The sequence below is a fragment of the Talpa europaea genome (genome assembly GCF_964194135.1).
Source record: "Talpa europaea genome assembly, chromosome: 8".
Taxonomy (NCBI): domain Eukaryota; kingdom Metazoa; phylum Chordata; class Mammalia; order Eulipotyphla; family Talpidae; genus Talpa; species Talpa europaea.
The window spans coordinates 62,371,871-62,440,567 of NC_140075.1; the positions used below are offsets into that span (position 1 = coordinate 62,371,871).

At 54.6% G+C, this 68,697-nt stretch overlaps 4 protein-coding genes across 5 annotated transcripts; 1 reads left to right on the top strand and 3 right to left on the bottom strand.

Moving 5' to 3' along the window:
* Positions 1-7,828: 7,828 nt before the first annotated feature.
* On the bottom strand, positions 7,829-21,430 carry ZFHX2 (zinc finger homeobox 2; the record flags this gene model as incomplete). The annotated part of the gene is made up of 9 exons (XM_084241013.1): positions 19,375-21,430; positions 17,886-18,403; positions 17,096-17,336; positions 15,462-15,536; positions 14,985-15,043; positions 13,196-13,396; positions 12,672-12,798; positions 9,031-12,510; positions 7,829-8,808 (listed from the first exon to the last, which is right to left on the bottom strand). Exons 1-9 carry the CDS (start codon positions 21,413-21,415, stop codon positions 7,829-7,831), a joined length of 7,722 nt encoding a protein of 2,573 aa, XP_084097139.1. The 5' UTR covers positions 21,416-21,430.
* Positions 21,431-41,941: 20,511 nt separating this feature from the next.
* On the top strand, positions 41,942-43,755 carry THTPA (thiamine triphosphatase; the record flags this gene model as incomplete). Its single annotated transcript, XM_084239924.1, has 2 exons — positions 41,942-42,488; positions 43,569-43,755. 2 exons carry the CDS (start codon positions 41,942-41,944, stop codon positions 43,682-43,684), a joined length of 663 nt encoding a protein of 220 aa, XP_084096050.1. The 3' UTR covers positions 43,685-43,755.
* Positions 43,756-44,555: 800 nt separating this feature from the next.
* AP1G2 (adaptor related protein complex 1 subunit gamma 2) lies at positions 44,556-51,552 on the bottom strand (the record flags this gene model as incomplete). 2 transcript variants are annotated; one of them, XM_084240011.1, is made up of 21 exons in its annotated part: positions 51,283-51,552; positions 50,757-50,881; positions 50,477-50,618; positions 50,262-50,358; positions 50,021-50,097; positions 49,808-49,903; positions 49,360-49,440; positions 48,974-49,072; positions 48,761-48,816; positions 48,487-48,600; positions 48,166-48,306; positions 48,027-48,081; positions 47,827-47,949; positions 47,076-47,165; positions 46,860-46,987; positions 46,507-46,611; positions 46,084-46,207; positions 45,864-45,999; positions 45,033-45,196; positions 44,747-44,845; positions 44,556-44,657 (listed from the first exon to the last, which is right to left on the bottom strand). In XM_084240011.1, the coding sequence occupies exons 1-21, from the start codon at positions 51,484-51,486 to the stop codon at positions 44,556-44,558; spliced, it is 2,358 nt and encodes a 785-aa protein (XP_084096137.1). In that variant the 5' UTR covers positions 51,487-51,552. The 2 variants fall into 2 exon arrangements, with proteins under 2 accessions (XP_084096137.1, XP_084096136.1); XM_084240010.1 differs by having other exon boundaries at positions 49,808-49,921.
* A 2,228-nt stretch (positions 51,553-53,780) lies between these two features.
* JPH4 (junctophilin 4) lies at positions 53,781-60,434 on the bottom strand (the record flags this gene model as incomplete). The annotated part of the gene is made up of 5 exons (XM_084240631.1): positions 60,041-60,434; positions 58,597-59,365; positions 55,631-55,749; positions 54,791-55,323; positions 53,781-53,864 (listed from the first exon to the last, which is right to left on the bottom strand). Exons 1-5 carry the CDS (start codon positions 60,417-60,419, stop codon positions 53,781-53,783), a joined length of 1,884 nt encoding a protein of 627 aa, XP_084096757.1. The 5' UTR covers positions 60,420-60,434.
* Positions 60,435-68,697: the final 8,263 nt, after the last annotated feature.

Sequence of the window (68,697 nt, forward strand, 5' to 3'; positions counted from 1 at the left end):
ATCACCCCTCCGCCCGCCTGCCCGCCTGCCTACCCACCCAATCCCAAACGGGTGCTGGATCAGGTGCCGAATCTGGCTGCCTCTTCGGGTATACCAGTCACTATGCATTGCTGTGTGTCTGCCACCGCTGCCTGGCACTCATGGGGCCGTGTGTGTGTGTATGTGTGTGCGCGCGTGTACATGTACGCATACGCGCGTGCTGTATGTGAGCCTCCTGGGCATGGGTGGGGGTTGGCATTGCAGTTGCCAATCCAGTGTCCAACCAGAAGGGCAGAGGGATGGAAGTGGAAAGGTGTGTGGCCTGGGAGGGGAGAAGAGGGTGCATGAGTTTCTTCGTGCTGCCTGCTTACAGGCATTGGCATTGCAGATGCCACCCTTGTGCCCACGGAGATGGGAGGAGGCAACTGGGGAGGGGGCAGCGGCAGGAGCCCTGGTGCTCTGGGGGGAAGGCTCGGTACCCAGGAGCCATTGGCATGGCATCCATCCGGCTGGCGCCCCAAGCTGGGGCAGTGAGGACAGGGGCCCGAGGAGGCAGAGGAGGACAGGGCTGTCTGCTGATGTTGTTGTCCCTCTGGGGCTCAGTTCTGAGAAATGGCTGGACGGTGAGGTAGCTAGTCCTCTTCCCGTCGGGGAAAGTAAAGTGGGAGAAGGCGTAGCCAGGGAAGTACCAAGTCAGTGACTAGGAGCCAGGATTGTGCCATGGCTCCCCGGTGAGAGCTCACGGGTGGGTAGTCTGACCCTTTGTCGGCACTGAAGGAGGGTGAGGGGACCCGGGGTGAGGCGGATGGGCACTGGCACTGCCCCTGGAGCCTGGCACAGGCTCTGGCATTGTATGGAATGGGAGAGGGTGGCAGCGCCTCATGTCAATCTGGTTGAGGGTTGTTGTGCCAAGAGTGTGAAGGGAGGACGTGAGGTGTTGGGGTGTGTGTGTGTGTGTGTGTGTGTGTGTACGCGCGCGTGTGCCTGTGAGAGTTGTTTGGGAGAACAGATTTTTTCCTGCCAGGACCTCCTTCCCCTTCCCTCTTAGGCATGGGGAATGGAGTGACAGACGGTGAGACGCTTGAGGACACAAAGGAGGAAGCTCGCCATTGCCAAGACCCCAAGGAAGAGGGGTGGAGAGCGCTGGCAGTCCTGCCTGGACCCCAGCCAGTTTGCTGCTGAAGATGGCCAAACCCTCTTGCCTGGTCTGTATATGTCACTGCGGGCGCGTGGGGGAGGGGAGGGCTCGCTTGCTGAACTGGGACAAGAATGGGAAGGACCCCTTTCTGCAGGTCCTTTTTGGACTCTCCATGCTAACAAGTGAGGTGCTAACTCCCCCTGGTGCCTTCTCCTCCAGCCCCCCTCCACTCTACCCCTCTTTCATCTTTTTATCACCACCTGGGTCCTACTGCTTGGCACCCAACCAGCTAGATGCTGCCGGCTTGGCAGTGCTGCACTGGCACGTGAACAGCGTCTCAGATCCTGGCACTGCGGCAAACCCCACGCCACCGAACATGCTCACCACCGCCACTTGGCGGCACTGAGAGAGGGGGCAGTGCACCCAGAAGTGCCAGGCTTTGGATGGAGCTCTGTGCTAGGGAGTGGAGGAGAGGACACCTTCCTCCCGACTGGAAACACCTCCCTCCTACCCTCAGCTGCCCCCAAGAAGGGACTGAAATGGTACTACACTCAGTGTTTGAGCAGCTATTCCAAGAAAGCCTGGAGCAGAGACACAGCCACAGCCAGGTCCGTGGACTGTATCCTGCTCTGGGCAGCAAGGGTAGAAAAGAATTTCGGGGGGCGCTGAGATGAGAGGCCAGTCAGCTATGTTGTCACAAAGATGGTGCCAGAAGAGATTGGAAGGGAAGAAGTAGGAAGAGAGACCCTGGGCCCTGGCTGCTGTGGTGATGGGAGGTCTGCGCCTGCATGGATTTCATTCTGCCCTTGTGATTCTGTCCCTTGTCGTTGAATGAGCTGTGGTTTAGATGAATCAATCATCTCTCCCTCATCAAAAGGCCATATTCGTGAACAGTCCTAGAAAGACAGAGAGGACTGTGGGCCTAGAGAGGTAGGCAAGTGTTAGGGAGACAAAGACACCTGGGACTTGTCCATCCACAAAGACCATTCAAAGAGACTGTGTTTAGGAGTTTCTCGGTACCTGCCCAATTGGAGTCGGTCAGTCTCCATATGTTTATAAGGGAGATCATGAATCAGCCACAAGCCCTGGTAGAGGAAGGCCCCTCAAAGCAGAATCCCCCGCAACTGTGGTGATACATCCAGAGGCCGTGCCATGGGCAGTCCCACAGAACTGGACCTTGAACTTTCACCTGGAAGAACTTCTTGCAGGTTGGCTTTTCCTGGGTAGCCATAAGTTGTGGGTCAGTGACTAGGAAAATCTTCCAGTAGATTTTGCTCTGGGGAAAGTAGGTGGCTCTGATGGGGGACAGGGCCTGTCCAGAGCAAGGCAAAATCATGGCTGTGTTGTGCCACCGCTCAGCTGGCCTCGGGTCTGTCTTCTGGCCTAGGCACCACCAGGAGGGGATGGTGGCTTTGGAGGAAGCCAAGTGGGCTCCTCAGCAGAGAAGAGAGCAGGGAGGCCCTCAGCCAAGGGGCGAGTGGACAGCAGCAGAAGACAGACTGCACTGTGAGTAGTGGGGGGTGTTATCATGGTGATGACACCGACCGTCCGCGGTGATGCTTGCCCCGTGTGGCAGCCCCTGATGGGGCAGGGTTGAGCCTGGGTCTAGAGTCGGGGACAGTCACAGCTGAGGAAGGGGCTGCGCAGTCTGAATTTGTGCTGAAATTCCAGAGCTCAGAACCACTTGAGGAGTTCTTGATTCAGTTGATGTGAGATGTGATCTCGGAGCGTGTGTTATAAACAAGCACTTAGGGACCGTGACACAGGTGGGCAAAACTTTGAGAAGCACCATTCTACAAGATGCCGGTCACTTTGTAGGATGGTTGCTCTAGCCTGGATTCCCCACACCTTCTGCATCTTTCTTCTTCCTCTCCAACCGTATTCGCGTCTTTGATGCTGTTGTGCATGTGTCATGAGGTGTGTGTAAGGTGGGGGCAGCAGAAGAAAAAGGAGAGACTAAGTTCAGACCGAGCAATTGAACTTGTTAGAATAGTGCTTCTCATTGGCAGTGGTCACCACAGAAGAGTCCCTTAGGGAACACTTGCAAAAGTCACTCTTTCACCCCCAGATTCTGATGTGCTTCTGAAACTTCACCACTGAAAGCCACTCAGTTAGGAGATTGCTCTCTGTGGTCCAGTCAGGTTTATGTGGGTTTTGTGGCTCGGGACAGTGAAGGTGTGAGCAATGCTAAGCTCCTGCTGATATTTGTGTTGGCATTTTAGACATTGTTTATGTAAAAGTATGTACAGTTGGGGTTGTGGCTCTCCTTCTGGCCACCTAAAATCAACCTCGCTTCTAGCTAGGTGGCTCTCCGTGGCTGGGGAGAATTAAGAAACACCAGATTCAGGCTACTGATTGAGAATGAGGCCAGTTACCCCTTGTCTGTCCTTTATGTGGAAGGTTGCCCTAGGCTCTTCCCATAAAGTGTAGCCTCTCCCTGTGAGGCTTCCCCTAGGGATCACGCCCCATCTTTCCCTAAACTTGATGAGCTACAGTCTAGGTCTCCCACAAATGTCTACTCTCTTGCTTTTCATTTGACCTTTGCAAAAGACATCCAAGTTGTAACCCTGTAGAGCCTGGGACTGGACCATAGCAAGAGCTTCCTTGGTACTAGGGCATTTCTTCCTTCTTCAGTCCTCTAGAAATGACATCCTTCTGGCTTACAAGCTTCTCCTTAGTTGCTCCCAACTGGTGGTTTGCGCTTCCTATCACAGCCTAGAGAAATGTTCCCAGGACCTGGCCCCTCCTCTAGCACAGGGTCCTGGTCCAGTTTACCCCTGTATTTTAAGAGTTCTCCCCCAGAGTTCCTCCTGATTTCTGTTTCTTTCCCCTTCTTAGAGTCACACTCCCGTGGAATTAGAGGTCTGTCCTCCATAGATTAATGTTCAACATAGGTCACCCTTCCTGACATAGGTTACATCTCCCCTGACTGTTTATGGACTTTTCCTACCTACTATTGTATGAAGAAAGTGGGTGTACTGGAGGGTATTTGTGCTTACAGGAGTGTAGGTGCTGGGGCCCGTGTGCCTACATGCCCAAGGGGCCTGTCCTTGCTGGCATTTGAACGAACCCTTCTCTACATCGTCGGCTGTTTCTGATGGTATGCTTGCTGATTTCACTGGTGCAGATGTACACACAAAGCACTATACCTCAGGTGCATATTATATAGGGGTGAATGATAAGCAAATGTGTCTTAAAATAACAGATCAGGGTGTTGGAGATCTGGGGAATCAAGAGATCCATTCTGTAAGCCTTGAAGGTGGTTACGGAACACACAGAAGGAATCGAGCAGGTGGGTGCTTTTATGCTTGGAATACCTGGCTTTCTTGGGTCTGGTGCCTGCATTTGTAAGTATAGTCCAGAGGCGAGAGGACCAGGGGAAGAACTGGCTTCTTTTTATGGTCTTATTGCAGACTCGGCCCCATTTAGCCACGATTTTCAGATTTTCTCTATTCCAGACTTTCTAGTTGAGGATTGGGTACCTTAAGCCACAGACTCTGCTTTAAAGAAAAACACCTTTAAAGAAAAGCACATTTCCACCTTCTGCCTCCCAGAATGGTGGGCCAGGATTTGGGTGCTCTCAGACCCGTGTATGTCAGAGACGCTAGGCCCCAGGCCATGGGAGAACAATCTCATGAACCACTGATTCAGGCCCACTTTCGGGATGGGGCAGGGATGACGCCTAAGATAGGCATCGGTGTGCCAGGCGCTTCAGCTGATCTATTACTTCACAGGAGAAGCAACATAACAGCCTGGGTGACTTGGCCTTCACCTCTAGCGTTCTGCGTGGGATTGCCCAACAGCTTCTGTCCAGCAGAAAGGCCCACTGCTCGTCTCTGAATGGAGCGCTGCAGCCAAGGACTTTTGGTCTAAGACAGGTCAGGGGAGAAATGCTTCCACCCCCTGGGAAGATGGGGGGTTGCCCCAGGAGAAGCATGTTGACTTACTTAAGTCAGCAGAGTCAGCCAGGCTCTTTTGTCCCCCAAATGACAGGGCCCAGGTAAGGACAATTGCAATTATTTTGTCTACTGCCAGAGTGTACATGGTGTATTTAGGCCTAAGAGAAAGGGGTGGCGGGCAGGGGGAGAGGGTTCTGGCTATCTTAACTCTGCGGATATGCTTGTTTAGACCCAAAGCCAGCCTCCCCTGGCTGCAAACCCTTCAGATTCACGACACCATGCCTCTAGTCATCTCATGCCAGCAGTTTGACAAAGTTTTCTTTTAAACTGTTTCCTCTTTCTCCTACTTTTTGTTTTCAACTTTTATGTACAAATCACATTCCTAGAAAGCAGAGAGTGAAAAAGCTTCTTCCCTTACACATGCTGCTAAGAAAATAGTCTCATACACAGAATTTCAACGGGAGAGAGGAAAGGATAAGGAGGGAGCTGCATAGGAGGAGACGTTGAGAGTTGGGGGGAAGGTGGCGCCAAGAGGAAGACCACACCACACATGGCAGGCCAGTTTCTCTCTTGCCTGAATTCACCTTATGGTGACTAATTGCTCCTCATCCCCAACTGGCTAAAGGTGGAGTTTTTAATTTTACAAATGAGTGGGAAAAGAAGTGAGAGTCACTCAATACATGAGAACTAGGGGTTGAACTGAGCTTTCCCTCCCCTCTCCTCCCTTCCCATCTTTCCTGCATGTAAGCCAGTGTGGACAGCTGGGCCAGGAAATCAGCCCAGGGCTGGCTGGACTTGTATGCTAAACAGGTAATGGTATAAGAAGTCTGAAGGGGAGACTGGAAGGAAACAGATTGCCTTGAAAGGGGAGGCCTCCAGGGCAAGGATAGCAGAAGAAGGGGAAACACTGCAAGCTTTGCTTTGTTAAAACAAAAATAAAGCCACCTGCTCCTTCCCCATGCCACTTGAGCTGGTAACATCAGTTACCTCCTGATGCTTACAGAAGCATTTAGGTTAGAGGTGGGGGAACCCTCGTAGCGCATTCTTCCTCAGTTTCCTTGGTGATGTCACCCTCTCAGAGACTGACCTTGTGCTTCAGTCATCTTGCCCACCCTTCCCCTCAGCTCTCAGCTCTGCTTAAGGAGGCCCTGACTGTTGGGGTGCCCTGGGTCAGGGAGAATAGTCAGAAGAGAATCAGGAGAACACGGATGGGGAACAAGAGGCCTGCAAAGGCAGAGGCGGTTCAAGAAATGACCGGAAATGTGAAGGGGGCCCTAAAGAGGGAAACAGTTTGTGGGAGATGTGAAGGATATAATGGCAGCCACTTGAAAGGGAAGCATGTCCCAGATCCAGAAACCAACTGACCCCCCACCCTGTTCCTCCTGGGACCGCCAAGATACTTCCAGCAATATTTTTCGGTCTGCTGGGAAAGAGGGGGTGTTACCTGTCCTGATAAATACTCAATCAGGGGCCAGAGCTGTCTCTCCCCAGTCTCCAGGCTCTTCTCCCCACAGACCAGCTCGTGCCCGCCAGGCTGGGCAGCCAGGGCAGCCGGGGCCGGCTGCTGTGCTCTGTCTCAGGTCATCTCCTGCATCACGCACCCACGCAAGGACTAGGCCATTTGGTCTTCCAGATGAGGTGGTTTAAAAAGACCCTTAAAAATGAGGGAGAAAGTGACACAGACAGGAAAAAAACACTTGTTTGATGGGAGAGTTTCAGGTTTTTTTTTGTTTGTTTGTTTGTTTTCTGTATTTTCCAAGTTTATGCTTTTCTTTAGTTCATTCCTCTGGTCTCCATCTCTCTCCTGTGCGAATGTGCACGGCCTGCACTCGCTCTTGATTTTTTTTTTTTTTTTTTTTTGGTTGTGTGTGTTTCAGTTTTTTAAAAGAACTTTGGATTTGCCGTTGGTGGGCGGCGCCAGTCCCAGGGGGGCTGGACCCCCACATGGCAGGGCTGGGACAAGGGGCGGGCCCACCGCTGCTGAGAGGATCTCTGTGTTTAAAGCCTTTGAGAATAAGTTACTGTAGTTCCCAGGGTGCAGGGTGGGGGTTGGCAGAGGGGTTCCTGGCGGCGGCTTCTCCTGAGTCCAGGCCGCAGGGTCTCCCTTTAGGGGAGGAGAGGGTGGGGGTGGGGTGGGGATAGTGAGCTGGGAGCACTTCTCCCCATGCCAACCTCTAGTTTGGTTAGTTTGTGGGCTCCCTGCCCATCCCAGGCTCCAACCTTGGGAGCCAGCTGGGTATTTGGAAAGTCTGTGAGCAGTATGGCGCTCTGGACAAGGGGGTAGGAAGGAGAAGGGGGTGGCAGTTTATTTTCCTTCCCCCTTCTTGTCTTGGGTTTTCTTTTTCCGTCTTCGTCCTTTTTTTTTTTTTTTTTTTTTTTTGGTGTTTTCTCAGTGAACAGCGTGAGATAACGTGTTCGTGTGTCTGTGTGTTTACGGGAGTTGGGGACTGACGGGGAAGTCAGCTGGGAGAGGGTTGTAGGAAGATGCAGCTGGGGTACATTTCAGGTGTGCTGGGGGGCTCTTGAATGGGCAGTGGGGGTGGCGGGGCGGGTGTGTGTCCATGAGGGTGGGCCACAGGACTAGCCCACAAGGAGCTCTGGAGGAGGATCTGTGTCTGGGGAGCGGGGAGGAGGCAGGACTCTGCTGGAGGTGGGGTGTGTGAGGCCCACTGAGGGTGGGAATTGAAAGGTTCCCGTGAGGTGGGCAGAGCCAAGGGTTGGGGTGAGGGATTTGCGCTCCCCCCAGACACCCCTTAGAGTGAGAGAGGGAGCCTTAAGGCCCTCCCCTCTCCCCCCATCTTGGTTTATCTGTTTATAAAGCTAGAAGTGTAGAGGTAGTAGTAGTTTTTGGGTTGGAGTCCGTGTGAGGTAATCTTGCTTCCTCTTTGGCAAAAGCCACAGCAGCCGTGGCAGCAGTGGCGGCGTTGGTGATGGTGATGGGTGGGCCCCCTGGGGGTGGGGCCGCCTTGCGCCTGTGGGCCGAGGAGCGCAGGTGGGAGGCCAGGGCTTCACGCCCACTCAGCAGCACCTCACATGCCAGGCAGTGGTAGGTGCAGATGGGCACCCGCAGTGGGGGGGGCATGGAGCCCCCAGAGCCCCTCCCAAAGAAGCAGAAGGATCTCTGGTGGGCAGTTGCCGGGGCCTCCCCGTCAAATGCCATCTTGCACTGGCGGCACAGGTAGCGGTGGGTCACATCCACGGTGGAGATGCCAGTGCTGCCCGTCAGCAGCTCATCGGCCTCCCCGGCCTCCCCCTCCCCTGAAGCAGGCAGTTCAGGAGGCTTTGGGGGTGCTGTGGCTGTGGGCTCAGGGGGCTGGGGCGGTGGCTGGAGGAGGGCATTGGGGAGCAGTCCGATGAGGGTCTGAGGTATCACGGGGTTCATGGGAAATAGCCCCTTCTTCATGCCGTAGAGCTGTTGGAAGTAGGCCCCCTGTAACTGGGGGCCAAAGACAGCCGGCTGTGTGGCCCCCCCTGTAGGGGGCAATGGGAAGGGTAGAAATTGCCCCCCCAACAGGGCTGGGACAGTGGCCTTCAATGCTTTGAGGTTCTTGAGGGCATCAGTGGAGGGGTTGGCAGGGGCTGCAACTGGCTTTCGCTCACCAGAGACCTTGTCCCCACAGGGCTCAGTAGGAGGGCCCGGGACAGGGTCAGTGGTGCCTGCTGTGGAGGTGTTGGTTTGGTCTGGCACAGGTCTCTGAGGTAAGGGGCAGCCTGGGCCAGCAGTCTGGACCACTGTGGTAGCAGGCAGGACCGAAGTGGTGAGGCCCAGGAGGCCGGAGGAGGCTGAAGGGCCTAAGAAGATGAAAAGTGATTAAGGATTAGGCACCTCTAGCCACACTCGCCCATTCCCCCACCTAACCTGCATGCTTCCTTCCTTCCCTTCTCTCCCAAGAGCCTGAAACAAAGGAAGGCCTCAGGAGGAGACTGGAGGTGGAAGTCAAGAAGGAAAAGTAAGCGCATGTTACTAGAGGGAGATGTTCTCCACAGTCCCGCTCCCCCAGCCTCCCCACTCACCTGAACTGAAAGGAGCTAAGCTGCCCAGTGGTGGCTGGGCCAGAGCTGGGCCTGGCAAGAGGACCGGGGCCAGGCGAGGCAGGGCCGGGGCCGTCCCCAGGGGCATCGAGGCAGGTGTGGTGACAGGTGGGGCCTTGGGAGCCAGGGGTGCCTCAGGGGCCGGGGCTGGGGCCAGGTCGTAGCACTTGCTTTCACTCTTCAGCTGGGCTCGGACAGCCTCCTTGAGCTTGGCCAGGTGCTGGCGGGAAAAGAGATGGCCTCGGCAGGAGACATAGAAATCATACTTGACATCACAGTAGGGGCAGTCAGTGCGCTGGGCTCCCAAGGGGCCCTCACTGCTGCCCCCAGACCCACCAACCGCTGCCCCCTGCAGTTTGGCCTTCTTTTCCTTGGCACGAGCATTCTGGAACCAGACCTGGATGACTCTCTTGGGCAGCCCAATCTCCTCTCCCAGCACCTCGCACTCTTGCATGGTTGGGGTGCGGTAGGCTTCATAGCAGGCTTTCATGATCTTCAGCTGCAGGCTGCTCATCTGGGTCCTATAGCGCCGCTGCCCCACTCCATCTGGAACCCCAGCCCCACCTCCTTGTCCCCCACCAATCCCTCCAGCCCCAGGGGACTCTGGTTCAGCCAGGCTGGAAGCAGACGAATCGCTTAAATCTCCTGCAGATGGACTGCAAGCCTCACTCTCTGGAGAGGCTTTAGAGGGTTCCTCTGAGCCCTCATCCTCGCTGGGTGGAGGGGGTGGTGGGAGAGGTAGAGGTGGCTCTGGAGTTGGGGTGGCGGCCTCTTTCCCAGGTGGTGGGAAAGGCAGAGGAGTGGTAGCAGGGGGGACAGTGGGGTAGGGAAAAGCGGGTGCCTCCCTCTTTGGGGCCTCCCTCCCAATCCCATCCTCCACCTTCCCCAACAAGAGGTTGAACTTGGGGAAGGGTGCAGGGGTGGGTGTGACAGGGGGCTTGACAGCTGGATTGGGCACTCCCCCAGGGGTACTTCGGAACTGGCCTTTCCTCTCCCTGGCCCTAGTATTCTGGAACCAGACCTGCACCACTCGCTTTTTGAGCCCCACCTCCTCGGAGATGCAGTCCAGCATCTTGCGTGTGGGGTTGGAGTCCTGCATGTACCAGCGGTACAGGACCTCGAGCTGCTCGGGCAGGATGGTGGTGCGAAGGCGCTTGTCCCTGGGGGGCTCGCCCTCCCCTCCGCCCCCTGCTTCACTGCCGGTGGGGGACAGGCTACCCTCTTCATGCTTCCTTTTGAGGGGTGGCCCTGGCACTGGTGGAGTGCCTGCCACCAGGGGGTTTCGCTCCCCGAACACCAGCAAGGGCAGATCTAGGAGGTGGGGGGCAGTGCTGGGCTGTACTGCAGGCAGGAAATGTAGCCGACGGTGACTGGTCAGGAGGTCCTGGCTGGGGAAAGACGAGGTGCACTGGTCACAGGTGTGGGTGGCGGAAGGCGAGGTAGGGGCCCTCCCTTCGGGTTCTTTGCCTCCTGGCTTTGTGGCCTCTGCTTGGCTTGGCTCTTCCCGGTCTGGAGGTTCTGGTGATGGTGCCCCAGCCCCCACTGGGGGTTCCAGGCCCTGTTCTTCCTCTACATCTTCCTCTTCCACCTCTTCCTCCTCATCCCCTCTCTCGGCCTCTTCCTCTTCCTCTTCCGGAGGCTGGTCATCATAGCATTTCTTGAGGTGCCGCACCAGCTCGAAAACACAGGAGAAGGTGGCATGGCAGCGCCTGCAGCCTGAGGTGCCCCCAGCACCGCCTCCAGTTGGTACAGGCCCACCCTCACTGGCATTTTTGCGAGCTTTCTGGCGGGCATTCTGGAACCATACCACCACCACACGACTAGCCAGGCCCAAGAGGTTTGCAAGCCGCTCCACCTCTCCGTCCTTGGGGTAGGCACTGGTCTCAAAGAAAGACTGCAGGGCTTGGGTCTGGAACTCTGTGAACTTGGTTCTGGAGAATCGACGGCCTGCAGGCACTAGGGGAGTGAGGTTCCCTCTGGAGCTTTCTTCCTCCTCTGGGGGCCAGCGTCCTCCTGCCCGGCTTCGCTCCTCAGGGGTGTGGGCGCCCCCTGCCTCAGGTTCTGGGACCAGGAATGGTGGGCCCAGTTGGGGAGCAGGTGAATCCAAAGCCCCATCAGGAGGCTTGGGAGGCTCTGCAGGGGGTGGGTATAGGCTGTCATAGCTCTTTCGAAACTGAGCTGCATACCGACTCAGGGCCTCAAAGGGCAGAAAGCGACGGTGGACGTGCTCCTCGTGGGTCTTAAGGATAAGCATATTGGAGAAGAGTTTTCCACAGGCCCCACAGGCCAGCTTGTCCCCACCCCCCAGTGCCTCTGGTGGGGGTGGTGTTGGGGGAGGGGGCGCAGCCTGCTTCCCTTCATTGTACTGAATCACCAGCTCAAAGCCAAAGTTTTCTAGAAGGGCTTTGGCTGCAGTGCGGGCTGCCTCATTGGGCGAAGGGTGAGGGGGTGAGGTGGGGCCTGCCTCATTCCCCTCTTCCGCCATAGGGGGCTCCCATTCCCGCTCAGCCAGCTCAGACTTAGGGGGTGGAGGTGGGGGAGGTGGGGTGGCAGCTGGCAGGGACAACAGGGGCGCAGGCCCAGCCAGTGCCAGCTTGGGCCCCACCTTGAGGTCATGGAGGTAGAAGGGCAGGAGCAGCTGCTGCTGCTGGAGCTTAAGCAGAGATTCGGGCACCAGAGGGAAGGGCGGCAGGACTGGTGGGGTGAAGAGAGGGGCTGGGAATCGGTGCAAGTCCAGAGGAGGCGGGGGAGGGGACAGGAAGGGCAATCCAGATATGAAGCCACCAGGGTCAGGGCCCTTCTTTTCTGTGCCCACCTCCCCCTCGGTCTCGCCCTCCTTGGGATCTTCTTGACTGCGCTCTGGTCCCTCAGCTTTGGCATCGGCCTTGGCCCCCCGTGAGCGAGTCTGGTGCAGAACAGAGCGCATGTGGATCTCCAGGGTGGAGCTCTGGTTGTAGGAGACGCGGCAGACTGTGCACTTGAAGGGCTTGTCTGTGGCCGCAGTGGCGGCGGGCGTGGCGCCAGCCTCCCCCCGGGCGGGGCCAGAGGGGTCAATGGCAGCCTTCTTCATCTTGTGCAGGTGGGAGACGGAATTGTAATGGACCAGGAGGATATTCTTCTGTGTGAAGGACTCTTTACACACAGTGCACTTGTAGGGCCGGGCGGGGTCGAGAAACTTGTCCAGGGCGAAGTTGGTGGTCTTCCGATAGGTCAGAGGGTGGCGCGAGTCGGCTGGAGCTGGCTCTGCAGGGCGGGGCTCCCCAGTGGGTCCCTCGTCCTCCTCAGCCATGGTTGGGGGAGGAGCCATTTCTTCAGCTTGGGCATCAGGCCGAGGGGCTGGAGATGGGGCTGGAGAAGGAGGTTGGTTGGGGCTTCCCGTGGGTTTATCTGAGGCCTCGGCTGAGGGTGGGGGAAGCTCAGGAAGAGGACTGGGGCTGGCTTCTGGGGTCAGGTGAGAGCCTTCTAGGGGAGAAAGAAGGGGTGCAATGAAGAGAGAACTCTGCCAAAGGCAGAACCCACCCACTCAACATCTAGGCTGACCCTAGCCTTAGTCAGGCCTTCTGGTCCTTGAAGCTCAGGCCCCTTTCCTGCCACTTTGAGAGGCCAGCCATCCCCTTCCTTACCTGAGGCCTGATCTCTGCTGGGCGCAGGCTCTGACTGGGGAGTGGGAGGCTCTGGGCCATCCCCCAGAGGGCTTAGGCTGGGCGCTGGCAGCACTTTGGTCGTGAAGGTCATCTCTACAGTTGTGGCCTGTAAGGGAAGAAGCCCCAGTGACTCCCCGCCCATTGCCCCTGCTCCTCCTGACTCTGTGCTCTGCACCTGTGCCGCCGCCCTCACTGTGGCTCCAGCCTCCTCGGACAAACCTCCCACTGAATGGTTTTTCCCCCAGAGGAGAGGGAGGGCCTGGGCCGCCACCTCTCCTGTCTGGCAGCCTGTCCCTGCTGCTGAACAGAGTGAAAGAAATGCTTTCACTGGTGAGGAGAGGCAGCTCAGCTGTGATGTTCCCTCCAATCCTAAAATCTACCTTCAAGTCTGAAATATGGCCTCCTTCGCCAAAACCCTCCCCCCAACACATACACTTGCCAGGATATCCCTGCCTTCCCTCCCCGTCTGCCTGGCTGACGGGTGCTCACCAGCCTGTACTCACCACCAGCAGCAGCTTCTCCACACACTCGGGCACCACGTTGTGAAGGTGGCTGAGATGGAAGTGCAGGGCAGGCCGACCCACCAGCTGCTCCTGGCACAGCGGGCACCTGTACTTGGGCTGCACTGCATGCTGGGAGACTGTGTGAGCCCTCACCTGATCAGACTCTGGGCTCAGGAAGCTGCAGTATGGACAGCAGTACACCTGGGGGCACACATGGATGGTGGAGGAGGTATCAGAGGAAGGGGGTCCCACCGTCATTCAGGCTTTGGGTTCCTGGATGCTGTGCAATCCCCCACTCCTAATTTGGGAAGAGCGAGCCTGACAGGAAAGGATCACCGCCAAGGGACCCAGTCCCAGTCCTGAAAGCTCGCTCCTCGCTGGCTTCCCCTGGAGTGGGACAAAGGCCCCCTCCTTTGTTCAGCTCTCTCCCTCCATCCTGGCCTCTGCTGCCCTACTCAGCTCAGCTGAGAGGATGGTTCTGTGTCTACCACTAGATTTAATTTCCTTTTACTCACCCCCTCCCTGCCTGGGTATCTTCTCTGAAATGGTTTCCATTTCCTCTGGCACTCCCTGGACCCAGAGTTTCTTTCATCCCTACCCACTGCCTTTCCCAGGTACCTCGAGGAATTAGGTGTCTCCGAGGAGGGGCCCTCCCTACCCGTCTGCTTGCTCATTTTCCCTCAGAGGCTGTGCAGCTCCCACTTTATTTTCCTTCCTTTCCCCCCTTCCCTTCTTAAGGTAAACAAAGCCACAGCTCCCCCAGCGGCTCAGGGAAGAGCTGGCCTGGCTGGCGCCTCCCCACCCTCACCTCCAGAGGGGCGGGGCTGGGGGCGGCCCTGGTTTGCTTCAGTCACCTGACCGCCGGCATTTCGAGTCTCCCTGCTCCCTCACTCTCCTGCCCCTGCGCCACCGGTCCAGGCCTGAGGGTCAGGATGGGGATGGCCATCAAGTACAGGGGCCCAGAAGCTCTCTTATGCCCCTAAGTGCAGATCACTGGGAATTGGTCTGTTGGAGGGGACAGGAGTTTGGAAGAGAGGAAATCCAAACAGAAGCCACTGCGGTTTGCAGACATGCACTAATACTTGGCACTGCAGTCATTAATACTGCACAGCGAGGTCTAGTTTGGAGGGCTCTGAGGTGCAGGATGGCACCTTGAGACCAAAGGCAGGGGATGTCCTGAGAATCAATACTTTCAGAGCACAGAGCTCAACTCCTCCTGGGTACTGCCTAGGTCAGGCAGAGGCTGAGTCCTGGAGGCTTCAAGATGTGCAGGGTTTGCTGTCTGGGGAATCATCTGGGTGGGTGACGCTACCCTCAGGAAGGAGGTGCCAGGACGGTGCCACCCAAGTGGAGGGCTTTTCTGTAGATGAACATCCCTGTCTAGTTGTCTTTCTGCTCCTAGCAGAATAAAGAGCTGGGCAGCAGCTTTTTGTTTTTGCCTTTCTCATTTCTTCATTTATTTTTTCTCTCCCCACAGTGCCCCCCACACACCTACTTCCAATCTTTCCTACTCTCAATACAGTTTCTGTCCTCACCTTTCCCTCAAATTCCTGCCCTCCCTTCCTGTCACCTGCCTCTGTGCTCCAGCCTCAGGCCCAGCTCTGCCCCTAGGCAATGTATGTACCTGGACCTAGGTGGGATTTCTTAAAGGTCACAGGCACAAGCATGACCAACTCTGGGCTGCCTTTAATCTGAGATCACTACTGTAAAGCCGTACTGCTTAGAATATGAGCAGACCTCAGTAAAACCAGACCCCCCCTCAGCTCTCCCCAGGTACCCCAGTTCTGACCGTGGTCTGGTTGGCACTGTCTCCAGGAGGACCCATCTTGTCCTCTGCCTCTTCAGAAGCTGAAGAAGAAAGGAGAGGGGAATGAGAGACTGACAGCCCTCCCTCTTCCTTCCACAGACCCTACTGGCCCTTCAGATGACCTGATTTGTAACTGACAGCTTCCAGGCTGGGGGCTGGGCTCTGGAGAGGGAGGAAAGCAGAGCTGTACTCAGTGTGGGGGTGAGGCTCAGTAAGGCTCGGTAGGGTTGTCAGGGGAGTGGATGGCCAGGTTTGGACCTCAGGGGGCAGAAGCACCCAGGCCTCGGTGTCTCAGCCTCCTTTCCCTCTGATGAACCCTTTTTCCCATGAGTTTGGTTCCTGCAGCACAGGAGACCTTGCTGGGCATCTGGATTCCTGCGAGATCCCTTAGGCATTTCAGAATGTGTGATGACTAGGGGGCAAGGGATGGAGGGAAAATAGACCAGATGAGCAACTTACCCAATTGTTCTGTCTTGTTCTGAGCATCTTTCTCAGAAGTGGGCAGCTCCACTAAGGGGGTGACAGGACCCTTCCCTGTGTAGGATGAGAAGGGAGTTAGCTTAAAAGGATGAAGCAGGGCCTCCCCGGTGGCGCAGCGGTTGAGCGCTGGGTTGCCAAGCTGCCCGCAGCCTCTGCAGCGCCGGTTCAATCCCTGGCTGCTCCCTGGCCACCGGAGGAGGGTCCCGCATGGCGTGCAGACCTCTCCTGCCACCCGCTGCTCCCCTCAGCAGCGTACTTCGGTCCTTCTGCCTGCTCTGCTCCCTGCTCTGGCTCTGGTGAATTCTCTCACCCTCCCACGCTTCAGACTGTACCCAGTGGTTGTATAAATAAATAAATAAATAAATAAATCTTTTTTAAAAAAAAAAATAAATAAATAAAAAAAAAAAATAAAAGGATGAAGCATCAGGAGAGAAAGGACGCAGGACAAGCAGCCAGGAAAAGATGGACGGATGAATCAAAGAGCAGGCAAGGACAAAAAGCCACCGAAAACAAATGCAGAGGAAGAGGGAAACTACAGCATTAGGACAGTTTAAGGGCCTAAGAAACCATCCATGCCAGTCTGGCCCCTGCCATTTAAAGCTGAAGAAACAAGCCAGCGGTAGACAACAGAAGCAGGACCTAACTCAGCTCAGTCTTGACTGATCCAGGAAGCAGGGAGCCCCAGAAATGCAGGGGTGGGGAGCACTGAAGAGGGAAGAGCAGGAGGCAGCAGGCTTCGCTGGGAGAGGAGATTACCACTCAAGTAAGAATTGACAGATGTGTAGGAATTTATTTTCGGTGGCGGCCTAATTAAAGTGTTAAAGTTCCTTAACTCCATTCAGCCCTGCGCCAGGATCGTTAGCTATTGATCTGGGCCCCTCCGGCACTTAACTCCAGCCAGCATATTGGCAATTCAATTAGCACCAGTCAATGCTGCCTGCTCCTGGCTCTTGCTGCCCGCGCCTCACCCTCGCCCACTGCTGGCTTCTACAAAGCCAGGACGCCCATGCCCACCTCTGACAGCCCCTTCCAGGCTCTTCTCCAGCACCCTCTGGGTCAGTGGTGCCTGGTGGCCTGCTCCAAGGCTCTGCTGGTATGACCTCAACTGCCTAAGGGGGACCCTAAGCCTGGTCTTCGGGCTGAAGACCTCCTAGGAGACAGGAACAGGCTGGGGAGCTGTCAAGGGCTTCTCATCCCTGCTGCCTTTAGGCCATGCCCACAAGTCCTGTCTCCTCCCAGCATGTCCTGGCCCAACATGAAAGGGATTCCATTTTTTGTTTCTCTACTTCTCTTTCCTTCCTGACCAGTTCTTGTCCGTGTTCTGGGTCCCTGGTCTCTACTCAGAACCACTGGTGATGTCTCGCCTCCCCTCTTGTCCCCTGTCCTCCACTTAGCAAGCCCCTGCCCTTTTCTGCCTCCTCCCTCCACAACCTCTTGTTCTTTCACTCAGGAGCCCCCACTGTTACCGTTTATCACCCCTTCTCAGCTTCTTCCCACATGCTGTTGATGCCACAGCCCCGCTTCCTCTTCCTCGTATGAAAGTCACGGGCCCCCAGCTCCCCTCGCCACTGCCCTCCCATCCCAGGCCTTCCTCTCAGACCCATCTTCCTCACCCGAGGGCCTGAGCTGCCCGTGGCTGAAGCTCAGGATGCTCTGAAGAGCCGAGAGCCCTTCCTCGGCTGCTGGGCCGCTCTGCAGCAGCTGCAGCCTCCTTTGGGCCTGGGCGTCGCGGTGGGCAGGAGCCCGCAGGTGCTGCAGCACAGCCAGGCGGGAGGGCGTCTCCCAGGCACACAGCAGGCAGCGGAACAGCCCCAGCTCAGGCCCCGCCGTCGCTCCCTCCATCTCCAGCAGAAACTAGAAGCACAGAAAGAGGCTGCTCAGGCCCAGAGGGATAGACCTCCAGACTTCAGGGCATTCCTTTGCCTCCCCCGATGGGCCTGGCCCGCAGCACCCCCTTCTACTCATCCTCCCCACCCTTTTGAGGCTCCTCTTCTCTCCGCTGGCCACCTGAGTATTACTGCTTTTTCTTCTCCCAATGCCTTCTCTGTCTCCCACCAATCCCGACTCCCTAGCATGGGCATGGAATCTGGCTCCGTCCTCTTGAATGTCTGCTGACAAGATGCGCTGACTGGACAATGCCCTCTCCCGCCGGCCTCAACCTAGATAAGCTAAGTAAAGTATTGGGTCGGCTTTGTCAGAGTCCACCATCCTTTGGTCTCTCTCCTCGCCCATCTCCAAATAGTGGCTTGCCCTTGGGCATACCCGCCTGCCTCTCCAGTCCTGCCACCTGCATTTCTCCATCACTTCCTCACTTGGCCTCTCCTGGCACCACTCCCTTCCCTTGTCTCCCCAGCGGCTCTGTACTGAATCCTTCGGCTCTCACCCTTCCTGCCCGGCTCTCACCTTATAGATCTGGCTGTTTTCTTCATGGGCTGCACCGCGGGTGTGCAGCTGCATCTTCTCCTTACTGTTGGACTCAAAGTCACAGATGTTGCACCGCAGGTGCAGGGGGGGCACGGACCCATAAGGAGCCCCCTCTCCCAGGGGCACAGGGGAGGGGGTACCCATGGCCCCGCCCCCCTCCCTCAGGTGAGCTGCCAACTGGTACTTCTGGGCGTGTTTGTCGGTCTTGAGGTGGAGCTGGAAGTTGGCCTTGAGCTGGGTGCCATAGCAGCAGAGCTTGCAGCGGTGTGTGTCACCGGCCACCTCCTTCCATTCGGCCTCTGGGAGGCTCCGGCCCACGCTGCAGTGGTAGAGCAGCAGCTCCAGGTTGTCTGTGCTGAAGGCTTGGCACACGAGGCAGCGGAATACCTTCAGGGGCGAGCTGTCATCTGGCGGTGGTGAGGTGGGCAGGCCCTCAGACAAGGAGCCCAAGAGTTGACTTTGAGGCAGGTGGGTGTCCGGGGAAAGGCTGCCAGGGGCTAGGGGACAGAGACACATTAGTGGCCCAAGGAAGGACATGGAGCAGGGTCAGATTGCTCTGGGGGCTAAAATGCTTTCATGCCCTAACTGCACAAAGAAGGGAAAAAAAAAAATCTAAACTTTTCTCTGAGACTTGCTTTTACAGACAGCGAAGCCTGGAGGCTTATTGGCTACCCTTGAGCTGAGCTCCAAGGCCAGCTAGATCCAAAGGACTACAAACACGGAGGATGGGGCTACCTGGAGGCGAGGGGTCCACCAAAAGAAATTCAGAACTGGGCCTTCATCGTGACCTAAGAGTTAAGTCTCATCACTATGAAGCAGCCACTGCAGCGCGAGTTTGATCCCCAGTCAGGGAGCAACCCACATGGCGCAGCAGACTTCTCCTGCCTCGCCCGCTGCTCCCCTCAGCAGTGTGTTTCAGTCAGTCTGCCTGTTCTGTTCCCCACTCTGTCTCTGGTGAATCCTCTCACCACCATCCCCAGCTTTTGTATGCATAAATAAATAAAAATAAATAAGAAATCCAGAACTCCAGTTATCTGAAGAAAAGCCTCTTCACATCCTTGCTAAACTGCCCTGTGACTAGCCAGAGAACTTCAACCAAGTCTACCGGTTTTTGCCCCTAGCTCGTTAGCCAATAAAATATAACCTCTTTGTTCTCAACCCATCCTCCCAAACCTAAATGATAACCTCATTCCCTTTCTGAATCCGGGAGGCAGATTTGAGTTTATCTCCTGTCTCCTTGCCAATGGATTGGAACAAAGCCTTTCTTCTCTTCTCAAGCCCTGACCTCATGGTGTTTCTGTGCACCTCGGGCAGCGAGCCCAAGTGCTGGGTAACAGGCGTGGGCAGGGCTGATGGGGACAAGGCGAGGGAGCGAGGGAGGGGGTGGCCCTTGAGAGAAGGCAGGGACTCAATTTGGTCCGGGGACAGGGAAGAGATGGGGAAAGAGGAGGGAACCCAGAGAGCTCACCTGGTGTGGGGAACTTGCGGCCAGGCGCGCCCAGGTGGTGGAAGCCGTTGAGAAGCAGCTGGGCGTCCAAGGGTTTGTCTGGCCTCAGCCCAGGGCTAGGCAAGGGAGCCTGAGGTTGCCCGAGGGCCTGTGGTCCAAAGTACTGGAAGAGTTCAGGTGGGGTGGCGGGGGCAGCCCCTGCTGGGGGCGGGGGGCCGGGCCCCACTAGCCCAGGCGGCAGTCCGAGCGGCAGCCCCTGGTGCAGCATGAGGACGTTCTGCATGTGCTTCTCGGAGGTCATGTGGATGCGCAGGTTGCGAGAGATGTTGGTCTCGTAGCTGCACACCTTGCACTGCCAGGACGATTTGGTCTTGGGCTCCTTGTCCCCGGCGGAGGGCAGGAGGGATGCCTCCGGGGGACTCCCCTGCCCGCCAGGCCCGGCCTGGAAGCCCTGCAGGTTGGCCAGGTGCTTGTCAGACTGCATGTGGATGCTGAGGTTGCCCTTGGTGGTGGTGGAGTAGTTGCAGACGTCGCAGCGGTAGGGCTTGTAGCCGCAGTTGTAGCTCTCTCCGCGGGCCAGGCGAGGGTGCGCGCCCCCAGCGCTGCAGTAGCTGCAGTGACTGTTGCTCTCCGGGTGCTTCTCCCGCATGTGCACGTCCAGAGTCTGCTGGTACTTGTAGTGCCAGTTGCACTTGGGACACTTGAGCGTCTTGCAGGAGTTGCGTGAGTGGAGCAGAGACATGTGGCTGGACAGGCTCAGGCCCTGGAAGGCCGCCGCGGCTGGGGTGTAGTCATCGGCCGGGCGGTAGGGCTGGGGTGGGTCACTGGGGTCTTCAGGGGAGCCCCCTGGGGCGAGGAGGGTGCCCCCCTCCTTGGAGGCAGGTGAGCTTTGGTTGAGTGGGGGGCACGGCCCTCCATCCTCTTCTTGCCCCTCGGGGAACCAATCTGGCCCGGCCTCACCTGCCGCCATCGGCAATTCTTTGGCTTGGGTTGGGCTGGGGTCCCAGGTGGCTGGGGTTATGGATGGGGAGGGTGGGCTGAGGGCCATGACTTCTTCCGTGGGCAAGACAAGGGCCTGGGCTTCAGCCTCAGGTGTGTGGTCCTTGGTCTGGACTATATTAGCCTCCCTGTTCACTGTGCTGCTGTTGTCAGAAGGTATTTCTAAAAGGGGGTGAGTGGGCAGTTTTGGTTCCAGAAAGCGTAGGAGGGCCACACAGCCCTCACCCCCGTCCTGGAGCACAGCTGGGTTGCCTGGCACACCCTGGCGCTGAGCAGGGCTTAGCTTCACCCCATGAGAATGTATGTGACCCATAAAGGTCTGAGGCCTGCTGAAACCCAGGCGGCACAGGAGGCAGAGCCAGAACAGTGCCCTGTGGTCACGCCCCCTGCTCCCCATGGGGCCATCTTTGGGATCTCCAGGTGGGCTTGGCGCCAGCTGGTAGCTCCAGAAGGCTCCATCTCTTTCCTCACAGGCGGCCAGAGATGGCGCTGAGGTATCGTGGGACAGAATTTGGTCAGAAGAGCTAAAGCCTTGGATTGGGTCAAAGCCATGTTGGATGTGAAGGGTGGTGAGGTGTGCATGGGGCGGGTGGGCAAGGAGGGGCGGGCTGGGCTCTCCCTTGATGCCCGCCTCCCCCAGGGGGAAGCCCTTTGGTAACAGGAGTTCACTGCCACTCGGCAGGGACAGCGTGGCCACCAGGCAGGCCTCGCCACCGGCTGTGAAGAACAAGTGGTTGCTCAGGTCCACGGGAGGAAGTCCCCCTCCTCCTTCCTCCTGCTCCTTGACTTCTTCTGCCCCCAGGTCCTTTGGTGAGAAGCCACCATAGTCAGGCTCTTGTCGGGGCTCCCCAATCTCCTTTGGTGGGACGAGGCCCGACTCCGGGGGCTGTCCCCCTGGCTCCGAGGGCCTCATGCTTTCAGAGGAGGAGGGGGCAGCAGGGGGATCTTTGGTGACGGGATCAAAGGGGGTGTCAGAGGAGGAGGTGTCCGGAGGTGGGGACGGGGCATTGTGCCCAGGGGAGGGGGTAGTGCCAGCAGTAGAGGATGAGTTAAGGGTGGCCATGGTAGACGGAGGAGTGCTGGGGGTTCATTTCAGCGTGACAGCCAGTACTCTGCAGGGGAGACATGGAGAACGGGGCTGTGAGGTAGGAGGGAGACACAGCCAGGCTGCTGACTGTCGATCCTCCATCCCATCTTCCCTGAACACCAGCCGCAGATACCCATTTGTTAACAGTCTTCAAACTCAGCGTGCCCAAATCAAGACTATTTCTTCCTTGCCCTTCCCCACCTTTCCTATCTCAAAAACTGGAACCATCTTTTTCTAGTCACTTAGCTAAAAACCTAAAAGTTTCCTCTTGCCCTCATCCACAGGCAAATTGACAGCAACCTCTCAAAAGTGTCACTTTCTTCCACTTATCTCCAGCTCCACTAGCCCCATCCTGGCCCACGCCATTAACTTGACAGCCCTGGGCCTTCCTGGGGGCACAAGGGGTTAAGTCTCAGCTCTGTGAAGCTATCAGCAGCCAATGAAGCACAAGTTCGATGGCGGCCAGGGAGCTACCCACACGGCACAGCAGACCTCTCCTGTCTTGCCCGCTGCTCCCCTCAGCAGTGTACTTCGGTCCATCTGCCTGTTCTGTTCCCCACTCTCTGGTGAATCCTCTCACCCCGCCCACACCTCTGGCCTACACCCTAGTTCTTGTATACATAAATAAATAAATCCTTAAAAAATAAAAGAAATATGACAGCCCTGAAGGAACGCAGTAGACGCCACCTTGGGCTGTTTCTACCACCACCCTGACAATCCAGTCTCCTTCCACCCAGCAGCCAGAGCTTTCTTTCCTTTAATTCACAATTATAGAAAATGCCTAAAATATATAAAAGTAGACCAAATAATATAAGGAACCCCTCTGGATCCACCACCTGGTTTCAGCAGTTACCCACTCACGGCCAACCCTGTTTCTCCTATGTTCTCACTCATTCCCTCTTTTCCTGTATTTTTTTTTTAAAGATTTATTTATTTATATTTGTGTAGAAGAACTGGGGTGTAGGCAGAGGTGGGGATGGTGAGAGAGGCAGAGTTGGGAGCAGAGTGGGGAGCAGAACAGGTGGATCTACTGAAATACACTGCTGAGGGGAATAGCAGGTAAGCCAGGAGAGGTCTGCTGTGCCATGTGGGTAGCTCCCTGGCCAGGGATCGAACTCAGGCCACTGTGGTGACAGTGCTGACACTTAACCTCTAGGCCACCAGGGAGGCCCTTTTCCTATATTGTTTTAAAGCAAATTTCAGGTATCATCAAGATTCCTCATTCAACCTGTGAAGCAGGTCGGGGTACTATATTCTGCTTAAAACTCACCAATAATTTCACACTCCACTGTGATTAAACGCCAAACTCCCTTTTGTGCCTACCCAGGGAAGATAAAATAAATAAAAATAAAATCCAAACTCCTTTCTTTGATCTACAAAAGGGCAGCACTTGTCCCACCTGATGCCTGCTTGTTTCTAACACCTATGCTCCACCCCACCTGGCTGGCCAGCTGGTCTTGCTTTCTGTTCCTCCCACAGACAGGAGTGAACTCTACCCTAGGGCCCCCACCCGCCACCCCAAGCTGCTTGCCTGGAAAGCTCTTCCCCAACCCCACCACCCAAACTCTGCTTAGTAGCCCCTTATCATTCAGGTTCCTGCTTAAATACCATCCCTCCCAACAGGCCTTCTCTCTCCAGAGAAGCTAAAACAGCCCTGGTTGGGGGTCGGGAGGGAGGACTTTCTTGGAGATTTATCGCTACCAGATGTTTCCCTGGTTTACTTATTTCTCCCTTCTAGTAAGTTCCATGAAAGCAGGAACTCTTCTTTATTGCCCAGACATTGGCACAGAGAAAGGCGCCCAGCATGACTAGTCAGTGCAAGTCTGTAGAAAGAAAGAACTCCAGGAAAGGCCCTTGGGTTTTCCATTCAATAACCCATCGAGGTATTTCCCTCGATCGAGGTCCTCTTGCCAGAGGAAAACCACACTGAATTTCCCTTGATCTGCAGACACCCTGCCACTCTCCCAAGTTTTCCAGACTGGTCTCTGGTGCCAAATGTGTGGAATAGGTGGGAACTTCTCTAGCCAGTTGAGAGACAACAGCTTATATGGGATGAGCCTCCTCCTCCCCAAAGAGACAAAGAATAGTAACAGTAATAATGTTTTTTTTTTAAAGATTCATTTATTTATGCATACAAGAACTGGGGTACAGACCAGAAGTGTGTGGGGGGTGAGAGGATTCACCAGAGACAGAGTGGGGAACAGAACAGGCAGACTGACTGAAACACACTGCTGAGGGGAACAGTGGGCGAGTCAGGAGAGGTCTGCTGCGCCATGTTTGTAGCTCCCTGGCTGGGGATCGAACTCTTGCTGCAGTGGCTGCGGATAGCCTCATAGGTTGTGTCTTAACCCCTTGTGCCACCAGGGAGGTCCAATAACAGTAGTAATATTACTAACAGCTATCGAGGTACAAATACCATGGTTCTGGCACGAAATGCTTTATTATCTATTATATCTCACAACTTTACATTTGAGACAGCAAAAACCAGAGAGGCTGAGTGAGCTGCTTGATGGAAACGCAGCTCCAAACTAGAAAAGAACTGGCTGGGTACCGATTTATACCCCAAAGCTGTGGCCTGGGCTCCTCCTTCCAGCTGAACTGTCTCTCAGGCACAGTTCAGAAAAAAAGCACCTTCAGGCCTCCCCGGTGGTACAGGGGTTAAAGACAGCGCTATCAAGCTATCACCAGCCACTGCAGCAGGGCAAGAGTTCAATCCCCAGCAGGCCAGGGAGCTACCCACATGGCGCAGCAGACCTCTCCTGACTTGCCTGCTGCTCCCCTCAACAGTGTATTTCAGTAGATCCACCTGTTCTGCTCCCTACTCTTGTCTCTGGTGAATCCACTCCCGCCCCTGCACCTCTGGCCTGTACCCCAGTTCTTGTATGAATAAATATATAAATCTTTATATATGCATTTATATAGACTCTTAGCCCCCCACAATCCTCTCACCCCCCACACTTCTGGCCTGTACCCCAGTTCTTATATGCACAAATATTAAAAACATTATATATGCATATATATTATATATATGCGCACATATATGCCTATATATACACACACATATATATAAAGCACCTCCAAAGGTCTAGAAACTAGGATTCCTGGGTTCCCTCCTTCTGGGTAGAAGCCTCCCCCACATGCCCCCAACCTTTTTATCTTGACCTCTCAAGCTCTCCACCAACCTCGCCATCCCATACTTGTCCCAGTGTCACAAGTGGCCTGCATTCTTGCCAATTCTTGATAATTAAACCTCTAGCACACAGGCCAGAGTGCTTCTGGGAAGTGGTGAGGGGTTAGCCTCTCCTTCCCTGGGCCACCTTCAGATTCCTAGATTTGGAATGGGTCCCCAGTCAGGCCCCACCCAGCCTATAGGCCCCCATTCCCACCTCCCTCCTCCTCGTGGGGGGCTAGCCAGGCGTGAAGTCAGAGCCATTAAGGAGCTCCTCAAGGGGCTGGACCAGCATGTTAATGAAAATGCAAATCAGCACCTGAGCAAGGAGTAGAGGGAACTGAGGGGGTAGAGGTTGTGGGGAGGGGTTAAGGGGAAGTAAAGGAATTAGATGGAGGGGGGGGCCTACCCTAGACAACCAGGATGCAGAAGCCTCGAAGTTGTGGGAGAAAGGCATTCCTCCTATGGAATCCTTGGTGGAGATGGGGTGCAAGGGCCAAGCATCCTGGGTGTGTTTCGGTCCGACATTCCCCTGTCATACTGCCCCCCCGCCCCAGAAACGCGCCAGTGGGGACCACTGACCTTTCATTGCCCCATCTGGTGGGAAAGCTGAGGCCGAGCAAAGCACCCTCCTGGGCCATGTCGCTGAGGGCTGCCCCTCACGATGCTCGCTCTGCTCACCCTGCCTACATCACCTCTACCAGCTCCTTCTCAAGCTCCCCACTCACAACTCTAGATCAAACTTCAGAGGAAGGCCAGAAAGACCCAAATCCTCTTCCCAAAGCTGCTACTTCCAGGGCCGGAAAAAGACACAGCTGATTCCCAACAGCAAACCAAGAGATCTTAGCTTTGGGCTAGCTTGTGGGGAAGACCCAGAAAGGGCCCAGGGCAGGTTGGCAGCTGTTTAAAATTGCAAATCTCTTCCCCACCTCCCAACCTGCCCCTCCTCCTCTTCAGGAAAGAATTTCAATTGCAAATTTATCTCTGCCTCAGTGCCTACCACCCTCCCTACCCCCCCACCCCACCCCCCACCAACTTCCCCTCCTCCTTTCTTCTCCATGCTTCTCCCATCACCTGCCATTTATTACAAACCTTTAACTGCAGCAATTATTTCCCCCCCTTTTTTCCCTCCCTCCATTTCCCTCCTCAATCTTTTTACCCCTCCCTCTCTGAATCTCTGTGTCCCTTTCTTCGCATTTCCTACCTTGACCTCCATTTTCACCTCTTTCTGGAGATGGTGTAGAAACAGTTGACAGGCCTAAAAGTCATCACCCACCTACCACCCCCTGGTCATGAGTCATTCTCCCTCAGACCACCGCCATCCCTCCCTCGAGTCCGGACTCTCCTTAAGGGTGTCTCCTCTCCCTCGGGGCACATCTTAGCTGTGGTGAAGGGGAGAAGGCCAAGGCCACCCCTCAAGGATTCTGGCGTTCTGGCCTCTGAGGAGGGAAAGAGGAAGATGGCGGATCAGGTGAAGGGTGAAGGTAGGGGGACAGTCAAAAGGAAAGACCTGAGTAGAGTCAAGGGTTGGGGGCCCCCAGCAGAGGGGTTAGGGGAGACGGAGCAGGCAGTAGCAGCAGTGTGATTAGAGCAGAGATTGATGTGAAGGGGCGCCACAGACGGCAGAGAGAGTCAATAAAACGAGAGGATCACATTAGAGGCGACAGAGAGAGCTTTAAATTACAAGGCTGCTGCCACCGAGGGGGATGGGAGGCAGGCTGGAGCCAAGGGAGGGTGGAGAGTTCTGAGGGTGTAGTTATCCCCTGAGATGAATCTTCTGGTTCCAAAATGGCCCTCAGTCTCCAGAGCGACTGTGCCGCCCCTCATTCCATTCTCCCTCACGCTTGCTTCTCTCAAAAGGGGAGCAGAAGAGAAAGGAGAAGATGGACCCAAAACAGAAGGTCTGAAGAAATGGAAGAGCCGGTTTTTTGATATTGCCCTCTTCCTCCTTTCTGCCCCGGGTCTCTGGTGACACCTCAGGGTGAGAAGGAAGGATGGACATGCCGCCTTCACAGCTCACCTGAACATTTACTGCCCCACACAAGCACAACCCCTGAACTGCAAGTCTTCCACCTTCTAGGTGGGCAGAAAGAAGAATCCCTACTTTCTGATACACAACCTGTCCAAGGGATGGATACACAGCACTTAAACAGAGAGAAGGCAGGAGGCTTCAAGACAGACAGGAGCCAGAAAGCAACCAAAAAAGATGCTGTGAGACAGGAAGGCTCGGATGTGACTGTGGGGGCTGAAAAGGCAGGCTCTGAGATCATGCACCACAGGGAGAACACAAACCTACAAACCTGAGAACCACGGGCAGCAGACTGCAGAGGCGACCAAATATCTGAGGAAGGAAAGACTGACCTTCTTGGAGTCGGTAGGCCACAGGATGCATTTGGCTAGTGAAACGGGGGCACAGCCAGCCAGGGGGATTCCCTCAGGTGCACCCAGGTAGACCAGGACCCCTTGGGTGCCCCCCCCCCGCCCCCCCGGCTTCTGGTGGGCCAGGAGAGGAAGAGAAACACTACTTCCCCCTAGTGGTTATCGAGGGAATCTCGCCAAGGAGAGACAGGCCTAGCCGGGTGGACTAGCTTTCGCCTCCAGGTTTGCTTTAAGAAGAGAAAAGCCTAAACCCCTCTCACTCTTACTATCTCACCCCAATGACAGGGGAAAGACTTTCCAGAGGTCTGCCAGAGGGCTCTAACATGTTTGCTTAACATTTGCATACACTGATTTCCACCTCAGAGCCTTTCAAATATTTTTGCCTTTAGATTTGCCGATTGTTCTTTCCTTTTTCCCCAACTTAGAGCCAATTTTCAGGATCTTTTTTCTCTTTCCTCTCTGAAATTCTTGCCTAAGGCACTGCTCTCTCCCACACTCACGTTGCCTTTCTTCCCCTTTTGTCTCAACCTGTTGCTTTCAGAAGGAGGCCCAGGGGGTGCTGGGAAGAGAAACAGGAAAGATGCAGCAGGTGTTCCTGCATTGTTTGGTATAAACAGCAAATAAACTCTAACCAGATGACTAGTTTCATTTTTTAATAAGAGCAGAAGAGAGCGGGCTCTGAATTCATGCAGACCAGGCGCCGTCCTGGAACTACCACTCACCACCTTGGTAAGTAAGTTACCTGTAGAGTCTCAGTTTCCTTACCTGGGGAAATTATAATGATGCTTTCCTGCCCCGGCTGTTATGGTCTCTCCCTGCATTTAAAGACTCAAATAAGTAACACATGAAAAGTGCATATACTAAGTGTCCCTGATCTTGGCTATCTCCTCCCACAGAGGACAATGTCTGTGGGGTCCCCTGAAATGCCTCACCTCTTCTTGACCAGGCCTTATCACCCTAATCTCTGCCATTTTCTACCGAGGGCAGATTCTTCAGGGGGCTGTATTTAAATCTAGTCTGCCCAGTGGCAGAGTTCACTTCTCACTTGGCCTTCTTCATTGATGCCCCTACAGGCACCCCATTATCACAGAGTAGAGACTGGGAGCTTTGCCCAGGCTCACATTTGGCCTGGATGCAAAAGTGGCTCATAGCTGGATCAAAACTATTCTGGCCATTTCCATTCTGGCCATTACTATTTCCTTTTTCTAAACCTTAGCTTCTATATTTAAAAAGAAAACAAAAAAAGAGTTATTCCTATTCCTCTATTTTATTTTATTTTATTATTTTTTTTAAAGATTTATATTTATTTATTTATACAAGCACTGGGCACAGTCAGAAGCGCGGGAGGGTGAGAGAATTCACCAGAGCCAGAGCGGGGAGCAGAGCAGGCAGAGGGACCGAAGTACACTGCTGAGAGGAGCAGCGGGCACGGCAGGACAGGTCTGCGCGCCATGTGGGACCCTCCTCCAGTGGCTGGGGAGCAGCTGGGGATCGAACTGGCGCTGCAGAGGCCGCAGGCAGCTTCGCAACCCAGTGCTCAACCACTGCGCCACCGGGGAGGCCCCCTATTCCTCTATTTTAATTCCACCACTCTTAGACCTCTTCTTTCCCCCTCCTACAAAAATCTAGGGAGTGCTTAATTTGTGCAGAATAAGTTTTGTTCTAGAGAGAGACTCCATTTGACTACCATGACTGTTTTAAGTACTATTACAACAACGAATAATAATAATAATCAATCTTCACATGTTTATCATGCATTTAGAATAGTAGGGAATGATACCAAGAGGCAGGAAAAGATTTAGAATCTATATCTATATAATAAGGGCCTCTCTGGTTGCGCAAGGGGTTAAGAGGCAACCTATGAAGTTATCCGCAGCCACTGCAGCACGAGTTCAATCCCTGGCCAGGGAGCTACCCACATGGTGCAGCAGACCTCTCCCGTCTCGCCTGCTGCTCCCCTCAGCAGTGTGTTTCAGTCAGTCTACCTGTTCTGTTCCCCACTCTGTCTCTGGTGAATCCTCTCACCCCCCACACCTCTGGCCTGTACCCCAGTTCTTGTATGCATAAATAAAGAAATCTTTAAAAAAAGGAAGTGTAATTAAAAAAAAAAAAGGCAGCCAAGGCAGAGGGAGGAAGAAGGGAGGGAGAGGTAGGAAGTAAGGGATGGGTGCATGTGTAATTAATGAATGAATCTCATTTGGCATCAGACTGGGCTAGTGACCTGTTCCCAGTGAGAGGGATGGAAAAAGGAAGCTGTGTCTTATACCTTGTAAGATGCTTAAGGTAGGCATGAGGGATTTAGGTGAGGTGTGAGGAGAAAAGAGTGGCTGAAACAAAGTAGATGGGGATGGGGGAGTAGCCAGGGGGAAAAGGGAGGCTGTGGACTAAAGCCACAACTGGTGAGTTGAGTACACACCCACATTTGCATGGCTTTGTTGAGGCACCCTGTACCAGGGTGTCAGCAGCTGGAAGATTCTGTGTCCAGAAAAGAGTGGAGCCTCTTGCCTGTGCTTCTCCCTCCATGACTGGGCACTTGCTAGTGCCCAGCACGGTGTGGAGCTGTATGGTCTTGTAGATGTGCTGAACTCAGGCAGAGATAAACACAAAAAGACAGCTCTGAAGCTTCCTTTCTATATGAGCACTTAGGAGTGAGGGACACAGAGCTGTGCCCCTGAATTCAAATTTAGCATCCTGTCTGATGTGGCATGGGGGACTTCTGTAGATCTTTGATCTCCCTGAGCTTGTAAGGAATTACAAGCAATTCTTTTATAATTATTTAGAAGGATACCATTGTAAATGATCACATGTATAAGTAATTCCCTCTCATCCTTTGATTCTACCATAACTGAGGTGATGATAGTCCATGTGATGATTGTCCATTTAAATACTATTACAACAACAACTAATAACAATAATAACATCTTTAAATGTTTACCACACAGGCCTCCCTGGTGGCACAGGGGTTAAAGAGCGCTATCGGGCCTCCACGGTGGCACAGCGGTTGAGCGCTGGGTTGCAAAGCTGCCCATGGCCGGTTCGATCCCTGGCTGCTCCCCGGCCACCGGAGGAGGGTCCCACATGGCGCGCAGACCTCTCCTGCCGCCCGCTGCTCCCCTCAGCAGTGTACTTCGGTCCTTCTGCCTGCTCTGCTCCCTGCTCTGGCTCTGGTGAATTCTCTCACCCTCCCGTGCTTCTGACTGTACCCAGTGCATGTATAAACAAAACAAACAAACAAACAAACAAATAAATAAATAAAACATGCCTCTATTAAAAAAAAATACGATAGTGCTATCAAGCTATCGCCAGCCACTACAGCATAAGTGGCTGGCCAGGGAGCTATCCCACATGGCGCAGCAGACCTCTCCTGTCTCACCCGCTGATCCCCTCAGCAGTGTATTTCAGTAGATCTAACTGTTCTGCACCCTACTCTGTCTCTGGTGAATCCTCTCACCCCCACACATCTGGCCTATACCCTAATTCTTGTATGCATAAATAAATAAATCTTTAAAAAATGTTTACCACGCTCCAGGCACAACACTTAGCCCTCTGCAAGCATCACATCACCTAATCATCCACTACTACCTGAAGAAACAGATATAGCTCTTCATTTGCATTTTACAAAGGTGGAAAGCTAGGTAAGTCATTTTTAAGGTCTCATGCTTGGAAAGAAGAGTTGAGACTGAGGCCTCCCCGGTGGCAGGGTTGTGAAGCTGCCCGCAGCCTCTGCAGCACCGGTTAGTTCCCTGGCTGCCTGGTGAGGGTCCCACATGGCGCGCAGACCTCTCCTGCCGCCCGCTGCTCCCCTCAGCAGTGTACTTCGTCAGTCTGCCTGTTCTGCTCTCTGCTCTGACTCTGGTGAATTCTCTCACCCTCCCATGCTTCTGACTGTACCCAGTGCTTGTATAAATAAATTAATTTAAAAAAGAAAGAAGAGTTGAGACTGGACTCAGTCTGACCTCAGTGCCTCTGCTCAAGTTAACTTGCAAGCTTCTGAACTCTGGCTGGGGTGCATTTTGAACGAGGCCTTTGAATCTGAATGTGTTACTCTGCCCTGACTTGTGCAGCCTTTAGGCTGTCAGGCTCCCCTTAGAGCTTGAAGGTGCTGCTTGGTCTTTCAGTGAAGATGGGTGCAAACAGGACCACTGCTTTGTGCAGCTTTAGGGGGTACCATGCACACTGCAGTCTATGCAATGAATGGTCCTGGCCATTTCTTTTTTTGTGCATCGAAGGTGTGTGTGTCTGTGTGTACACAGGGAAGCTTGAGTTATTTGACAGATGCTGTGTGTACTCATTCGCAATGATGTCTCTTAAAGTTGGAAGTCTACACACGTGTGTCTTTACAGCATACGAATGCCACGCTGCTTCATCAGACAAGCAGTCTGGTATTTAAAAACAGCCCTAGGGTCAGACAGACCTGGGAGCAAATTCGATTCTCCCTCCTATTCTGTAAATGGCCTAGGACAGACGGCTTCCAGCCTCGGTGTTTTTCATATACAGAATGGTGACTAGTTCTTCCTGGAGTCGTGTCCATTGAATTGATCGTTATTGAGAGCGGCCCTGTGTTTGTGATCAATAAACGGAAAGGATCATTATTCATGCGCGAGCTGTATTTCCTGGACTGAGTCATAAGTGTGGGTTTATTGCTTTTTGACTGTGTGTGGCTGAAGGCCTGCCTGGGTGTAGCCCGGTCCCAGCACCTCCTCGGGGATGGTGCCGGTGCTGGGTGTTGGGTGTCCCACGAGCTCTGGGTCACACCGCAGGGGCCCCGGGCAGGTCCTGCGGCCTGGAGTCCTGCGCCTGGGCCGCCCCGGCCCGGTGGCCGGCTGGCGCGGGCGGGTGTGGGGTGGTGGTAATTACCGGGCTGGCCCAGCCCTAATGAGTGTGATCTCGTTACACTCTCGCCGCCTCTAATGGAGCTAACCTCATTTCACAGCCATTAGAGATGGAGATGAGGCCCCGCCCACGGGCCCGCCGGCTGCAGCTTTCAGCCAGCCCCGGCCACGCTCGCCCCTCCGGCTCGCCATTTCTCCGTCCCACCTCTCCGCGCCCTCCGGTTCGGCTCCGCCCGCCAGGTTTCCCTCCCCTGCTCCCCATTGTTCTCCGCGGCCCCGGCCCTCCGCGGCGCCCTCCTCGCCCCATCCCGGCATCCTCTTCCTTCCCTCCGCACCCCCTTCCATGCACCCCCTTCCCTCCGCGCGCCCGCGGGCCCCTTGCTTCTCCCGCCCGCGCCCCTCCCCGCGCCCCTCCCCGCCCGCACCAACCCCCCACGGTGCCCCGTCTGGCCAAAGGACAAATCTCAAGGGGAAACCAGCAAAGACAAACAAGGAGCAGTGACTTCATTATCGTCGTTAATTTGCCACTTCAGTTCCTCCCACCAGGGTCAGCGCAGCTCGGCTCGAACTCGGGGCTGGCGGAGGCCGGGCCGGCGGGGCCGGGTCCCCTGAAGCCTCCCCTGACGCCGCCCCGTGTCCCTGCGCGGGGCCGGCTCCCCGGTTTTCTCGCCCTTTTCTTCCTCCTTCCCCTTTCCTTTAGCGCGCGGCCCTGCAGCGCGAGGCCGCTGCCAGCCACGAGGTCTGTCCCCCTGACCCCTCGCCCGCCCGCCGCGCTGCGCCCGCGCCCCGCCGCCCCGCCCGGCCCTCCGCGCCGGCTTCCCCACGCTCCAGGGCGCGCCTTTCCTGAAAGCACCCGACGCAGCGCTAGGTCTCGGAAAACAAGTAGCCGAAGCAGCTGAAGAGCAAGGCCCTGAGGCCCCGGGAGAGACAGCCTCCCCCAAGCGCAGAGAACAAGGCAGGCAGGCAGAGGGCCTCGGGCTGGAGCCCACGTGGGTGGTCACTGAACCAACAAGAAAGGAACCCTTTAAGGATGGCAATGGCCTTTCCCCATCAGTTCCTTTGGGAAACACAATCTAACACTCCTGTCCCACCTCTGCCCTCCTTCACAGAGAAGCCAAACGGCTGGCAATTGACTCTTGACCTTTAGCCCAATCCCAGCCCCAAAGGGAGCCGCTGTTGGTAGCTGGCTGTGACTGGAGGAGGCACTAGGGAAATGTCCACACATGAAGTAAAAATTTCAGGCCCACACCCATCCTGCCCCACCTGCCGGGCAGTCAGCTGCCCCACAGGACCCGGCACTGCCCCCAGACACCTCTGCACAGGCTCCTGTGCAGCACCATTCCCCAGTCCACAGCTGGAGGCTTAGCCTTAATGAACCCCATATTCCTACCCCAATGCAGAGGTTCCTGTTTTCTCATTTGACTTCAAAAGCAAATATTTCGAGGGGTGCTGAGCTGTCTGGGGAGGAAAATTAGAAAAAGATGTCTTCCTCCAAGCGTATGCAGCCTGCGTCTCAGTGGTGACAAAAGAACAGGTGGCGCTCAGCCCTGTCAGCCCTTAACTGGGCACCCTGAACATCTGTACACAGAGGCTGGGGTCTCTGGACTAGTCCCTACATAAGGTGTCACTGGGAGCCAATGGGATTACTCAGGGTCCTGAAAGGCACCTTTAAATCTTTCACCTGGTCTTACCAGCCTCAGGTGGAGGAGGGGTGGGCTGGCAGGCCCCTGGGGCTTTCCCCCCAGAGAGGCCAGGGGCTCTGGGAAAGTGAGTGGTGGGATGACTGAGCAGCCAGAGAAGAAAGATGGAAAAATCAATGAAATGAGTTTCTAACGGTGAGGTAAAGGACCGCCGTGTCGACAGCCTGTCGCCTGCTGCAAAATATGAGCTGCCCAAGTCTATGGCGGCGGCTGACAGTGCATCCAGTCACCACCATGCTTCCAGGCCCCCACTCACCAGCCCCTTCTCCAGCTCCCCTGGCCTTTCTTTATTATAGCCAGCCTTTCCTCCAGGGCTCCAAGCACACCTGCTTTCCTAGGTCTTCTGCTTCCTAGGTTCCTCAACCTATTCGGGGGGGCTGTTGACTCTTTACAAGGACAGGGAAGGCTAGAATGTGCACAGGGTGCCTCTTTCTCTGTGGCTACTGCATATTTCAACTCTTCACTGTAGATTTCACTCAGACTTGTGCTAATCTCCTTCTCTTGACTACTCCTGTTCTGTCCTCTGGGCTCATTCCACAATGGGCAATCCAGCCCTCCAGGCCACCCCTCACAGGGTTCCTGATAATCCAGGTCTGTGCCCCCTGCTGCCTTTTGGTCCACCTGGCCAAATGCTGACTTCCTTGTAATTGTCTGGATTGGGACAGGGTGTTTAGGATGGGTCTGGTATTGATTTATGATACTTTATTTGAAACCAGTGTGTGTGTGTGTGTGTGTGTGTGTGTGTGTGTGTGTGTGTGTGTGTATAGACATGGGTATGACCAATTTAATTATGGTTTCAAGACTGGGGTGGGGTAAGGATGCTACTTCCAATTTCAAATCTGCTGACTCTGCCTTTGGAAACAACTCTCAACCTTTTTTGGAAACCACCTCCTTTTTCCACCCTCCTCTGCATCTTGCTTTTGGGCTCCTAAGGCTGTTCATTCATGATTTCCTCCCATTATCTGTACAAAGACTTCCAGGTCAGCCGCCAGAATGTGCCAAGTGTGCACATTCTCCCAGTCTCTCTGCCTCACATCTCACTGTTGCCCAGTTAACTCCCATTCAGTCCTTTCCTCCAGTTTTTGATTTCCCACCCCTGAGGAAGATGGGCAACTCTTCCTTAGCTCCTTCCTGTTACTCCAATATTTGATCGGTAGGTATTTATTAAGCATCTTCTGCGTGACACACACACCGTGTGCTATATGCTGGAAAACAATCGGAAACTAGACAGATGCGCCTGTTCATCTGGCCATCCTGACTGACCCCAGGTCTCTCATGCATTTTTTTTTTATCTTCCCCCACGGCCAAATTCCTCAGTGCCCTCTGGCATTTCAGATTCTTCCCCTTTTCTCTAAGCCTGCATCAGTTTACACTCATACATAGCTCTGATCCCTCCTCTTCTGCATTTCCAGCTTCATTCTCCATTCCTAAACCAAAGTGAGGCTCAGCTTACATTTTCAATAACTCTTCTCCCTGCTCACAAAGCCGACTCCTTTCACATTCTGTAACTGACGTTTCCAGTCCTCTTCCTTCTTTGCCTGCCTTTCAGTCCTACCATCCTGTTCTCTATGTCCCCTGCCCCCCAAGGTCTCTTCTTGCTCCCGCAGATAGTGAACCACAGGCGTTCACAAACAAGACCTCATTCTGAGCTAAGAATGGCTCCAGGCAAGGCAAGGTCAAGCTGCCAGATCCAGGAATCCTACAGATTTGATTCAGGCCCTGGCCCCATCTTGTACACTCCCAGCAGAGCAGCAAGTTGTTCCTCTATGGGCCTCAAGGTAACACCAGCTGCTCTGACATCATGGAGGGAGGAACCCTGTCAGGTTGCCAAGGCAACACCAGCAATTTATGACATCAGAGGCTCGAGGTCTTCAGTTCTCTGGGGGCTAGAAATATTCAAGTTCCTGTCAGCTCAAGTAAATAGGAATTCTACTTTTCATGTCTTTGCTCGTGTTCCCTGGCTTGGGAATGAAATGCCAAGGCCTTGGGTGGGGAAGTGAGTGATCTGGCCAATGGAATGAATTTGTGAGGTTCTCTGTCCCTCTCTCTTTACCGGATATATCTCTGCCTCTCCTTTGGCATAGCTCTTTTGGGGCTTCGCCCAGTGGTATTTCTGCTGAGCCTTTTTTCCAAATCGCCCCTCCTGCAGCGCTCTCTTTGCATCCGTCATGCTGTGTCCTTCTCACACCAGAGGCATTTGTTTCCTTTGATACCTCATCCTCTCCTCTTTTCCCCTAGCAAGCTCTGTGCGGCTCTGATCTGCTTCAGCACTCCTCCGTTTGCCTTCCACGTACCTTCTTTGTATCGTATTCTTTTTCTACCTCACCTTATTCTCCAGTTCCTCCCTTCCCCCACTTTACCATTGTATTCAATTCATATTGCTTTTTCTGATGACCTCCTCTTTTAGGAAAATGCTTTCCTTTCTCTTCCCTTTTTCTTAGATATCCCTTTAACTCGGGTTTTATTTCATTCTCCCAATTTTTCATTAATCACCCCTCAGTACTTCCCTGCCCCCCATTCCGCATGGATTTTCTTCCCTTCCTTTTGCCTGTTCTTCACGTCATGCATTTCTCTACCCCATATATTTATTGTACCCTGCCTCCCCTTCCTCTTTGTAACTCTGTTAAATCTTCCATATTCTTTCTACATCTACCTCCTCCTCCTTTTACCCCTCTAAGTTCCTGAGGTCTGGAAAACTGATGGGTAAAAGACAAGGTAAACTCTCCTGACTCGATGCACCTTTACCCTTCTTTAGGCTGAATGAACCTGGCCCCAAGCAGAAAACAGCTTCTATAACATGAGTGAAAACTGCCTTGTAAAGAATCCTGCTCAATCCAAATACGATAATTGGAGCCGAGGAAGAAGAGGAACTAGAAAGTGAATGATATCTAGAATATCTGGATATCTAGAATGAACAGAGGATGAGAGGCAACCAAACAGGGTGGAGCTCAGAGTCCTAGCAAATGTCCCCTTACAAAATCAAAGTTGACAGTTAACAGACATAATGGCCCTGACTGATGAAGGGGTTATATGCCCCTGGAAGCCCATTAAATTGATTTCTTGGCCTGTTTATGTGCTTTCACAAGCCGCATTCCTCCACCTATCCCAGCCCCTTGCTCTCTGGTACCTTCTGCTACTGGGGTTAAAAATGCTGGGTAAGAGGATAAGGGATAAAAGGAATGTAGGGTGACCAAGAAGAAAAGGTAGGAAGAGGGCACATTATGGTAGCAAAAGTGGAAAGTAGGTAGGGGAGGTCAGGGCTGACAGGGATGGGAAAAAGGGAGTGAAACAAAATGGGAAAACAACAAAATACTATAGTAAAGTGAGGCAAGGGAGGCAAATCGAGCCAGCAAGGAAGAGGTTTGTGATCAGGAAGCTCCTGGAGAGGCAGATGACACACAGGAGATGAGAGGTGAGGTCCCCACAGGAGACCAGCACATGGCAAAGGGGACAGTCAACAATGACAGAAAGTTCCAAAGCTTCTCTTGCAAAGGTGTAAGAGGAGGTTGTCCTGGCCCTGCTGATAGGGTACTCGAGTCCTTGGGGGGGGGAGGGGGGAGACACATCTGCTCCGCACCCCCCCCCTCCCAGATCTCTGATCACTGACTACCTCAATCGTGACTGACAAGCAAACTCCAAAGTAGCCTGAAAAGGCCAGAAACACCCACGGGAACCCTGAAGGAGAGGTTATGGAGTCCTAGACAAGCAGAGCAGTCTGGCAGCTAAGGTGTGACACATAGTGACAGGGACGCACGCGGAGAGGATCACTAGGCTAGGAAGGGTCACATGCAGAGCCAGTGACACAGCGACCCAGAGACAGATGGGTGGAGAGAATGAGTGCAGCAGGACCAAGAGGCAGGGACACGCGGGAAGAGATCGCTGGGGCTGCGGGCGCAGCGGGACGCGTGGTGGAGTGCTCAGAAACGACGGGGCCGCTCAGAGAAAGGGGCAGACAAGAGCGGATGGAGAGTTGGGGGACCAAGAGAGACACATTTCACCTTGAATGAAGCAGTGGCCTCCCCTCACCTACTCGTACCTTTTCAAAAAAAAAAAAAAAAAAGGCAAAAAGCTCAACTTCAGGCGAAAACGAAGATCGAAGATTAAGGGTATCCACTTCCCTTCCCACCCCCTTCCCATGCCCAGCGCGCCAGCCCATCCGTCAGCCCGCCCGCCGCGGCGCCCCCCATCCTGCCGCAGGCGGGGGGCTGCCGACACCCGGGCCCGCCGGGCTGACAGCTCCGCGCCCCTCACTCACCCGGCCTCCCCTTCCCTCCGGGACCCCCGCGCCCTGCACAGCTTGGCGCGACCCGTCTAGGCGCTCGTTACCCTCCGTCAGTCCGGCCGGCTCCTCAGCGAGCCTCGCCGCCCGTCCGCGCCCGTCTCCTCCGCCGCCCTGCCTCTCGCGCCCCCGCGCCCCGCTCGCCCGCCCCCCCACACCCGCCCCTCCTTCTCAACCTGCGCCGGTCTGTCCCCGCGTCCGTCCGTCGTGCCCCCTCCCCCAGCCCCTTCCCGTCCCTCTCCGTGCCCGCCAGCGGCGGTCCCCGCAGCCTCCTCGCCCCTCCATCTCAGCTTCCAGAGAGCAAGGAAGGGAAGGAGAGAGAGAGGGAGAGGAGGGGAAGGAAAAAAAAAAAAAAAAAACACCAACCCAGCAGCATCGGAAATCGATGCACTTACACCTCAGCTGGAAGCAGGGACGGGAGTCGAACCGCGGCCGCCGAGCAGCGCGAGGCGGGGAGGGGAGGGGGCGGCTCTTGGAGGGGACTTCTTCGATGTGTTGATTCCTCTTTCCCCTCCTCCTCCCTCCCTCCAGCGCTCGCTCCGGGGCGTCGGGGACGGAGATGGAAAAAATAAATAAATAAATTCACGGCGGTGAGGGAAGTGAAGGAAAATAATCAATGCTATTTGGCTGCGGCTGAAGTGTTTTCCCGGCTTCATGAGGGGGTTTCCATTGATTCACCACGGGCCCTCGCTCGCTCCCTGCCTCCTCCTCCTCCCCGTCCTCCTCCTCCTCCTCCTGCTCGCCCGCACTCCTCCGCCTCATTCACTGGCTGGGGCCGAGGCGTCCCACACAATGGAATAATCAATACCCAGGCGCCCGGGGCGGCCCCACTGAGCAGGTGCAGCGGCCCGCCCGCCGCGGCGGATGCTGGGAGTTGTAGTCCGTCCGCTCCCGCTCCCCGCGGGCGAGCGCCAGGGCAGCCCGGCGTCCTCGCGGGACCACCGGCAGGAGCAGAGCCCCGCGGGCCGGCCGGCCGGCCGGCGGGACCAGCCACCTGCCCCGCTGTGGCGTCGGGTCCAAGCCGGTGTCAGCAGAGAGAGCTGTCTCCTTTGCACTCTCTTCCATCTCCTCTGCTTCCTGCCTACAGAAACCCTGCATGTGTTTTGTTGTTTTAAATCAGCTCTAGAGCAAGCCCTGCCTTTTACCAGCTTCTCAGAGCTGCCTGAGGCCTAGCTCTCTTTTTCACTCCCTCATTCCTGCCCTGTTAGTTCTCTTTTCTAATTGGGTGCTAGGACCTTCTTTTCCACCGCATTTACTCTTAAGTCTTTGAGAGCTTGTGTCTCCTCCATATGGTCACATTGTCCCCAGAGTTGAGTGGGGGGAGGGGAAGTACTTGCTCCTTGTCCTCGTCTTCAGTTATTAGCTTACAAGCTCTTCTATCTTCTAAAACAATTGCTAAGATTCACTGGACACAGAGGGACAGTTCTAAGCACACATATATATATTAAGATGTAATCCTCATAACAGTTTAGGAAACCAGGACACTAACAAGTTAAATAACTGGCCCAAGGTCACACGGCCAATTAATGGCAATACCAGGATTCAAACTTTGATGATATGATTCCAGAGTCTGCTAAGTTGCTATGGTCTGCTTCCAGAAAAAAAAAAAGAAGAAAAGAAAAAGACAAAACCCAGGAAGAAAAGGAGAAACTAACATTTTAACATTTTGATTCTCTATTATGGGAGTATGTTGTTGAATCATCACACATAACTGAAGCAATCTATCTTTTACCTATGAGAAAACCAGTTTAAAGGAGTTGGAGTAGCTTCCTAAGGCCAAACACATTGAAAGTGAAGCTGGGGGTCAACCCCAGGTCCACCTGGCTCTGGAGCCTGGTCTTTCCATTATGCTGTTGCCTCTGCCCCACAAAACTGAACCTTATAACTCAGGTAAGCGATTACATCATCTATCTTTGGGGAACAGAACTGAAAAGCAAAGGCCAACCAGCCAAAGGAGTTAAGGGCGGGGGTCCCTCCCCTGCCAGCCCATTGGAATTTGTCATGGGGTGGGGACAGGGATGTATCCAAGTTCAAGATGCCATGTGTGGGGCCTTCCTCGTGGCGCAGGGGTTAAGTCTCAGTGCTATCACGCTATTGGCACTGCAACATGAGTTTGCTCCCCAGCCAGGGAGCTAACCCACATGACACAGCAGAACTCTCCTCTCTCCTGCTGCTCCCCTCAGCAGTCTATTTCAATAGATCTGTCTGTTCTGCTCCCCACTCTGTCTCTGGTGAAGCCGCTCACCCCCTGCACCTCTGGCCTACACCCCAGCTCTTGTATGCATAAATAAAAATAAAAATCTTTAGGGAAAAAAATGCCATGTGTGTAAACCAGTGTTCTCCCCACAGTGCTTCCCATGGGATGGTTTCCAGAAACATACTGGGGAGAGGATAGGTGTTATTAAAGAACCTGGCACTTCTACCCACCGTAGGAGGGAATCCAGGAGTTGGTAAGTCACTGCTCCTCAGTAAGCTATATCATAGGGAAGATGGGATATATAGTTGCTGCCTCCAGGTAACCATAGTCCTCAGCAGGAATAAAGACAAGGATTCTTCTCTATTTTGTTTCCCACTGTAGTCAAAGGACCACCCCTACATTATCCTTCACAGATGGCTTGGTTCTCACCTTAAGTGGTTCAACCCAACGTTGTTGAACTTCAAATGGTGTGAAAACAATATAGGCTTAGTAGAAACTGCAGTGGGATACTCTCTCGTGTTGCTGGGCAGTGGGTAGTGAGCAGCAGCTCCCAGTCTACATTTGTGTCCTGTGATAATTTCAACACAGTGTGGGTTTATTTGGACATACTCTCACTGAATGTCAAAGATCTGTATGTTTCAGAGATCTGATAAAGCCTGCTCAAGGGTCATGGGAAATTCAATAACCACCTCCTTAGTCAGGCACTGAAGGTCTTTTCCTACCGGTTCTTCACCTGTATTTCTAGCTTTTCCTCTTTACAGAATGGCCAGGTGGTCTTCAGCTTCTGGGTCTTTGCTCATGCTGTTCCTGTCCTTATCTGTGTCTCCAACTGTTGAAATCTCCTCTAGCTCCCATCCAGAATATTACGTCCTCCTTCCACAGACTATTGCCCACCTACCCTTTCCCTGAATATCCATGCCAAGATGTATTAAACCCTCTAAAACTCACAGTAAAGCAGTCTGTTATATCCTTTCTCTCAGCCCAATGCCACGGGGCTGCATTTAGTAGGCCTCCATAGTCAATAAAAAACTTCCCGGATAGTGTTCAAGCGTATTCCAGGTCCATGTGCCTACGCAGTGAAGGGGTTGGAGCAGGGACGGGGCCTCACTTGCTCTGCCCTACTCTCTCCACCGCCTCAGCTCAACTTTAGGTGGAGTCCCGCTGGCACTAATCGCAGCTTTCCTGTCACCATAGCGACGGGTGGGCGAGAAAGGAAAGCCTCCCTCAGGAACTACATCTCCCATCATGCACCAGGTCCCAGGGTGCCGGGCTCAGCCTGAGGCCTGAGACCCTGGCCGACCTCCGGGAGCCGCGAAGGGTCGGGGACGAGGAGCAGAGCGCCGCGTGATGGCTTCGCTCCTGGCCTCTATAATCTAGCCAGGTCTTTCGTCCCCGTCCTGCCCTCGGCCGCAGCACCACATCGGGCCTAACATGGCCGCTGGTGTTGGGACTGGCTGGCTACGCCGAGCCGGGTCCAAGCCGGGGGCCGAGACCTGCTCCCGGCATTCCTCGCGGGCGTGGCGCGGGCTCCCGACCCGCGGCGCCAGGTCCCGCGAGAGCGCGCCTCGGGCGTGGAGGTGAGACCCGCGGCTCCGCTGGCCGGTGCGCGGCCGGGCGGGCGGGGTGAGCCCAGGCGGTGCGCCCGGGCCAGCCAGCTGTAGAGGGGGTGGTGTAGAAACACCCTCTTCACGGCCGTCTTTCTAGGAAGCCCTTGGATCGAGAGATCAGTGGTAGGCGTTGAACTGGAGTCCTGTCACTGCCTCGGAGCCGTAATACATCAGAGAGCGAGGGCTGAGGCAGAGCGAGCCTTGGAACCGCACCCAGAGAAGTCAGCGACATTGTGTGTGACTCCTGAGTTCCTCCAGGGGTCTGTCTGTGCTAAGCTGTCCTGCGAGGCGGACACCCGTGGGAGCCCAGCAAAGGTTTCTTGATCGATTGCAGGTAGCATGGCCCAGGGCACGATTGAGGTGGAGCGAAAGTTCGTTCCGGGGCCTAACACAGAGGAACGGCTGCAGGAATTGGGAGGCGTCTTGGAGCACCGGCTCATGTTCCGAGACAGCTACTATGACACCCCAGGACTGAGCCTCATGCGGGCTGACCACTGGCTGCGACAGCGAGAGGGCAGTGGATGGGAGTTCAAATGTCCTGGATCTGGCGGTGTCTCGGGACCCCACACTGAGTATGTGGAAGTCACAGATGAACCTGCAATTGTGGCCCAGCTCTGTGAGGTGCTGGGGGCTGAGGTCCTGGGAGCTGGAGGTGTGGCTGCTGTGCTGGGTCCACTGGGGCTGCAGGAAGTAGCTAGTTTTGTGACCAAGCGCAGTGCCTGGAAGCTGGTGCTGCCTGGAGCTGATGAAGAGGAGCCAGCGCTCAAGGTGGACCTGGATACAGCTGACTTTGGCTACGCTGTGGGTGAGGTCGAGGCCCTTGTGCACAGGGAGGCTGAAGTCCCAGCTGCCTTAGAGAAGATCCACAGACTCAGCCGCATGCTTGGTGAGGAAGGACAGGCCCTTCTGTGCTTTCCTCCTCTGGATGTCCCCACTGGACCTCGTTAGTGGGGGAGGGTCTTGGCCAAGCTTTGAGCAATTTTCTAGATGACCCGGTTTACTTACAGTTGTGTCAAACTTGGTTTCCTCCCTTATACTTCCCATTTAACCTGGATTTAATCCTTCCATGTGTCTCTAGTCTAGACAAGTCATTTTTTTAGTTTTTATACCTACAGCCACTCCCAAGTCGCCCTCAGTTCCGTTTGTCAGTTCTTTGCGTCAGTGCTTCCTTTCTCCCACTCTTAGCCTTGTTTTTACAGCCACTTAGATCCACATTTATTCTTTCAGCTTTCAGTGGAGGCAGGAACGTGGTGTTTATATGACAGTGGGGCAAGCACTGGCAGGTTTTTCTATTCCTAGGCTTAGCTTCCTTGCAGACAGTTCATGCACATAAGAATGGGGCTGGGCATCCCATGGGGTCTTACAGCCCTGGAATGCTGCTCTCTTCTCCTCAGCATACATATGCCCAGTGCCCTGCTATATGCCCGGCATGCTGCCAGGCCCTAACGGTAAGACACCACATAGTGCCTCACCAAAGAGGCTAGAATTCTGTGTGAGTTCCAGCCCCTGGTATTAGCTGCTCCTCTTTGTGCATCCTCTGGTTTCTCTGTGTGTGCATCTCTGCATGTGCATCTCTGCATGTACTTTATTACCGAGCTAATGAGCTTTGGCCTGCCTAAGCTTTGGGCTTTAATCTTGATTGGGGAACAGAAGCAATAACTGAAATAAATCACTACTGAAGCACCCTCTATCTTCATGGAGCCCCAGTGCCTCATCACCATTTCTTTTGCTGGAGGAGAGGCTCTTTTGCTGGCTTCCCAGCTCCACTCCTGCCTGAAGGGCCTTTTCAGGCCCACTTCCAAGGCCAATAGGGAAGTGGGCTGGTGGGACATGGACGCTGGTTGGAAGGCATTCAGAACTCAGTACTGCGGCAGAAACAACTTTGGGGTCCTGGCCGGGTGGGCAGGGAGCAGAGTCAAAGCATTTGGAGCTCTGCCTTGTTCTCTGATTCTCCTTTTGCCTGTAGGTGTGCCAGCGCAGGAGAAGGCACCTGCCAAGCTGATTGTGTATCTCCAGCGCTTCCGGCCACAGGACTATCAGCGTCTGCTAGAAGTGAAGAGTTCCGGAGCGAAGCTGCCATAGGGCACCAAGCATCCTGACAGTAGCCTGGGCTAGGGTGTCCCTTCCTTGAAGGCAAAGAGAGCCTCTGGGTCCAATGGGGTTCATTCCTGGGGCTGGGTCTCTTCCCCAGGCTCCCTTCCCACAGTAACTCCTCTCTCCAGCTCTGCCTGTTCCTTCACCCTACCCTCAGCTATCCTTCCTTGAGCCCTCCCTGGCTGCCTCCTCTCCCTCATCCGTCAGATGCAATCTGTGGGCCGCCCCTCTCCCCTGGCCGCTAAGCAGCCTCCATTGATTTCCGCTCGTGTTTATAGGATTTCCACTTAGCCGTGATCAGTAGTTAAGCACAGGAAAATCCCTTGCCACCCCCCCCCTCCCTTGGTCGATGCCATTGATTCTGCCAGCGGCTCCTAAACCGCCTTACAGCTGAGTTAGAGATGAGGGGAGGCAGCAGGGATTTCCCTGCCTTGGGATGTAGGGAATAGCAGCAGGTTGGGGAAATAGGTGGAAATCCCTGTTAGAGACCTAGAAATTCTAGTTTGATTTTGCCAATGCGCCCTGCTTTATACCAGACATGGGAGTGCCTCTTGTGAAAGTTTAGGGGCAAATGTGCTCCCTACCCTGGCGACGGGTAAAAAGAAAACCCTCCTTTGTTGAAATAGGCTCCTACTGCTGAGGATATGCACTTCCTCTGTAAGAAGGCTTTCCCCTTTGCTGTTATTCAGACTTCTCTACCTCAAATACATTCAGATTTGGCCTTTCCCCCTCGGGTTTATTGGGTTTTCATTATTTTGGGGGTTGGGGGCAGGCCCTCAGTTTCTACAGTGGCATGCATGGTACCAGAGCGCCACCTGCTGGTAGCCCTGATGTGTAGGCTCCAAGCGTGCAGGCTGAGTTACTGCCAGGTCTCCACCGGCAAATTGTTCACCTCAAAGATCTCCTGCACGGACTGGCCAAAGTGGTTGTAAGTGAGGCGCAGCTTGAGCCGCAAGGGGACCTAGGAATAGGAGAGCATAGACCAGAGTTAGCACCCCTGACTTCCCCTGTCCTGGGTCTTTATTCATAGGGGGGGCTCCTAGAGCTCACCTTGTTAGGATTGAGGATTCTGAGAAGCTGGGTTATTGGAAGTCCACTCTGAGCTGGAATTGTGTCCCCACTGGGGGCCTGTAGCTGTAGCTGTAAACTCTGAACACAGGAGGTTGGTCAGAGCACAGTAAGGCAGCTAGCTGGGCTCAAACAACCCTTCCATGCCTCCTCCTATAACTCCCTGAATGCGTCTCTGCCCTCGTCTCATTTCCACCCATATCCTCTACTTAGTGGCTTTTTCTCCTGGAAGTACCAGGCCATATCTGAATCCTGGTCTTATACAAACCTTGGGCACAGCGGCCTGGCAGATGAACTGGGTGATGTCATCCCCTGAGGCATTGGTAGCGGTGATTGTTATTAAGAGCAAATTAGGGGTTTCAGGGGGTCGCACAAAAGACAGATTCAGCTGTAGTCCTTCGCGCTCAAATACTTTGAGATTTGGGATGGGAGCTAGAGTAAGAAGAGAGAAGTAGCTCAGTATATGGGCTGAAGATGAATTCATTCATTTATTCATGGAATAAAAATGAAGTGAGCACCCACTGGGTATAGGGCACTGCTTGAAATGGTAGTGACAAAATGAACAAGATGAAGCCCCCATTGAAGCTTAAGTCTCATAGGGGAAGAGACAATAAGAGAGAAAAAAACAAGCATCATTCTCACAGACTAGTTGGCGCTATGAACGAAATAAACTATGCCAGAGTAATTGGAGGAACTAACTGAAAAAGGAATGGTAGGGAAAGGTATCTGACATTTTAGCTGAGGAGTAAGAATAAACTGGTTATCTGATGTACTGGGGAAAGAACATTCCATGTAATTCCATGTAATTGCCTAGGACTTGAGATAGAGGTCTGAGGAGCTAGAAGGGGCCAATGGAAGGCCTAGTGGGCAAGTGTGGGAGACTGGGAAGAGATAGGGCTCCGCAGGCCCAGATTAAGACATCTGAACCAGAGGAAGACACTCAAGCGTGTTCAGGAGGGGACTGGAAGATCTACTGAACCTGCCATGATGGGAGCTGATGGGGCACGAAGCAAGTTAAAGTGCACCTGAAACCTTAGTCTTTGACTTATAGATAGCTCATCCACCCATGACATGCCCCCTGCCCTTTGCTGAGGCCTACCTGGGGGTGGAGGCGCACAGGGAAGATCAAGGAGATGTACCAAGGCATCTCCTGGGGAGGGCGCCAGAGGTGGAAGATGCTGGGTCTCCCCAGAAGTGCCATCCAGGAGATCTAACAGGTCCAAGAGATTTGAGGCCTGGGGAAAAGGGCTGGGAGTGTCAGGGCTGGGAGTGAAAGTCTGACCAAGTGCTCTTCACCCTTGGGGATCCAGCCGCCTCACCTGGGGCTCCGTGGGGGGAGGGGTTACTTCGGAAAGTGGGGCTTCTTCTTTGCTTTCCTTTGTTTCCTCATCAACCTGAGGGCCACCTCGCTCCAGAAGAGGCATCTTTTCTAGAATAGCATCCCTGAGAGAAAGGAATGTGTATGTGCCTCTGAGGGAACCCTGGGCTTTTCAACAGAGTCATGTATGTGTGGCAGAGTAAGCCGAGGGTTCTGGGCACACGGTAGGTCACAGCACTCTCTGATTTCCTGAGATGGCATGCTGTTGAGGAGCAAAGCAGCATGGAAGCCAGCTTAGTTTCAATGAACTGTGGGTGGGAGGTTCTGTGGATGAGAATGAGACCCTTGTATCCAGAGAGGGTCATTATAGAGAGGACTCTGGGGAGAGGGCAGGGGTTTGTGATGCTCGCTGTGCAGATCATACCTCATGTGGTCATACTTCCGGAAGAGCATGTTATACTCCACGGCCCGCTGCTGCAGCTCTACGTCCAGGCAGCTCCCGTAGATGGACACCACCTGGCGGATGCGGCTGGGCCACAGGGTGCTATGTGAATTGGAATGGCAGCTTGCCTTGCCCTTTAACTCCAGGACATGGTAGGGAAGGGGGAGGCCCCCAGAACAGAGAGAGACCCATGATACTTGGTTGACAGGAAGACCCTAAGGATTGGGGGCCTCCAGGCATGGAGAGAAAGTCAGACTGATGGGCACAGTGAAGGGATAATCTCTTACCGAAGGCACCAAAAAATGGGTCTTGGGGAGGCTGGGAACCTTTCTTACTTGTTGTCCCCACGAAACCGGGTGCTGAGCTTCATGAGGGCTGTGAGGGCGTACGCTCGGGTGGCTGGCAGGGACATATGGGACTGGAGCACCTTCTCCAGCAGTGCCAACACCTCCTCCTCTTCCACCTGCAGGGCAAACACAGTAGTGACTCTGGAGCCAGCCCGACCTCCCCTGACAAGTCTCTCCTTAGAGTACCCCCAATGTAGGTCTCACCTGAAGGGGTTCAGTTTCTTCACAGCTCCCCTCCAGCAGGAGGTCCCCGTATTCTCCGATGCACCAGGCTGCCACTTGGACCAGCGGTTGCTGTGTGGAATAAGAAACTCATATGAGAGGCTGGGCTAGAGTCTGGGTCCTCTCTTCACACCCAGGCCCCTAGCAACGTGCCTTCAGGCTGTGGAGAGACAGCGGGGCTTAGAAGGGTAGGGAAAGAGGAGGGCCAGGACTGGGGAGCAGTTAAGTTAGCTGTTACCAGGCTCAGACCTGTCTCCTGGGCTGCTTCTGCCCTCTGGTGGCCAACCACCAGAACTGCATGAAAGAAAAGGGAGCCCTTCCCTTGAGGTCCCCGTGGATGGTTTCTAGCCACCACAGTTCACTAATATGAAAACGGGGCTATAGATGCTGGCCGGCACCTACTAATTTGCTCAGCATTTGAGGCAATAATAAAACCCAACTTAGCAGGCAGAGCTTTTTTATCTATCTCACTTGATACTAAGAGCTTGGGAGGTGGACAGGGTAGAAAGCTGAGTACAGCAAACAAAGTCAGTCATCTGTGGTCACATAGCCAGTAGGTGCCAGAGGCAGGACAGAAGTCCAGGTGTTCTAACTTAAAAGCAGGGCTCTGTCCTTGAGTGTCTGTTGTGTGAAGTGTCTCTTCACACAAATAACTGACTTCAAGGGAGTTGGGAATCAGGTATAGGGAGTAGTGGTCTGGGAGGGAGGGTTGGGAAGGTGATGGGAACAGTACTTGGGAGATGTCCTCTGCCAGGGCACTGTAGAGGCGGCGCACGGAGTAGGCATGTAGCTCGTGGGCACCCCCGATCAGCTGTGTCAGATTGGCCACCGCATCATCCCGTACATGGGTGCCTGCCTGGAAGGGGTGAATGTGGCGAGTCCGTGGATGAACCCAACCCTCTGCCACCCAGCTCAGACCAGCCCCAGCCTCACCATCGTCAGCACGTGCAAGATGGTATCTATGTGCCAGCGCTTGGTTGGGGCAAACCTAAGAGACATTTGGCTCATCAGTCTTGGTGCAGAGCCTCCCCAGAGTCCATCCTCTGTGTCTCCTAGGCACCTGTCACCTCACCTCTCCGCAGCCAGCAGGATGCCTGAGGCACAGTCTGCCCGAAGATCAGGGGGACAGGTCTCCAGAAAGCACTGTAGCTCTTTCATCATGGCCCGCACGTTGGAGCTGTTCACCAGAGCCAGGCTCAGTTCCAGGGCCCGCCTGGCAGGAGAAATGTTTTTGTACCAGGTAGCCCAGTTCACCGAGACTGCCTCAGACCCTTCCCTTTCCCAGACACCTGTCTCCTAAGTCTCTGCATTCCGGATGCCCTGAGCTGGCCTGGGTCTTGGCCACCAGTGCTGGGTGCTCTGCCCTGCCCTTGTGTTCCTCTGTCTCACTCACCGGCTAAGGGATGCGTCAGATTCCTGCAGACATTCTACCACAGTGGACCGGTGCCGCTGCACAGCACTGTGATCAGACTGCACCAGTCGCAGCAACGATGTCAGTGCCACATACCTGGCAGAGTGGAGAGGCGCTATCATGCCGTAGCCATCAGCCCCTCCCTGCCTTGCCCTGCCCTGGGTGTTAGGATAAGAGGCAGGTGGATCAGGAGACTCTGGAAGGTAGAGGGCCTGGGCTCAGTGGCACAGCCCAGTCAAACACCTGGGACTATTACCTAATGTTCTTGTCATTGTTGAGCAGGAAACGGCCAAGAATGTTGACAGCTAAAACCTGTGGGAAGCAGAGGTTGGGGAGTCAGGGCAGGAGTTACCTGCTCATGCAGCCATGGGCAGTATACAGCACAGCACAGGGTGAGAGACCAGGGCACAGGACCACTCTGGTCGGAGTTCGTGGGGGGGAACAATAGGAGAGGCATATTGGGTGATACCCGAAGGCCAGTGGCAGAGTGGATGTCCATGATGGTCAGCACCGTCTCAAGCAAGACCGCGTTACCTGCATTTCGGCTGGTGTCTGTGTTGGTGGCTACCTGAGTGGATGGAGAAAAGGTGTATATATATGGGGCTCTGTCTGCTCCTCAGGTCTCTGGAAGGCCTCCCACCTTGCCATCTCTCAACCATCAAACAAAGCTCTCTGAGCCCCCACCCTGCTAGGTGCCCTGAGGGACGCTGTCGTTGTGGTGATCAGTCTAGAGGGGAATGTGGATGTGACTGTGGATTATGCACGATTATATGATGAATGGTCCTGTGAGGGATGCTCAGGGCTGGTGGGATCACAGAGTAACACACCTAAGCACTGCCCCCTCCCAGCCCCCACCTGGGCCAGCAAGTCATTCATGGTCTCACTGTTCTCCTCGTGGTTCCGGCCCAGAATCCGAAGCAGACGAAGTATCTGGACCTGAGGATGGGTTAAAAGTTGAAGGGAGGGGTTCAGAGGGTATGGAGTCACGGGCTGAGAAAAATCCCTCATGAGAGCACTGTGAGGGGTCTGACTGGTTCCAGAGAACTTTCCTGTCCCCTGGTCCCTTGGGTCTTGGGAGGTATGTGAAAGTGGGATTTGGGGGACAGGATTTTGTTACCAAACTGGATTTTCTGATCTTCAGGTATCCCCCTCCCTGCACTGCCTTGAGGTCACCTGGGCAATCCTGTGTCTGCCACTCTCCTGCTCAAGACACTGAGCCAGTGTGTGGGAGAGATGACCACTGGCCACAGGCTTATTGCTAAGCTCTTTGTTCCGGGGATATAGCAGGGAACTGGCCGCCCACCTGCAGGAAGGGGTCGCTGATTCCAGATATGCTGTGTTCTGCAGAATATCCTGTTGTCACCAGAGTCCGGAGGATCAGCACCAGCTTGGGTACCACCTGGAGGGAGGGCACAGCCTTATCTGGGGCATTCTTCCTAACTTCACAACCTTCGGCCCTGTTCCAATCCCCTGCCCCGCTTTTCCTGGCCGAGGGCCTGCCCCTGCACCAGCCCACCTTTCGAAAGTGCTTGAGGGCTGCAGGGCTTCGTTCGCAGAGTTCGGTGATCAGCGTGATGGTGCCCAGCAGGATGCCTGGGGTCAGGGTGGGGGAAGTGAATGGCAGCAGGGGCACAGGAGAGTCTACTGCGTGTATGTGTTTGTGTGCACTCACTGCCCTTCTCCTATGAGCTGGCGTTCTAGTCCCATTTTTGTTTTTTTTTAACTTCTGTCCACGGAGCTGAGGACTGTGGCCTTACCGTGGTGGCGTTCATGAAGCAGTTGGGCACAAGGTGGGAGGAAGATGTTGGAGAGCTCAGGGACCTTCCGGATCATATGCACTGCAGTCAGGACAGCCTGCAGAGGTCGGGGGCTCAGAGAGAGCATGGTCTGCAGGATGATTCCCCCTCCCTGAGCACTACCACTGGCAAATGGGAGCTTCTGGAGGGAAGAACCTAGAGCCCTGATAGCTCACCTTCTTGCGGACATAGGGGCTGGGCTGTAGGAGCAGTTTCTCTACCTCGGTGGCCAGGTCTCGGCACATGTCGGCAGAGCCCATGGAGCTCAGAGTGCATAGGGCCAGGCCTTGGACTGCAGGAATCCCCTGGCTCAGGTCACTGCAGAGTTGGGAGGATGGTTAATGAAGACTGAACAATCCAGTCCTTCCCTCTACCTCCGGCAGGCAGCCCCCTAGGATTTCCCAGTTCCCCACTCTCCCATCTCCCTGATTCGAGTGCTTCCCAGAGCCCTCTCACTTCTTGATGCTGTTGGTAATGAGCAGGTGGGCATCCTGCCTCTCATCCAGTAGAAGCATGGCCCCCAGGTAGCCCACCCGCTTGTCTGTGAATCTGGGGGAGGCGATCAGTTTCAGGCACTCCATCTATAGGGAAGGGGGCAGACCAGGAAGGGGCAGGGATGAAACTGGAGGCACTAACAACCCATTTTCTCTCATCTTGCTTAACACTAGGTTAACCTGTTTGGTGCCACAGCCCATCACCCTCTCCAATAAGAGGTAAGAGAGAGCTCTGGGTAGCTTCAAGGAACTAGGAGTTGAGAGGGATGGGAGATGAGAGGTGTCCTGAGGAGCCTGGCCAGAGAATGAAGGGTTCAGTCCAGCTGATGACCAATGGGTACTGTATTGGAGGTCTGTGGTGCATGCTGCGAAGGCTCAGAAACATCGTAGAATGAAAATATCCGGCACAAACAGGTGATTGCTTCCAAGCCCCAGTCCCCACTAACTACCCTCATCAAATTCAGAAGGGAGGCGCCCCAGCCCAGTACCTGTCCAAAGTGGGCGGGGTAGCCCAACATGTGGACGTAGAGCAGCTTGGCTAGCTGGCGGTGCCTGTGCAGAGGGTCCCCATCACGGAAGGAGGCCCGGATATGGGCGCACTCCTTTTGGATCACCTCCCGCTCCTGGGCCTGGGTCTTGGCCCCACGAATCTCCTCAATTAGATCTTGAAGCTTCAGAGAAAGCAGCACCATCCTGGAGGGCAGAGGACTTTAGACCTCTGACCTTGAGCACCTGGCCTTTCTTCCCAGACTTGCTGTGTGCCAAGATCTCGAGAGTGCAGGTCCCACAGCTATTCTGAAATCGAGCCCATTTTGACCTTTCCCCACGAGGGCCTACCAAGGCCGCCCCGCTCCGCGCTCGCGCAGATTCCCCACTACGCATGCGCCCCGGCCCCGCGCCGCGCCCGTCCCTACGGAGCATGCGCCAGAACCCCGCCCATTGCCCTCCCCTCACCCCCGCGCCCCACCTGGCGTCCCATCCCTGGCCCTGCCAGTGCTTTCCTTCCCCGGCCCGAGCTAGCGCCTCCGCGAAACTCCTTCCCCCGTTCGGGTCTCAGGCGGCCTCGGCCCCCCATACCTGGACGCCGGCCCCAGCGCCAGCCTCACCTGCTTCTCGCGCCGCTCCTCTCCCCCCAGCGCTTCCTGGTGCAGGGCCGCGCGGGGCTGGCGCTCGGGCTCGGCCTTCCCTCTCCCCGCCCCCATCCCGGGACCCCGCCCCGCCCGGGCGCCGGGCTGAGCGCTCGGTTCCTCCGACCTCTGACCTCGGGCTTTGGCGTTTTGGGGAAGGAGCTTTTCTCCGTGAAGGGCCGGCGGGAGAGACTGTGGAACAGGCCTGGGGGTGCCCAAGAAGGGTCCTCGTCCTTCTCGTCGCCCGGAGAGTCGCAGCTGGGGTTTGAAGCCATCGCATCCCAAAGGAGATGACAGTCCCCCCCCTTTTTTGAACTTTTTTATTAATATATTTTTTTTTGTTAAATTTCTTTATATTTTTTTTTCCTGCAAGACTTGGTGTTGTCGGCACTGTTGTAATTGAACTTCAATCCCAAATTCCATGAAATAGAAATCAGAAGTAAAGGTTGAGAGGGGAGGAAGGAGGAAGGCAGGCCAAGGAGTAAACAGAGTTTGACTAGAAAAAAAGAAGAGGGTGTGTGTGGTGGGCATTCCCAGGCAAGGCCATTCCTTGAGGGAGGGGGTTGGCAGGCAGTTTGCCTCTGCCTCATGCAGGGGAGGGAGGAAAGATCCCCCAGGGACCTTATGGTCCCCTCTTCCTAGGGCTTCCTGCCCCCAGGGAAAAAGCTAGTACCAGGGATCAGCCACACCTCAAACAGGGCTCACCACCCGCCTCTCACCCACCCGGGTCGGGCTCTCACCTCTGGCCTGCCTGGAAAGCGGGTGAGCACCTAGATTCTTTTGATCCCCTCCTTCTGTGGTTTTCCCATCTCACAAGGTTCTGATGTGATGGGGGAAGGGATATAACCCACTTTGAGATTGCTAAACTCGCCAGCTCCTGCTGCCCTGTGAGTTCCTGTTTTTGTGTCTAGTTCCACTCCCCAGAACTGCCTCCCCTTGGCCACAACTGCCGGAGCTGGGGCGTGGTGTCCTTGCTAAGTGCCTCTATCCCTCTGCAGTAGAAATGTCTTCTTCAGGCCCCTTAGAAATTTAATCAAAGGCCACAAGTGAGTCCAGACCAACCAAATAAACTTTAGGGGAGAGAGAAGGGTGGGAGAGATCAGTGGGTGGATTTGGCTGCACTGGACTTTTCTTTCCTTTATACATTGTCTTGTCATGGCATGCCACCCGGTGGGTTGGATGAGGGATTGGCTGTTGAGGAAAGAAAGAGATGGTAGGGAGTCGTTTTTTCCCTTTCCCCTATTCCCTTCAGGAAGGGCCTAGTTAGACATGAGTCTAACTCAGTGCTCGGAGTGATACAGGGTCCACCAGGGTCAGAGAGGGGGGCTCTAGCTCCTCCAGTTTTCCACTAGGCCTCCGAGGGACACTAGGCCCCCTGGGACAAGAAGCCACAGCAGCTTGGCCCGTGCCTTGCCCAGTATTCTGTCACCCCTTCTCCATTTTCTTCCTCCTTTCCATTCCGCTTCCAGGAGACTCCTCAGGACACCAAACCCCCACCCTCGTCAAAGTTCAGGTCTAAAGAAAAGGCGGGAGGGCAGAGGGGCAATGGTCTGACTTAGATTTGTATGTCTCAGAGAAGAGAGCAACTCTGAGCAAGAAAAGCCCTTCATATGTAAACAATCTAGAGAGAGAGAAGGGAGGGGTCGGGGAGGGAGTGAGGAAGACAGAGACAGGTCTAGAATAAATGAGAGAATCTGAGAGGGTAAAGAAAAAGCAAGAGACAAAACAAAGGGGACAAAAAAAGGCAAGGAAAAAGAGAAAGAAAGGAGGAAAAACGACCAGGAGGAGGAAGAGGAAAAAGGCAGGCCAAAGGAGCCAAGAGGCAGCAACCAAAGCCAGAACTAGGCCAAGAAGGAGCCTCAGGTGAGGAGCTGGGAGAACAGGAACGCCAGGCTGAGGTCCAGGAGGGCCACGGCTCCCACCACCAGGGGGTTGGCAGCTCCCTAGAGAGACGGGGGGAAATGCAGGCTCAGCCCCGAGCAACAGCTCCTACATCCTCCTACGTCCTGTGCTGGCTTAAGTGGCAAAGCTAATGGAGTCCCAGGTACCTCTCTCAGAGGCCCGGGCATGGGGGACTGCCAACCTGTTTTGGATTACAAAACACCTCTCCTCTCCCAGCAGGGCCCCACCTTCCCTCTGGCTCCAGCAAGTCAGGGACAGCCCTTCCGCCTTCCTCCCTTCACCTCCCTCCCTCCCACCAGCATGTCACGTGGCCCCGGCAGAAGGTGCCTGGCCTTAGTAGCAGACGTTGGCAGCAGCAGTCGGTACTGCAGTAAAGCGGAGAGGGATGAAGGGGTGAGGATGAGGTTGCTAGGAGACCGGAGAAAGCCAGGAGTCCAATCAGAGCAGAGGGTTCTAGGGAAACTCCACCCCTCTTGGTTTTCTGCCGTCTTTCCTACTTCCCTTCTTCCCAGGAGAGGGAGGGAGAGTCGGGGTAGGGAGGGAACAAGCTTTTCCTTTTTTATTTCTGGGCACTGAAGAGAGAAAGTGTGGGGGTGGGGTGGGGGTGGAGTAGGAAACTGGGAGCTGGAAATGATATGGAAGAACAGGGAAAGATGTTCTGGCACTACTGTTAATTATTGGTTTATAACCTCAGGCAAATTACTTAAAGCTCTGGGCCTCAGTTCCCCCATCTGTCAGATGAGGGAGCTGGACATCAAGGTCTCTAAGGTTTCTTCTAGCTCCAAGTTCTCGTTTTTTGAAGTGGGATTTGGTCCAAGAACTGGGGAGGCAGAGAGGAAGCTGAGTGTAAATCAAAGCCCCTCAGGGGATCAGAGGTCTGGAAAGGATGAGAGGCTAGGCTTTGAGGAGAGGGGCCAGAAAGGAGCTGAGCCTCAGACGCACAAAGCAGGGATGGAGGGTGTCTCACCGGCTGGGCAGGCCTCTCGGTTGCAGCGGGCTCCTCAAGCTCTTCCGTCAGACACCTGGCTTCAGGACCCCTGGAGGACAGGCCCCGCAGGACTGGCGTGGCCAGGGGCTCAGACTCTGAGCCTCCTAGGCCCCTCAGTGGGGGCAGAGGCTCTTCATCTTCCCCCTCCTCCTCTCGAAGACTTCCAGAACTGTCACTGCAGCCTCCAAGGAGTGGGGAACCATCTCTGGCCCCTGGCCCCTGCATCCCGGCCTCATCCTCGGCCTCATAGCCAGCTAGTTCTTCTGCCTGCTCACCTGGCCCCCCCCACTCCTCAGGCCAAGCTTTGGGGCTGGAGAAGGGACCCCGGTCCCCTCCAGGAGGCAGTGGGTTCCGGCACGCAGGAGGTCGCCAGGGTTGGCGGGAGGAGGCAGGACTGCTGGGCAGTTCAGGGGAGCCCTCTGAGGGGGTCAGTCCATTCTCGTACACCCCAGGGCTGTCCTCATCCAAGGGCTCTGTGTCAGAACCTTCTGAGTCCTGCCTGGGTCTGCGGCCTGGGGCAGGGATAACCAAGGATTAGAGGGACCCAACTTTCTTGGGCTGCCAAAGCCACAGCGTTATCCCCATCTGGCACCTCCTATGACTTTGGTCTCCCCAGGCTTGTAGACTCTTATTGAAAAGCCCCTACCCCTAAGTCCTTACGACCCTACTTCATACATTCCCTACAACAAGGCCTGGCACCCACCCTCCATCTCCTTGAATCCTGGTACCTTGGCTTTTCAGATTCCCCAGTCTCCCGCAGGGATTCCCCACTCCCGAGCCCTACAGTCCCCTCCCACCCTAGTCGCCACCCCCTCTCACCTGGGGCCTCCAACATGGGTTGCAGGTCCTGGGCTATCAGTTTGGCCATCCGTGCTGCCTCCACAGCCTTCTCCGCGACGCTGCTGGCCGCCACAGCCTTGAGAAGGGCATCTGCTGCCCTGTCGGGTTCCAGGGACAGGGACTTAGCAGACCAGCCTCCCATTCAGATGGTCGAGGCCCCATGTCTCACCACATCCCATGCTCCCGATCTGAGCTCAGCTCTGGAGTCCTCACCCTTGCTCACAATGCCAGTTGCTGCCCTTTCTCTGGCAGGGACAGCCATGCCCAGCCCAGCAGGGTAGCTCGCCTTTGGTTTCCTCTCTTAAACCTGGGCTATGCCTGCTTCATCACACCCTCCTGCTCCTCTCACGCCCTTCCACTGTTACGTCCTGTAGTAACACTTCCCTTCTTCCAGCTGCAGGGCCCAGGCCCTCAACTCTCATTCCTATCCTGCTCCCTCCCAGTGACAAATGAGGCTGCACTCTCTTAGCACTTCCCTCTGCAGTCACACCTGCTGGGGCTAACCAGCTCACCTGCCCTCTTTGCTGTTGGTGCCTCTAGTCAAGAACTCTGGTCATGGCCCCTGGGGGCACTCAGCTCTCCATGGGTCCCAGGCATTTTCCTGTACCTCCATCCTATCAGTTTCACCCACCCTGCCCTTGTGGGCCACCCTCCTCCCCTTGTTAGGAACCTTCGCCTGCCTTCTTCCCCTAACCCCCCCACCCCTTATTTACTCCTGCCTCTTCCACTGCAGATTTCAAGTCCTGATAATTTCTTTTATCTTGCTTTTCTTCAGCCTCTTCTGTCACCACATTGTTTTCCCTCTACAATCCCCCTCCCATTCTGCCCTGCTCCTTAGGTCCAGAAAACCTAGAGGCAATATCAATCTTTCCCTCACTGTAGTTTCCCAGTTCGCCCTCTGATAGCAGAGCCTTCTTCTATTTTCCCTTCTTTCTTATCCTCCGCTGTTAATAGGTTTCCTGGTGTCATTAAATCAGTTCTGTAATCTGTAATCCTCACTGAATGTGGGGCACAAAGGGGCAGAGATATACTTGCCACAGGCTTGAATGGATCAAGACCCAGGACACCCTCTGGCCACAGGTCTGTTTTATTTGACCAACGAAGGCAGCCTGAATATAGGGTGGGGGAGAAAAGTGGTGGTATCCATTGCAGCCTTAGGTCCATCTCTAGCTTATGTACTGGGAGATAGGATCAGCCTCCTTCCCTCAAATCTAAAGGTCAAAGACCTTTAGGTCCTATTTGAGTAGGCTTGATGGGGGGGTGAGGGGTAGGGAGTGGGATCTGATAACCCTGTTCTTCTGTCTTAGGATTTTCAGACTTATGTGATGAGCCCTATCCTGGGGCTCAGGGGATCTCAGTATTGGGTTGTGCTGAGTTCTGGCAGCCAAGAAACTGGAATCCTAACAAGGACCTGTTTCTGAGTATGGAGGGTATGAATGATCAAGTCCTAGGGAGTAGACCCAGTCTGTGTTGAGGCATCAGGCCAGGCTCAGGCTACCTGGCAGAGGCACCTGCTGCTGAGGCTCTGTTGTTTCCATGGCAGCTGGCAGCCAATCAGGACTGCCAGGCCTGTTGCTGGGGAGACCAACCAGCCTCCTCCCACTGGCTTATCAGTTAGATACTGAGATCAGTTTTTCCTGCACATGCCGGCTCCCTACCTAGCCTAAGTTGTCCCTGGCGCCCTTCCCTTTCCTGGCTTAAGACCCTGGACTCTAACCACCCAGGCACTCAGATGTATCTACAGATACATCTACTCTGGATATGACATGCTCATGCACATGGAAACACACACACATGCCCTGTCACCCGTTATACAAACTCGCTCAAGCATATTTGGATATATCTTAATCTCTGATCCTTTAAATATTTAAATAAAGTCCTTCAGCTGTGCCCCTTTTCCCCTTGAAGTATAGAAACGATGTGTGAGTTGTATAAATCAGAGGCCTGTACATCTCATTACACACGCAATCTTTGGCTTTCTTTATATCAGTGCTATCTTATAGTCACAAGTCACATGTAGCTATTCAGCATATGGCCTTACTGAACATATAGAAATGTGGCCAGCCTGAACTGAAGTGGTATGCGGTGTCAGATACGTATTAGATTTTAAAGACTTAGAAGAAAAAAGGAATGTAAAACAGCACATTAAAATTTATGTTGATTATAGGCTGAAATGATAATATTTTGGATCTATTGGTTTAAATAAAAATATATAGTTAAAATTCATTTCACCTGTTTTTATTTTTTTTCATATGGCAAATAGATTTGAATTTATGTATTTGGCTTACATTATGTTCCTACTGGACAGCACTGCTTTAGCTAGCAAGGTTCCTGTGCATGGAAATGTAATCTGATTTATAGAAAGAAAATTTCATTTACAGGCAAGCTTCCTCCTCTCCAGCTTTCATCAGCCAGATAAGGGGAGTCAAAGGAGGCAAGGCTGAGAGGTGGATAGGTCAGCTGTACAAATTAGACCTCCCCAGGGCCCAAAGGTAAAATTATATCAGATGGTGGGCAGGCTGGGATGTGGTTAGAAATGGACACTCCCTGTCTGTCCAGGGCTGCTGCTTCCCATCTCAGGCCGGGAGGCAGGACTGGCTGCAAGAAGAGGACAGCTAGGCACATGTCTGAGCTCCCAGAGGTTTCTGGGCCTGCACAAGGCAGCACTCATCGCTACTCCCACACACAACAATAACATACTCCCACAAAAGACACGGAGACACAGTCTTACACGCCTCCTCTCACTCAGCCACCCACTTCCACCTGTAGCCTCAGATATAAACACCCCAAAATCCCAGGGCTACAACTGCCGGCCCTTGGCCTGCTCTTTCCCAACAGGCCCTGAAACCTGAGTCTTGGTCTCCCTTTAGGCACCGCCTCCCTTCCCTGTCCCTAGGGTACCCTCTCCCCTTAGTCCAGCTTTGGCCTCTGTACTGGATGCCCACCTGGCAGCAGCGATCTCCTGGCGCTGGCGGGCTGCGCTCACGGCTCGACGGGCACCCTCGACAGCCCTGTCCACCTTCTCCTTGACTTTGCCCCGCCGAAGCGCCAGCGGCAGGAGGCTGCGCACGCGGCCACCGTGCACCAGCCGGTTGCGCTTGTACTTGCCCTCCTCGCGGGAGCCGTCGGGGCGGGTGGTGCGCCCGTAGCCGTGCCGCCGGTTGCCCAGCCACTCGCCCTCATAGCGCAGCCCGTTGGAACGCTGGCTCACGCCGTAGCCGCTGCGCCGGTCGGCGCGCCACTCGCCGGCATACACTTCAGTGGCCGAGCCCTCGATGAGGGCGGGCGGCGCTGGGGCCGGGGGCCCGCTGGCCTCGGAGCCTGGGGGTCCTGTGCTGCCCACCTCGCTGCTCACTTCGCTGCGCAGGGAGCCCCGCTTGCTGCCCAAGGAGCTGCGGCGCCCGCCGGCCCGGAGCCCGCTGAGCAGCAGAGAGCGGCGGAAGAACCCGCCGGCCGCGGGCGTGCGCTTGCGGGACGCGCCGTCTGCGTCCCCCGGCCCGGCCAGCACGAAGCCGCCCCGAGAGCCAGAGGCGGGGCTGCCTCCCTCGTCGCCCGGCAGGGGCAGGGGCGGGGGTGGCGTCGGGGGGTCGCTGTGGCCGGAGTCCAGGGAGGTGCGGCGGGGCGAGCGCAGCAGCGCCGCCTGGTGGTAGGGCACACTCTGGCGCACGCCGTAGCCGTGGCGCTTCCCGGCCTGCCACTGGCCCTGGTAGGTGCCTGCGGGAGGGGGAGAGTCAGGACTCGGCGCTCCTTGCACCCCAGGGCCCGAGCGCCACTGGAAGCCTAAGTGTCAGGTGGGAGAGGTGGGGACAGTGATTGTGGAGGTCGGGCTGGGTCGGAAGGTGTGGCAGCGCAGAGCGAAGACCCAAGTAGCAGGAGATGGGCAGCGCAGGTAGACAAGGCGCCGGGGTGGGGGGCTGGGGGGTGGGGGTGGGACAGGCAGGTTAGGGGGTGTGAAGCAACCCAGAAGGTGAGGGGACGGGCTGCCTGACGGAGGTAGGGTGTACAAGAGAGTCATGTGACAAACATACAGAACGAATGGCCAGCGGGATGATGAAGTGGTGGTGGTGGTGTTGGGGGGCAGGCAGAGAGGAGTGGTATAAAGGACAGGCATACGGGGGTATGTGAGGGTCTGGTAGGTGGGGGTGTGAGGGACAGGCGGACAGGAAAGGGTGAGGGCAGGGGAAGCAGGCAGGGCACCGACACGAGAGGAAGGCGGGTAGGATGATGGGTGGAGAGCGCGGAAAGATGGGCGCCAGGGGCGCTCCTCGACGGGGAAGGCGGATAGGAAAGCAGAGGGGCTTGGGGTGGGGTGGGGGGGCGCATGGGTGGGAAAGGCATACACCGGCCAGGCCGCAGGGCAGACAGACAGTAGTGGGCCGGGCCCCGCACCTCCGTCGGAGTAGGTCTCGGTGCCGTAGCCGTCCTGAAAGCCGTCCTTCCAGAGCCCGGCGTAGCGCAGGCCGGACACGCTCTCCCACACGCCGCTGCGCCCCTTCAGCCCGCCCAGCCACTCGCCGCGGTACGTCCAGCGGCTCTTGCGCTCCACGCCCAGCCCTTCGCGCTTGCCCTGCTGCCAGTGGCCCTGGTAGCTGTGTCCGCCGGGCCCCGTGAAGACGCCCAGTGACTCGAAGCCGTGCGCCCAGCAGCCGCTGTACTCGCCCTGGGCGCCGGGCCCGGTGCACACGCCGTAGCCATGTGCCCGCCCCGCCTCCCAGCCCCCCACGTAGCAGCCCCCGTCGTCAAAGTCGAACTTGCCCCCGGGGGACATGCATGTAGTTGGCGCGGCCTCAGCCCCCCGGCGGCTCAGCGCATCCTGGGGCTGGAGAGCCGGCTGGGGGCCTGGGAGCCGGGCGAGGCCTGGGGGCGGGGGCAGTTAGACCGGGGCCGGGCGGGGGGGCCCCAGCGCGGGCTGGCAGGGCCGGACCCTCATCCTGAGTGGCTGCGGAGAAAGAGGGGGGGAAGTGGCGAGCGAGGCCCCTCCTCTTTGCCCGCCGCTCCCTGGCCCAGTGGCTCCGGGGCATCAGCACCGCCCCCCAACCCCCAACCCTTAGGCAGCGTCTTCCAGCACCTCCTAAGCTTTGGAGGCACAGGGGCTCCCCCACCCTCCCTTTCTTGTAGAGGGCCCCTCCCAGGACTTGGGGGCCCAACCCCAAGCGGGAGCCCCACTTCTCCAACCTAGAACACCAAAGTGTCCAGTATGGACGGCACTTTTGGGGGGGGGTCCCGAGAGGGGGCTGGGTAAAGTCGTAGGCCACCCTCCTCCCCGGCTGCTGTCAGGACTCTTCTGCCCTGGTTCTTTGGCTTCCCAGGCCCGGGGCGGAGGTGGGGGGATAAAGGGTGGGTAAGGGAGAGATCGGACCAAGGTGGGCAGACGGTTTGGTGGGGAAAGGTTAGGTATGGGGGAGACGCTGCAGGGGAAAGGCGAGGGTGGGGATGGGCAGACGGGCGGAAGGGAGGGGGCAGGTTACTCACCATGTGGGCTGGGGCTCGGGCTGCCTCCCAGGCACAGCATCCATGGCTGGATACCTCCACTCCCACCTCGCCCAGACAAGCCTAGCCCCCTCCCCTTCCGGGGAGACTGCTCCAACACAGAGAAGGTGGGGGAGCTGCAGAAGAGTCCCCTCGCTCCCCAGCTGGAAGAGCAGGCGGTGGGAAGGGGGGGCGAGGTAGTGGCAGGGGTGGGGGGGGGGAGATGAGAATAGTGTAGGGAAAAAAGCTGCCTTGGATGGAGCTAGGGAAGAAGAGCTGGGAGCTCGATGGGAAGGGAGAGGGGGCTATCAAGAGGGGGTGTTTTTATTATTTTTTTCTTCTTATGGTTGGGAGAGGAAAAAAAAAATCAAAATTCTGATTCCATCCCAGCACAAATCAATGTTTGCTCCATCCCAGCATCACGGGGGAGGCTGGGCCAGGAAGATTTAAAGGGGCAGGGAGAAGAGAGCAGAGGAGAGGGTGGGGAGAGGAGGAGACGGGGAGAGACAGTGGTGAGGACAGCGCTGGGGGGGGGGCGGGGAATGCCAGGCAGAGGAGGACCGGGTACCTGCTAAACCTGTGGTGAAGGGCAAGGCAGGTGGAACGGGAAGCACAGGGACCCCCAGGGTGGAAAGAAACCCTGGTTTGCAGGCAGGCAATGGGGTGAGGCCGAGGGGAGGGGAGAGGAGCGAGGGGGAGGAGACTGAGCTGAAGATGGGGAGGCTGGAGGAGGCTGGGGGAGGCTGGAGCCAGGCGGGGGAGGAAAGATGCTGGCGAGGCCGGTAGAGGGCGAGAGGCACACAAAGAAAGAGGTGCTGGGGTTAGAGCTAAGGAGCAGGGTGGTACAGCTGGGGCGGGAGGAAGGGAGAGACCCATTCTGGGGCTGGTGGGAGATGGCAAGGGAGAGAAGCCGGGGAGGAGGAGAAGGTGGGAGAAAGAGATAGAAATGGAGACTGAGAAAGTGGAACGAGGGCTGTGAAGGGAGACAGAAGCTTTACACAGAGAAGAGCCGGCATGGGCACAGAAATTCTGGCAGGAAGAGCCCCACCAGAGGGTGGGGGGCAGAAATGGTGTTTGTGGGGCTCTGGAGGAAAGGATGGACCTGCCAGCTACTTGGAGTGAAGCCAGGAAGCCAGTGGGCATTGGATGCTCCTGTCCGCTAAGTTCACTTTCACTGTCCTCCCTAAAAAAAACCACTGGAGGGGGACCAGGAGGCTCCCCACTTTGTGAGGAAGCTTGAAATGGGAACCTAACTGCAAGCTTGGCCCACCAGGTCTCACCATCCTCCACCTGCCACCAATTATTTTTCTGTGGGTTGTCCCTCTGAGGGGAGTGTTTTTGAATGGTGACAGGGCATGCTTGGCAGTGCCATGAAAATCCTAGACTTCGGAGTCTTCTTTTAAGCAAACCTAGATAGAGGCAAAGACCCAGAGATGGGTTTGGGTGTGCCCTTATTGTGGCAAGGCCCCCTTCAGCCTACCACCCCTCCCCAGCCATCAGAGGGCTTAGCATTTGGGCCCAGGCGTTTACAGACAAGACCTAAGTGCATGCCACCTATGCTCCCCCTTGGTTGACTCAGGCCCTGCCCCTAAATGTTTAGGAAGGAGGACACCATCCTATTATATACTTAGGGTAAATAGTCAAATGCCCTCACTTGCTTTTGTTGTCATATAAAGGCAGTCCACCCCCTCATTCTACAGGGAAGGGAACTGAGCGAGGGGGGGTGGGGGTGGGAGGAGTCACTAAGGTCACACAGGAGACATGGCAGAGCTGGGACTAGAATACCAGACTTCAGATTTTTTGAGTCCTGTAGTTCTGTCTCAGGAATCCATTACCTGGGAAACTTGCTCACCCAGGAGCTCCATTTTGAGTACTTTGGTAAGAGGAAGGCATGAGTTTTGGAATAAACCAGGATTTTCCTTGCAATGTCTTTCCAAAGGCAGACATGAGGTTTGGAAACACTTATGTTTCAAGCCTTATAGGAACCACGTAGAACAGGGCAGTTATGGGTCTTCTTGGGACAAGACTTGTGGAGAGTTTCTCCTTCCCCCCTCCCTCTCTCCTTATCTCCCATCCTCGCTCCATTTTTCCATTCATCAGACATTTGCATGGTCACTTACTATGTTCCAGGCACATTGCCAGGAGCTAGACACACAGTGGTGAACACTGTGGTGCCTGCCTTCAGGGAGCTAACTATTGAAAGGAGAAGATAACTAACATGCAATTCTAGTACAGTTAGTGCAATTCCAGTACAAGTCTGAGGAGTAGAAGTGGGGAAGAGGGATGGAATCTACTCAGGCAGATTCCCTGGGGAAAGAGGCATCTTACAAGAAGAATCCAGAAGGGAGTTCTGGGGCAGCCCCAGATGCATTGCATCTTTCACCCCTAAATATTCAGCCCTTCCTTTTCCATGTGGTGCCTTGTCTTATTCAGTCCCTAAAATCTCCTGAGGGGAAAATGAGGCAAGTGAAACCAATCTACCAGACTGGGGAGACCTGCCACTATTTGTTAGGGACACAGGGTGGCAGGGATAAATAAGGGTGGGGAGGATCTTGCTGGTAGAGTGACTCTACTGAATTCTAAACTGAAAATGAAGGTGTGGGGTCTGAGGAAATCCTGAAGAAACCACTGACAGAACTGCCTTGGGATATGTGGGGTGCAAGCCAAGCCCTCCTTCCCTCCCTGAGTGAGGCAGCCTTCCAGGCCCTCTCTCTGGTCTGGCCTTCAGGTCCTATAGTTCTTTTAGGGCAGAGATACTTTTTTCAGGGGTTGCACTGGTTTTGCTAATGTCTGGTGTCTGTGGGGGAGTCACAGAGAAGGGAGCTGGCATTAGGTGGAGCAGCTCTGCAAAGAGCCAGGCTCTGGTTCTGAGACTGTCAGCATGACTTCATTCGATCCTTGCAAACAAACACACTGTGAGTGGCCCAGGCTGGAGGCCAAGGATTGGACTCTCAAAGATGGAAAGGCCAATGTCTGATTCCCAGCCTGCTGCTCGCTGGCTGTTCAACCTGAGGACATTCTTTTAATTTTTCTAACCTGCAGTGTGTCTAACTCTAAGACGGGAATACTATAACCTGCTCCAGAGGTTATAGTGAGGATAAAAGCGATCATGTATGAGGGGCCTCCCTAGTGGCCTTGGGGCTGAGTCTTAGCACTACCACCTTAGGGGCCTCCACGACAGTCTGAGTTAGATCCCAGGCCAGGGAGCTGATCCACATGGCACAGCAGACCTCTCCTGTCTTGCCCACTGCTCCCCTCAGCAGTGTTTATCAGTCAGTCCACCTGTTCTGCTCCCCACTCTCTCTCTGGTGAACCCTCTTACCTCCCCGCACCTCTGGCTAACACCTCAATTGTTATATGCATAAATAAATAAATTTAAAAATAAAATACTCATGATAGAATTAGGAAAACAAAGCACAAGCTCAAAAATAAAAGTCACCCGTAGTTTACTACATAACAAACAGTTTAATGTATTTTTATGCAGTCTTCTTTTCTATGCATTTTTAATTTAACATAATTAAATGCTGATGTACAATTTTGATCCTATTTATTTACTTTGCATTAATGTAAGCATTTTTCCATCATTAAAACATTCTTGAATTTTAATGGCTGCATAATACTCCACTGCGGTATAATTTGTTTAACCATTCTAGCAGAGCATTTTTATGCTGTTTCCGCCATTAAAAACTAACATCTTATATGAAATATTTGCATCTCTGATGCTGTCTTTAAAAAATGCTTTATTGTGGAAAATTTAAAACATACCAGAATAAAGAAAATACAGAATGAAAAACTCTATGTACTTATCACCCAGCTTCAGCAATTATCACTCTTGGCTAATCTTGTTCTCTCTCACTTATTTCAAATTCCAATCTGTAAATTTCTTAAAGTTGCATTTCTAACTTTTTTTTTTTTTTTACAAATATATACTCTCACCAATTATGCCTATGAGTGCAGGTCTTATTGCATCCTGACTTACACTGACCATCAGTTGTAACACACACACACACACACACACACACACACCCCTCTTTTGGCCAACTTGACAGATAAAAGGTGTTTCTTTGTATGCATTTATTTGGTTGATTGTAGCACTTATTCTGCAGCATAGCGAATCCTCCTCCTGGAGGACTCCTGGGAAACATGTGTGCCGTCTGGGGACCGTAGCCAGTGCCTGTGGGGGTGGGGTTTCATCTTCAGCAGGACAGGGACCAGCCAGTAGGACCAGTTAGCTTTGACCCTGCTCCAGGGTACAGGGCAGGGAGGAGCTTGGGAGGAGCTCTGGCCCATCCCGGGGACAGCCACCAGGGGTCAGGATGGGGCCAGAGATCCCGATGGTGTGAGGGTGAGAATGGCCGGCAGCCAGATGCTGCATTTTCTCTGTCTGGCCACTGCTGGCTGGACACACTGCTCCCTTCTGCTCCACAGATCAGATTTTCTAGATGGCTGTTCTTTCCTGCCTGACCACCCCTGCAGCTGCTGCTTCCAGGCTAGGCTTGCTGAAAAGGGGAAGGGTTAATGAGAAATGAATCTGCTTGCTTCTCTCCACTCTCCCTATGGAGCAGGGACTTTTAACCCAAGATCCCTGGACTGAGATGCTCAAGGCTGTACTTTAGGGACTGTGAGCCCCTTGAAAATGGTCAAATAGGACATGACTATCCAGCTCCCCACCCCCAGCCCCAACACACACACACACACACACACACACACACACACACACACACTAGCTTTAGTCCTGCCTTTTCTGGCACCCCTTCTCTCTCCTAAGCCCATTTGCTTCCTATGGTGACTGTGAAGAAAACATCTTGGTGTTGGAGAAAGGAGTGGTGGTGCAGGGTTAAGCTAAGTGATGGGCTTTCTGCATCATCTAACTTTCCCTGGGGTGTGGTGGGTGGGGAAGGGATGTGCCTGGGCATCCAACAGGGCTGTCCTAGACTTGGGTACACTGAGGCATTCTACCTCACACAAAACACACACATTTGTGTGCTTTAAATGGCTGATGCAGGAAACAGAGAATCCAGGAAAGGTAGGCTGATCCCGGGCAGGTGGTCTCAGGGCCATGGTAGTGACAGGGGTAAGCTGCCCTGGGCTAGAGAAACCAGCCAGGGAACTTTCTAGTAGGGCAATGTGCATGTGCATGTGTGCATGGAAAGAGGGGTGAGGACCCCCCAAGATTCTCAGAGCACAGCAGGCTGATCCTAAGCTGAAAAAGGAGTTGGGGGCTTCAAGAGACTGAGAGTCAAGGCCAGAGTCATCCAGCACATCAAATATAAAGAAAAGAATCTGAGCATTGCTAATCCTGCACTAGTGCTCCATCTTATCTCATAATAATGGTTTATATTGTACATAATGGTAACCAGAGAACATGGCCAAGTGTGAGCATTACCCACACCCCTGTCTGGCAGCTGCTTGAAGAGGAGGCGGCAGCGGTGAAGACCTGGTGTCAAACTACAGCTAATACACAGATGTGAATGCAGCACTTTGGCTTTAGGTGTCTCACTTTCTGATCTTTGCTCTGGACCCATCTAATTTTCCAAGGGTGGAATTTTACCTCTTGTAGCTGGCACTGCTTCTATTCACAGAACTTCCTTATAAAATAGGAAATTGGCGTTGTGTTAAAGACAGGTTAACATCTAATTGACTCTGATGAAAATTGGAAAAATGCTTTACAAGTGACTTCTTCAAAGAAAAGTGGGAACAACTCTTCACAATGCTGTGTGCTAAGAGTAAGTGCAAGGCGATTTCTGTATTTATGAAATTCACTTCTAGGTAATGAGAGCTTGCCTTCTGCCCCATGGGGCCAGCAAATGCCCCCTTCCTCTTTTTTTTCCCTCTCTTTTTTAAAGTTTTATTTATTTATGCATACAAGAGCTGGGGTACAGGCCAGAGACACAGGGGTGAGGGGATTCACCAGAGACAGAGTGGGGAGCAGAACAGGCAGATGTACTGAAATACACTGCTGAGGGGAGCAGCGGGCCAGACAGGAGAGGTCTGCCGTGCCATGTGGGTTGCCCTCTGGCTGCCCGGGGATCGAATTCGTGCTGCAGAGGCTGTGGACAGCTTCACAGTGTGAAGCTTGCGCCACCAGGGAGGCCCCCCCCTTCCTCTTTTGCCCTGTGTGATGCCTCCTTCCAGGCATAGCAACCACAGCTCAGTTCCTGCTGTTATATGCCTAGTCCTCCTGGACAACACTGCTTGCAGTAACCATGGAGACCAGTATGTGCTCTCCCACCAATGGAAGGAGAACGAGGGCGTTCACGCCGTGTGGTTAGCCCCCAACCCACTGTCCCTACGCACCCCTCTACATCAGCACATTTACCTGTTCAAGCTGTTACTTGATTTATAGCTTTGCAATAGCCCTGGAACAGGTGGTGGTGCGGATTGAGCATCACGTGAGGGATGAGACCTGGAGGTGGATTTTTATCCCTCCGTGAGGACTGAGCAGTCGGCATGCCCCCTTGCCAAGGTGTGGGAGACACAAAGTGAAGCTTTACATCTGACAACTTCACAGGGCTGGTAGCTCCCCAGCTGGGGCCTAAATCGGGCCACCTCCCAGTACCCCTCCCTCCAGGTGTCTTCCTGTCAGCACCAGGTAATCCACAAATGTCATGGAGGAGGGGACCTTGAAAGAGGGCAACACTAGGCATCAGGAGGTAGTCGTCATAGCAACTATCATTCACTGAAGTCTTGCTGTGGACTAAGCCCTCACTCGCTCATACAGCTACTCAGTTAAGTTTTCATTCGATTCTCTCAATAACCCCATGAAATAGGCATTACTGTTATCCTCATTTTATTTTATTTTTTAAAGATTTATTTATTTATTTATTTATACATGCACTGGGTACAGTCAGAAGCGCGGGAGGGTGAGAGAAGTCACCAGAGCCAGAGCGGGGAGCAGAGCAGGCAGAAGGACCGAAGGACACTGCTGAGGGGAGCAGCGGGCGGCAGGAGAGGTCTGCGCGCCATGTGGGACCCTCCTCCAGTGGCCAGGGAGCAACCGGGGATTGAACCGGCGCCGCAGACGCTGTGGACAGCTTCGCAACCCAGCCCTCAACCGCTGCGCCACCGGGGAGGCCCTGTTATCCTCATTTTATAGACAAGAGCGCTGTGCATCAGAATGGTTGGTAACTATGTCCCACAGCAGTGGTTCTCACACTTGAGCATGCTGCAGAATTGCCTGGAGAGCCTGATCAAAGAGTGTCTGGGATGTCACCTGAGAGTGAGATTCAGAAGTCTGGGGTGGGACCTAAGAATTTGCATGGCTCCCCAGGTAAGGCTGCTGCTGCTGCTCAACCAAGGACCACACTTAGAGCATCACTGTCTAGGCCATAAGTTACTCAGGGTAGAATTGTCTTTAGAGCAATTCTTTTGCTTCTGGTTATTTTAACCACAACACATATTCCTTTCTTACAGACTTTTCCATGGGATCCCCTCACCCCTGTGACAGGTGGGGATGAACTGGGGGAGGCAGCCAGCACCCTTATCACTCTCATCACATAGCTTTCTCTCCACCTGGAAAGTTGTCCCAGCCTCCAGCTCTTTTCCCTTGTGTCTCTGTCACTGTCAATAATATGTAC